Source organism: Miscanthus floridulus, chromosome 1 (genome assembly GCF_019320115.1).
Source record: "Miscanthus floridulus cultivar M001 chromosome 1, ASM1932011v1, whole genome shotgun sequence".
NCBI lineage: Eukaryota > Viridiplantae > Streptophyta > Magnoliopsida > Poales > Poaceae > Miscanthus > Miscanthus floridulus.
In genome coordinates, this window is record NC_089580.1 from 77,626,733 (window position 1) to 77,698,821 (window position 72,089).

General features: G+C 47.5%; 1 protein-coding gene and 1 pseudogene across 1 annotated transcript; both read left to right on the plus strand.

Moving 5' to 3' along the window:
- Window positions 1-30,450: 30,450 nt before the first annotated feature.
- LOC136536508 (WD repeat-containing protein WDS homolog) lies at window positions 30,451-38,363 on the plus strand. Its single transcript, XM_066528779.1, has 4 exons — window positions 30,451-31,587; window positions 33,066-33,167; window positions 36,603-37,247; window positions 37,953-38,363. Exons 1-4 carry the CDS (start codon window positions 30,916-30,918, stop codon window positions 38,124-38,126), a joined length of 1,593 nt encoding a protein of 530 aa, XP_066384876.1. The 5' UTR covers window positions 30,451-30,915; the 3' UTR covers window positions 38,127-38,363.
- A 1,311-nt stretch (window positions 38,364-39,674) lies between these two features.
- Window positions 39,675-41,978, plus strand: LOC136536525 (E3 ubiquitin-protein ligase WAV3-like; annotated as a pseudogene).
- The last annotated feature ends 30,111 nt before the right edge of the window (window positions 41,979-72,089 follow it).

Consider the following 72,089-nt stretch of genomic DNA (forward strand, 5'->3'; position numbering starts at 1 on the left):
GAGCTTCAATGTAATCAAGGAAACTTCTCCTGTACTAATGCAAACCATGTAAGCAGCTGCCCTCTGCGAATGGCACCGCAGTTTGTATCTTGGGATCCTTATTCCCTCCTAGCAGCTGCTTGCTGCTAATAATAAAAATGTTGTTTGTCAAAAAAAAAAAAGTTGTCCTATGCTACTACAGGAACTTGGGTGGCCCATCATCCCAGGATGCAAGCGAGGCTCGTTTGGATGCCTGTACCGTGCCCTGGGCCAGGCTCTCTCGGTGCAAAAGCACGCAGCCGGCCAGGCTCCTGGAAACGAAAATGAGATTCGTTTTCCCAGGGCCAGGCTCGCGTGGTGCATGTTCCGCGGCCGCCGCTGCTCGCGCCGGTGTGCGCAAGATGCTAGACACTGCAACCAAACAGCTTCTCGTTCTTTTTCTCATTCTCGTTCTCGAATCAAGGTGCCAACGTGGACACGGCTGCCGGCTCCAATTTAGATACATAAATACTATACAACACACATGTGTTTTAACAAAAAAAAAAAAAAACACATGGATTTTTTTTATCTCTCTCCATCTCTCTCTTTCTCTTCCCTCTCTCCTTCCTCCTCTCTCTCGCTCTTTCTCTTTCTCGTTTCGTTGACCGAGCGGATGGGAATGAGGACGACGACGACCGACGCGTTCGCGATGGCATCCAATGCCGTGTCCCTGGCCACGTCGCACGAACCAGTGGGGAGGCGCCACCTCACCCCATGGGCCCCGCGTGTCAATGACTCTGTCTTTTCCCTTTCCACTCCCATGGACCCGGTCCATTAAGACTAGACGGTGGATCTGTGATTTGTCCTTCCATAGAAAAAAATTGTGATCTGTGATCTGTGATGTGTGATCTGTGGAGGCTGGAGGTAGAAGAAGGGTGGAGGCTGTTGGATCTTAATTCTATGGTACAAAAAATTCATGTGTTAAAACTACATAAAACACATGGTTGTGTAATAGACAAGTTTAGACTCTGGGTTAACATATAACAAAAAAAAATGAGGATAGAATGTAATCTCTATCCTTGTCTAAATTAAGCACTTCTGTAATAAAATGACAAATCAGCCGATCGTTTCCGCCATAGATAGACCCATAACCAGCTACACGTTGCACGCCTTGAGCTAGAAATCTCAATCGATTCCCTGCCGCCTGTAGGGCCGCCACTCCTAGTACAGCTGGTTGGAAGCCTGTGTCAGCCGTGGCAGCCTATGGGAGGGCGACCAGTCCACGGGCGCCGCGACTACTCCTACAGACGGTTCTAGAACCGGGGATTCTGTACGATGAGCCTTCGCCGGAGCGATAGCAGCCGCCCAGGCCCAACACGATCCATCGAGCTCCATCCATGTCCATGGAATCCCGATCAGACAGACACCCTGTTCGGCTGATTGGGGCTGGGCTGGGCTGGGCTGGGAGTGGCTGGAGTGACTGATCCGGCTGGTTGGATCATGGATTTGAATTTAACAGGCTCATTTAAAATCTAGCGCCAACAACCCAGGTATCACTACACATTTGGTGCCAACGAACAGTAAACTGAACCCACCATTTACAAGGCATACTTTTCATACAAATACAAAGTTGTCCATTAACAACTACCAGACTCTGTACTGTTCATCAGCAAGACAGACACCTAGATCTCAATACACATTCCATTTGTGCAACACAGTACTTAGTACACATGGATTACTGGAGCATTATACAACACATGTAGCTGTTCCAATGACCTTAGTGCAGCTACACAAAATTTGTACCATCCTCAGGCACATAATCACCAGCAACAGCATGGTACAAACACAATAGTCACTTACGCATGCACTGCTCTGCTCGCCGTCGTCTACTCGTCGTGACAGCCATCAGTCCCCTTTCACCCCAACGTCCACCTCCAGCCATCACCTGCAAAGAGACAATTGTCAAATTTCTGTCCATTTGCACGCGTAATCATCAACTTGCCACTGGCACCATTGGCTTACCTGTACCCTAAATGTGTCAGTCCATGGGTAATCCACATCCTCACATTGTCCATGAAATCATTTGCACTTGCAGCAAGCCACTGCATCGACAGTGGGCTTAGTAGATGGAGTGGCTTAGTTACTTTATTTTTTTTTCAAGTAGTTATGAAGGGCAAAACTTGCCTTAATAATGTTATCCTGCTTCTCCCTAGGATAGTGTGGCACTCCTTTCAACATGTGCCACCTAGCTTTGACCACCCCAAATAATCTTTTCACCACATTACGCAAACTAGCATGGTGGAAATTGAACACCTCGTTAGGATCTTGAGCCGGCCTATCGTCAAACTCTTTCAAATGGTACCTGTGCCTTTTGTGTGGCCCCAAATAACCATGTTCACCTGCATACCCCGAGTCCACCAGATAGTACCTACCTGCACATGACAACCCCCTTCAACTTATCAGCACATCAAACATCTGCAGTACCATGATAACATCGAGTTCAATTTTATAACAGCAAATGCAACTAACCTGGCGGTGGATGCGGGAACCTGGGTTTCGTCCAAGCTTCCCTAAGGACCCTCATATCATGCACTGCCCCCACCATGCCAACACCAAGAAATGTAACCCACCCATCAAAGTCACAAAACTGCGACCACATTTTGGCTAGGCCAACCGTGCCTATTTATGTAATCATCATGGAACACCCTATCAACACTAATCCTGATGTGTGTCCCATCGATAGCGCCTATTGCGCCATCAAAGAAAGGTGTGTACTTGTGCGGCCTATCATGCACTTTTGACATGTCTACGTGCCTAGGTGTACAAATCACATCTGCAAAGTTAGCGACACATTCCAACACTTGACCAAACCTCTCGCTAACCGTCCCAAGACCCCTTTTAAACCGTTCTCCCATGTCCCGCTGTCTGACTTGTTTTGCTAGTGCCCAAAGAAACATCCCTAAAGCCTCCTGTGTATCAAAGTCCCCATAGTCTCGCAGGCCATGGTTATTAATTAGCATTTCGTGCAGTTCAAAAAAATAGTAGGTTCCATACGAAAATTTAGACCGCTCCTTTTTGGGTAAGAAAGAACCTTGTGTACCCACTGACTGCCGTTCAACTCTTGCCAACCAAAGCAAGGAGGTGGTACCGGGACATTAGCTGCTACAGCGGCTGCATATCCGCCAATAGCCGCATCATATCTCACATCCTCCCAGTAATTAGCACTAGAATCACTTGAATGTTCACTAGCGATGTCACTGCACGACATGCCTCTTCAATCTCTTTGCAATCGGTCCCTTGATACAAAACAACATCATATTAATTGCACAGTCCTGCAAACAAATAGTTATCATCCTGAAGTTTCCAGTTTATGAATAGAAGTACTAACCTTTCAGCACCGCTGACCAGTTCTCACGATGATGCCCAGCCGCTGCAACAACCTGCAAACCAGTAAATGAAACAAGTTAGTTACAACAGTTGTACATTATAAAGCCGCACTAATGCATAGATAGATTAGATTGAAACCACATCAAACATTCAGCACAGGTACTCAAACCATGTCCGACATACACGAGGTCAAATGAAAACAAAAATGTGTCCGACAGAAGGTTCGTTACATAGTGACAACTAAAACAAATGTTGTATGAAAGCAAACTAGGTAGGCTTCACTCAAACACGCGACTGCTAATCGGGGACGCTATTTGCTACCGACATTTCTGTCATTCTTCCAGGTCCAGGTGATGTAAGTGAGACGATCTTCTCTGTCATCAATGTTCTTGTACTGTTCGCGGCACCCCCTCTTCTGGAAAAGGTCACATGCCATAAGGAACAACTCTGACTTTTGGGAGACACCGTCGTCATGTAGCATTTGCATGACCTTAGCCATCTCCTCTGCCTTAGTGGGCTTTGCACTCCTAGCCCTGATGCTGTCAGATATGTCGGCCAAGTACTCTCCAACTTCCTTCGATCTCTTTGCTTTCTTTGGACTGTTGACTTCATTGTCCGTCGTGGCCCTTTTGGAGGAGGCTCCGGCACTAGAATGGCCAAACGGTATGAAGGGCGTCCTAGGGGGAGTGCGTGTTACATCTTGAACACCACCCGCAGCATTGAGTGTCCCTCTCTCCTGGTGATGATCCCCAAAAAGGGCCCACAGTTCATCGAAGTGGGCAGGGGGTCTCCAAGCTTTCCTGCATCTGCACTCAGTTCCTGCATAATGGTAACCATATGTTGGGATTAGTGCAAAAGGACAAATAAGACCACATGTTGGGATTAGTGCATAATGACAAAGGAAAGTGAGGAGGCATTACCGCTTCATGGCTGCCTCCTTCGGTGTGGTTGGGTGTCAAGTCCTCGGCCACAACTGCCCCTGTGGTAGGGTCTCGCCCGAGGCCTATTTTGTTCTGTAGGGTTTGCCAGTTGAGGAATTTCTTTTTCATGTCAGTGAATTTATTGCGGATCTGCTTCTCGTCGTATGGCAGCCTCGCATTCCTACAACCCTGGTACACATTCCTTTACCCTTCCTTACTTGGACCCTGTTTACACCAGTTGTATTGGTTCTTCTCATTTTGACAGCTGTCGAGCAGCAGTTTGGCATGCGTTGTTTTCTAGGTCGCACATGGAGCATGCATCTGTTGAATGGCAGCAATGTACGCATCAGTTGTGTATAGTAGGACCACGGATTGAGTAGCAAGCAGAAACGCACGCGCTCACACAAAAACTAAGTCCAATGAGAAAGGGTTGGAGTTGAACTCACCTTGAATGGATGATTGGATGACCACGGACGTAGGATGTACCACGGTCGTGCAGGAGGCGAGCAGGACGACGAGGATGATAGTGCCAGCGTAGGGAGCGGTGTGCAGGTGGTACTGCACAAAGGTTCCTACAACGAAGAAATACGATAAAGTAAGTTATGAAATGTATGAACATGTGCATTACAGAGGCAACACAAGTGCACGGCTTCATAGAACTGAATAAATGTACCAGAAATATAACTTTGTAAAATCTGTAGACCTAAATGCGAATCTCCGTCGTAACCCCATACTCCATCTTCGGTCAGACCATTTCACAAAGGAAATGCACACATATCCGAAAGTCTTACCGGTTGTGGCGGTGGAGACGACGACGTCCTTGGCGGCCACGACCCTGGCGGCGATCGACAAATGGGTAGAGCTGGTTGGAGGAGCACGACGTCGAGGATGGATTTGGAGACGGGCGGATCCGAAGGGTGAGCATGGTTGGGGATACGACTGAGGCTGACTGGCGGAGTTGGAGGCGACGGATGCGGGAGGTGCAGTGAGCGAGGTGGAAGGTGGAGGATGCGGGAGGTTCGATGGGAGGGGCCGACCTTGGCTACGGCAGATGCGAGAGGTCCGATGCGAGGCTCCGAGCTTGGCTACGGCGGTTGTGGGAGGTCCAATAGGAGGGGCTAAGCTTGGTTGCGGTGGATGGGGGAGCTCTGATGGGATGGCATGAGGTTGAAGGCGGCCGCTGCGTGAGGTTGGAGGGGAGGAGGCGATGCTGGTGTTTGCAGGAGGCGGCTGGTAAGGGGGAACCCTAGGGTGGCGCGAGCGAATGGGAGAGGGAGAGGGAGACTAGCGGCGGCCTGGCTGGTATATATACCAGCTGGTCTAGGCTGAAACGATCAGCCCACTCCAACCACTTCTAGCCCAGCCCCAACCAGCCGAACACAGTGAGAGACAGGTGACGGTGACCTAGGATGTCCAATTTCTTGTCATTTGATCATGATTGCATGATGGATGTTTTGCTCAGTCGACAGTGCAAACGGTCAGGCTGGGCGTTTGGTTAACCGAAACCCATCGGTTCGGTTCCTTGGTTCTTAATGAAATTTGGTTACCTAAAAAATAGGGACCGATCAGTTCTTCTAAAAACGTGGAACCGAGCAAATTCGGTTTCAGTTCCTCCAGTTTGGTTCCGGTTCTAACCGAAAAACCGAATATGGGGATGTCGCTGTCGCCACCATGACCCTGTCCACTGGAAGGCCAGGTCACTGCCGCTACACCTTGGAAGGCCATGCCACCACCGCCGGACCTTAGAAGGCCACGCTGGTGGCTGGATCTAGGAAACCGAGTTGCTACCATTGGATCTTGGAAGCCGCCGCCGCGCGCTGGATCTTGGAAGCCGCCGTAGTCGCTGGATCCTAGAAGGCCACTATAGGAAGGGAAGGAGCAGGGGAACCGAGCGGCGTCGCGTGTGGGAGAAGAGGAGCTGGGAGGTGTCACGTGTGGGAGAAGAGGGGGAGCGTTGAGAGTGGCCGACTGGATGTGGACTGTGGTGGGGGTCGGGCTCGAGGCTGAAGGTCTGGTGCAGTGATATGGCTTATATTCTTAGGGTTTCACCATGGGCTATTGGGCTGTATATTTGTTGATGGGCTTCTTTGAATATCTCGGTTATTTTGGGTATTTCGGTTAACTGAGGGTCGGAACTGAATTGACCTAGTAAAATTCAGTTACCTAAAAGTCAGAACCGAATTAGGAACCGAATTTTTTGGTTTCGGTTTTGGTTATTTCGGTTTGGTTTTCGGTTAATTTTGCCTAGCCACGGGCGTTGTGATATGGCAAAATCAGTGAATAGCTAGAGGTTGAAGACGAGGGCAACAAAGTCATTTTCCTCACCTTCTCTCTCCCCAAAACTAAGAAATGAATAAAATATTCAGCGCGGTGTCCACCGGCAAATAACCATGAATTTGTAATGGTACTGGGCAAAGACTCGTCGTTGCAGTGTGTGTCAGCCAATTACACTTTTTACAGTGTCCTCCAGCAAAATTTGCCATTTCTAAATTATGCTAACCACTTTTATATATTCTTTATCTCTTGTACATTTGCATCAGGAAATCTTTTCTACTCTTTATTCTTTCGCACATCCTTCGACCTTAGATTGGTAGGCCGATATGCGCGTGAAAGACGCGCGGACATATCCGCGCGTTCGGTGATTTTTTTTCAAATGACAAAAAATTGGGAGGTGGGATTACTATTCTAGCAAAAAATTCTAGATTTGGAGGTTTTATTGGGAACTTTTGAAGATGCTCTTAGGGTAAAAGCTATGATTCCTTTACGTATGCATTACCAATCCTACAACCAAACATTAGTGTGATTTCAACTTATGGTGTAAAAGTAAACTATGTTTTATCTATAGGGAATTTGATGGTGCACGTTGTGGATAACATGGATGGGGTGATTCTAGGAACGTCCGGTTAATTATGCTAAATCTAATGTGGATGGATGGAAGTTTAATTAGGGTTCTCCCATTAATGATCCACTAGGTAGGAGCATCTCTGAGAGTTCCAAGAATTTCTTTCTAAAATCTTAGAGTTTTTCAAATCGCCAAAAAGTATTAGGATGAATAAATAAAACCATCCCCAACAGTTTTCAATAATTCACTTCTAAAATATAGAAGATAATTTTACATCAGGAATCCTATACTATTTCTAAATTAAACTAACCACTTTTATATATTCTTTCTCTCTCGTACATTTGCATTAGGAACCCTTTTCTACCTTTTTTCACACGCCCTTCCACCTTAAATTGGTAGACGAATACGTGCGTGGAAGACCCGCAGATATATCCGCGCGTTCGGTGATTTTTTCCAAGTGCCAAAAGATTGGGAGGTGAGATTATGAACTTTTAGAGATGTTTTTTTCTATTCTTGTCAAAAATCCTAGATTTGGAGGCTTTATTGGGAATTCTTGGAGATGCTCTAAGCAAAATGTGTGACATGGCATCCAACTCAATGGATAAAGAGAATAATATAAGAAAAAAAGTCAATTATGCTCTGAAAAATGACATTGGATCTCGCATCAAGGTCGATAAAACTGTCCATTTCAGTGATGGGGCATGGTGTCATTTCCTTTCATGTGGAGCTTGCCTGAGAGGTGGCTGCACACTTATGCCTCAAGGCACGCCGCATCCTTGCTACACGTTGTAGCGTCGCCCTTGGCTGGCAGCCATAGCTACTACACGTCCCACGGACCTCGCTGTATCGTGTCCTGCTATGCTGCCACCCGCGTGCCTGTGTGGCCGCAGTGGCTATCTCAACCGTTGATTTCCCCTCCCTCCCTTACCAGCACCAATCTCAAAGCAAAATAGACGGCCGGAGTAACACTTGCTTGCACAAGGGTACATCGAAAATCCACTCTGTGTAACTCGCGCACATCCACACAGACCTTGCCCTATGCTACCGTCGATCGTAGATGTGGATGGGAGGGGGCACTCGGTCGTGCCAACACCAAGTTTTATCATGCCGGAAGTGGAGGGAGCACCAGCGCCGGTGAAGGGAAGACGATGTGTGCAACATGCCTCGGGCCGCGCTTGACCCACAATGCCCATCATAGCGCGTGGTTGCCACCCACCATCCTCGTATTTGCCGCCACACGCGTGCACCTAAGCCCTTGTCGTCGCCTTGCCTCCCCGTGAGGGTGCCACTATCGCCTGAGCCCTTGCCACCCGCTCGGCATGGAGGGCACCCCCAGGATGCCGGTGTAGGTAGAGGAGGAGGGCAACCAAAGGGTATTGGCATAGGAAGAGGAGGAAAAGGGCAAGAGGCTCCACGATACGCTTGCCGCTACACGATCCAAGCCCGTCACACTTGGTTCTCGCTGTGCCATCCAAGTCGTGTTAAAATGTTGCCGCTATCGACCATGCCGCGCTCGTGCCTCATTGCCGCTCGCCACATAGATCTAGGAAAATTAGGGCCTCGCCACCGCCCCACTCGTGCTCACCATTCATTATTTGAGTATGAGAGATAGAAGACAAAAGTGATTGCCAGTGGCCATAGAGCCTCCCACTCATGTGCTTGTGGTGTAGCACCGGAGCACAAGGAGAGAAGAGAGAAGTGACCGGATAGGAAGAGGAAGAGAGGATGGAGAGAGAAGACCAGGAGATTGAATACATTTATTAGGGTAAAGTGTACTTTTGACACTTAAATTTGCATAATAGTTTGATTTTCAACCTTAAACTACGAAACAGAGTAACAAACACCTTCTAATTATCAAAACCAGACAAATTCTAGTCCTCGTGCTGGTTATAAAGGTATATTTCTATTTCATAAAAATAACAAGAATCTATTTTATAAAGGTGGATTTCTATTTTAGACCTTTAGCAGGAGGAGTGACTTGTTTGTATTCTTTTTCTTTTTCTCTTTTTGGTACTTGTTGCCAAGGGGGAGAAATCGAGGGGGATACATTCATCTTTTTGACGCCATGGTGGAGGAGCTGCATATCCTATCTTTTAGTTGTGAGATTTAGTTATGAATTGAGAGTGGTTCTTAAACTCTTTTGGTGGTTGTAACATATACCTTATCATCTACCTGTGACCTCTATGTATCAATGTGGACACGTAATGTGATCTGTGCTTTTCGTAGCTCTACAGTAGCTTTTATTTCCTAATCATGTATGTGTGGTGCTTGTTTCTGTTGCTCTGAGTGCCATATCTGTGGCAGTGTCGCAAAATACCACGTGCACATGCGAAAATGCCGCGTTTGGTAGCATTGGTTTGTGTTGAAGTGCATAATTGTCATTTGCATCACGTTTATAATTCATGACACAATGTGCAGCACCCCACAAAAGAGCATGGATATAGGGGGAGCCCCAACACTTAACTCAATGTGTGAGACTTGGCCTCCTATATATGCTAATTTGAGAATTCAATTCTTGCTTCACACATTTAGGGGGAGTCTCTATACACATGGATCAAAAATCTCAATTTATATTTTATTCTTTTGTAAGCTCTAATTGTATAGTCATCAATCACAAAAAGGGGATATTGCAAGTGCAATCAAGTTCTAATGTGGTTTTTTGTGATGATGACCACATAATTAGAGGACTAATGAGATTTATCGAGTTGACAAGAAGGTGAGAAAACAATGAGGATACTAAGTGAGGTGGTGGAGCCCCCAAATATAAAAGGTTGCGGTGATGGACTCAATGGAGATTTAAATGCATATTATATTTTGAAGTTGAGTATAGGAACCGCCGTACTATCGAGGGAGATGCAATACACAAGCTTTAATGTGTAACCAAGTGCTCAACTCCAACCATCATACACAAATCCTCACCCATAGCAAAGCCAGCCAAAGCTTAACTCCTATCTTCTGTGGTTGGCTTGTGCAGAAGTACCACATAATTATGTTGCACCGCAGCACTGCCACATCTTATGTGGCACTGTCGTGACTTAACGGCTAGCCAGAAGGTAGGGGTATTTATACCCTTTCTTCTTTCTTCCAACGGTCATCTAGCGCATTTGCTCTCAACCAAACTTCATACAAGCTCTTCTCAAGCCATTGTAGGCCCCCAACCTCTCCTCTTGATTCCATAGTGATTTCTTGAGAGATTGGTCTCCAAAATTCACAAGAGAGCTTGCCAAACTGAGCTTCAACTCCTAGAGTACTTGGTTCACGTTCAAGGAGGCATGTTGCATTCGTTATTCTTGGAGCAAGAGCTCCTAGCCAGTTAGGCATCGCCTGTCGAAGCACTACAACCTCTCGTGGGTGCTCCGGGAAGTTTGTAAACTCTCCCAACATCTAGTAAGAACGCTCAATCAAGGGACTTGCTCTCTTGATTGAAGAAGAGGATAGGGTTCGGTGAAACCCAAGCCTTGGTGGCTTCCTCGACAACATAGAGTCAGCAAGCCTTGGTGGTGAACTAAACCAAGGGATAAACCCATTGTCCTTGTGTTCTTGCTGGTTGTATTGTGCTATACTTTGTGTTGCATGTGATTCTAGAGTTTACTTCCAATCTATTTGTGCTTCAGCTTCCAACATTGGAGAAGTGGTGAAATAGGCTCTGTATACCCTCAGGAACACAAGTAAGTTACTTGATCTACTTTTCATTCTGCAAATTCACATTGTGTTCTCGAGGTGCTCTGATACGCGACAGTACCACAGTTGTACCCAAAACTGCTGCACCACGGCAGTTCCGCGTGTAAGTGTGGCAGTGCCATGCCTGTTACTAACCGTTGCTTCTCCTACAACTAAAAAGAACAAAGTGTGGACATTGTTTTGGTGCGACAATTGCCTTGGTTCGTCCGTCTGCCACCCCATGCGATTGATCCCACCTCCCACGCTGTCCAATGGGCGAGCGAGAAAAGGAAAGGAGCGAGCGAGAAAAGGAAAGCCCGCGATTTGTCTCCTTGATTGAATATTGCATGTTTGCAAAATAGGAAGTAGAAAATTATTGTGCTATCCATATACACATTGCATGTTTGCATGCACCAGCATACATGGCAACGAGCAAAAGAAAAGAGAATTAACACAGAAGGAAAGAAAATTAAGACAAAAGGAAAGAGAGAGACTACTATCAATCCTCTGCTATAAATCCTGTGGCCTCACCATAGCACTCACCCTCGCCAGCTTAGCTCACCCTCGCTCGCACCGGCCTGCACCCTCGCGCCCTCCCTCGCCCATGCTCTGACTTGTACATTTTGATTAATTGGACATTATCTTTCCACAATTTATTGACAAATATTTAAACAAGATGCTCATAGATTAGCCAAACAAGCTTGACAATTTGCTTCTCAATCTTGTACTTCTACCTATGAAAAATAGTTATTCTGGTGTTTCTATAATGTATTAGGGCAGTCACAATGCTATACCTATTAATTTCCATAGACATTACATATAGAAACCATGGTCCTAATGGATAGTTTCTACAGAACAATTTTTTATCCAACCACATACATTCTCTCTCCATTCTTTACCAATCACACCCCTTCATGCCTTGGTTCTCGTGTAGACATGTCCCAAGAATCTGATATGTGTCATGATTTCAGAATTACATGCTACTCCTAGGGCTGGATGATGAGCAGATGGTTTCTTTGTGCCCAAACTACTTGCACGGAGCAGTGAGGTCCTGGGATCATGCAACGGGGAGGTTGTATAGTTTGGAGAGGATGGTTTAGAAGCAGAGCTTGTTGAGATCGAGCATGGAATGATGCTTACAGGGTGTTGAAAACTTTAGACATTTAGAGGTTGACTGGAACTGGATGGTGCTTGGGAGGTTGTAAAACTGATAGCCATCGCGCCTCAATGAAGAGTTGACGATTGACTTTGTGAAGCAAATTTAAAAACCTTTGTGTTATAGGGGGCAAAACTTGAATTTGTGGTTTCTGAGCAGATAATTTCTCCTTATAAAAGTGTTTTTAACTAATTCAGAGTGGACCAATGAATCTACGGAAAATTACTTTCTCAATTCCAACTTATATGACGCTTTGGCTTTTCTTGATACATAACTTTTTTATATGCTTAGATATACATAATTAAAACAATATATCTAGAAAAACCAAAATATCTTATAATTTCAAACTAAGAGAGAAAATTCCAATTATTATTTTATAGTGAATTAGCTTGTACCCGGACACAATGCATGAAAATGATATATTTTGAAGTTTACCTTGACATCATCATCTTAAAAAACTAGGAAGAATCAAATGTACAATTATGATAACCTCTATTTTACTTTTATCCGTCGCTTGCAATAATAATACCTATGATTGAACCATTTCTATATATTGCTGATGGTGAATCTTACCATAGACACTCAAGTGGATACCTTATTCTACAATATATGTTTGCGTGAAATAGTCCTAAAGCCACACATATTTATACGCAGTATTACCCATGTGACAGGAATTAATATTTATATATATACTCGAACTTGTGTACAGGATGATATGAAGATACGACAGAACTTATTCATGGATTTATTGGCGTACGAAAGAAATAGATATCGGAGATTTCTTTCTACCGATATAAAATATTATCTTAGTCGCATCACGAAAAAGTCTATACAGTAGAGTTTGTGAGCTTGCGACGCCGCGCTCCGTGACTGTGTTAATTTCACGAACTTTGCCTTTTAGATTAAATATCACTTTAATGTCGGTATTTAATTTTATAGTATTGTTATCTTATCGTGCGATCCATGTATTTTTAGTATAAAAGTTTAGCTGTTCCGTAACAACGCATGGGCACGCTACCTTAATGCATATTTGTTAGTTTGGAAGGTTAACTTTCTTTGACATATTACCATTTGCAGGGCCTTCGAGCAGTAGCTATCAAACTCATGCAGTTTCTTCAAACATACGGTGTATCCTGTGGCCATTTAAATAGACCATTTCGTCCAATACTGTTGATCAGCATGTAGTTTAATTTCAGACAAGCACGACCACTAGCGGCTCAGCAAAACTTCTTTAGTTTGTTTTAGTTCCGAAGACAATTCAATTTTCAATTCTAGATTTTTTATTATTATTTTCTAACTTGTTGGAGCTATGGACCTTGCAGATGTAATTTGTCTATTGTCGGTGTTTCGGACCGGGGGGTCCTCAACCAACCAGTGAATTTGAACTACGTGCCTCTAATCCCGGATGGTGATGCAAAGAGACACAAGGTTTATACTGGTTCAGGCAATCGATGCCCTACGTCCAGTCTGAGAGATCGATCTTGTATTCCTTGCACCGAAGTGCTTGTAGTAGGGGGTTACAAGCTGGGGGAGAGAGGGAGCTAGTCCCAGGTCTCGGCAAGGTGTCGTGTGGGCTGCTTGAGACGTTGCTCTCAGGCGGCTGGGATGTGTGCGCGTGTGTGTGTTACAGGGTGTTCTTCTCTTCCAGTACCTCTCTAAGTGGCCCAAGTCCCCTCCTTTTATAGTTGAAGGGAGGACAAGGACAGTACATGTGTTAACTATACGGCGTCGTGCCAACAAGGGTGGTGTGTCCAAGCCCTGTGTCCTGTTTCTGTGGCGGCATGGTCGTCGGAGTGATCAGTCCTGGAGCACTAGGGCGACGTGCTGGTCACGTCCGACCCTGTGCGTCATGGGAGCCCCTGGGCTGCCTCGGAGTGGGTGCAGCGGTGAACGTGCAAGCCGCTGTGGACGAACTGTGCATGAGGCTGAGGCTTGGTTGGTGCCGAGGCTGCACCGCAGTGGGGGGTCTCGGCGGGCACAAACCCCGAGATAGCTGAGACCTTGGTGCATAGTGCCGAGGCCCCGAGTGGGCGGCTGATCTGGTGCGCCGGCTTGGAGGTGGTGATGACCCGGGCCAAGTTGTCCGTGCGATGTTATTTTTGAGGCAGGGATCGTGGGACACTGTGCAGTGTGGGCGCTGATCGTGGGCACAGCGTCAGAACACAGTGGCTGATAATCCCCGCCGTACCCTGTCCCAGCCAGTATGGCGCTGATGCGACCTTGGGTCCCATCAGCCATTCTGTGGCATCGAGCCATCGTCCGGCTGAGATTGCGGGAGTGGTTGAAGTATTAATGAGACATGACACAATGTCGGGAGGGTTAGTCGAGGCGGGGGGGCGATGGCTGCGGATGAACTGACCTCGAGCGACACAGAGAATGAGGCCTCACGCGAGACGGAGATCGGACTCCTTGCCGAGGCCTTCTGCGAGAGGCCTCACGCGATATGGAGAATGCACCCCCTGCCGAGGCCTTCCGTGGAGAGCCTCGCGCGAGGCGGAGATCGTGTTCCCTACTGAGGCCTCCCGTGGGGAGCCTCGCGTGAGACGGAGATTGCGTTAGGATGCCGAGACCTCCTGCGTGAGGCTCGAGGCGAGGCGGAGGGCCTGGTGGGCTCGGACGTGGCGGGTGAGGGGCCCACGGCTTACCTTCTAGCTTTGTTTTTTGATGGGACTTTAGCGACCCCTTTGATGTTTGCTTGGGGTACCCCGTTCTAAGGTACCCGACAGTAGCCCCTGAGCCTCCGGGGGAGTGCGTGCACTCTCCCTGAGGGTTTGCCGAGGCTTGGTTTATACCCGCTCCGTAGGAATTGGGTTTTGTTTTTTGAGGTTCCGGTGGGTGCGCGCGAGCGCACCCACCGGGTGTAGCCCCCGAGGCCCTAGAGGAGTGGAGTTACTCCTCCAGGGGCTTTTTTCATTTTCGCATTTGAGCGAGTAGTTTTTATCGCATTTGCCGAGCCCATAATCGCAAGTTCGGGTTGTGGGGGTCTCGGCGAGGTTGCAGGAAAAGCCCTCTAGCCTCCGCACGGAGCGAGAGGTTCATCAGGGCCCCCCCTGACTTTGGGTACGACCCTCACGCTTCCTTTTCGCTCGGAAGGAGGGGTGGAATGTGCCATGCTACCCTTGATGGGCACGAGCGTGGACACTTCCGGTGAGCTGTTATCGGGTGAGTCCGAGTGGAGGCCCATACCCCGTTCGCTAGGGGATGGCTAGTGGTCTAGGGACGCACTCCAAGAGTACCAGAGGGTTTCTCTAGTGGGTGCCGAGGCCGTTCGCTGGGCCTCGGTGGCTCGGTGCCTCCCTACGGTGGGATCCCATTCGGAGACTTCCCTGCCGGTCTCAGACACGACTTAGGACGCCCCGGGCGACTGCTCGCTCGGGCCTCGGCCATTCGTAGGCTCGCCCCGAAGTCATCCCTGACTCTGTTGCCCTAGGCGGCTATCGAAACCTCTTGGAGGCCCAGCCTTCAAACCCCTGGACTGTAACGGGCTCGGTGCCCTTTATCGTGTTTGTAACGAGACCTCTAGCGCGGACTTAGACCGTTTGTCTTTGTCTTGGGTGCAGGAGCCCCCGAGCCTCCGCCAGGAGCAGGAGGGCGGTCAGGGGTCCCCTGGCTTTTTCGTCCGACTCTCACATATCCTTTTCGTTCGGACGGAGTGTTTGTTTGCCGAGCCCATTCTGGTCTCGGCAAGGTTGCAGGAAGAGCCCCTAGCCTCTGCGTGAGAGGGCCGTCGGGAGTTCCCCTGGCTTTTTATACGCCCCTCGCGCGTGAGGGTTTGTTTGCTGAGGCCCCTTTGGGCGTGAGCCCGGGTCGTGGGGTCTCGGTATATTTGCAGGAAGAGCCCCCTAGCCTCTGCACAGGGTGAGAGGGCCATCAGGAGCTCTCCTATCTTTTTGTACGACCCTCACGCTTCCTTTCTGCTCGGAAGGAGGGTTTGTTTTGCCGAGCCCCTTCGAGTGCGAGCCAGGGTCGCTGGGTCTCGGCAAGGTTGCAGGAAGAGCCCCCTAGCCTCTGCATAGAGCGAGAAGGCCGTCGGGGGTTCCCCTGACTTTTTGTGCGACCCTCACGCTTCCTTTTTGCTCGGAAGGAGGGGTGGAATGTGCCTCGCTACCCTCGGTGGGCACGAGCAGTGGCACTTCCGGTGAGCTGTTATCGGGTAGTCCGAGTGGAGGCCCAAACCCCGTTCACTAGGGGATGGCTAGCGGTCCAGAGATACACTCCAAGAGTACCAGAGGATTTCTCTAGTGGGTGCCGAGGCCGTTCGCTGGGCCTCGGTGGCTCGGTGCCTCCCTACGGTGGGATCCCATTCGGAGACCTTCCTACCGGTCTCGGACACGACTTTGGGCGTCCCAAGCGTTTTGCTTGCTTGGGTCTCGGCCCCGTATAGGCTCGCCCGCGGTCGTCCCTGACTCTGTTATCCTGGGGCGGCTGTCGAAACCTTTTGGGGCCCAGCCTTCGAACCCCTGGACCGTAATAGGCTCAGAGCCTGGTTCCTTCATATGAAAGGAATAGGCCATGGGGAATATCTCCCCTATTGGCTCGGCAACGGGTGGCACGCCTTTTGAGGCGGTTTCCTGGAGAGGCGAAACGACGCCTGCTGCCGTAGTGGCCGAGCGTGACGTGGTGGATGGGACGTAACTGCTCCCGCATTTAATGAGGGAGACGTGGGCGCGTGGGCCGGCGAAATCGGCTCGTGGTTAACTGCGCCGGATCGGGGGGGGGGACTTCCCTGATTTCGTCGCCCGTTCATTTCGCCTCCCTCCCTGCATAAATACCCGAAGAGTCTCGCCCCTCCTCGTCTTACCTTGCCTGCATTTGCACTGCCTCCGCCGAGCCAGTCGCTAGAGCAGTGGGTGCCGGGAAGAAGAGGAGAGAAGAGCGAGCCTAGGGAGAAAGCGAGAAAAAAGCGAGAGCATGGGAGAGAGAGAAAACTCACCGCCGCACCCGATTCCTCCATCGCACCCATGGCCGGCGACATCGTCGTTGTTGAGGCGGACCCCTAGGATCCGTCGGACGTCACCTAGGAGATGCTTCAGTCGCTTGTCGACGGTGGACTCCTTCGCCCGGTGATAGACCCCACCAGGCCAGAGTGGATTGCTCCGTATGGCGAGCCAGAGCCGAGGCCTCGCGACGGCTACGTCGTGAGCTTCGTCTCCTTTCACGAGCACGGCCTCGGCGTCCCGACGGATCGGTTCATGCGGGCGCTCCCGCACTACTACGGCGTGGAGCTCCACAACTTCAATCCCAACTCCATCGCTCAGGCGGCTATCTTTGTTGCTGTCTGCGAGGGGTATTTGGGGATTGCTCCCCATTGGGAGTTGTGGCTCCACCTATTCCGGGCAGGGCACACTACCAAGCCGACGGGCACGTCGGGTAAGAGGAAGGCGACGAGGGCCGACGGCTGCACTCTCCAAGTGCGCCAGGACCGCCTACACCTCTACATCCCGGCCCAACTCGTGTCCTCCAATCGCTGGTGGTACACGAGTTGGTTCTACCTTCGCAATGACGACGGAGGACTTCCCCCCTACACTGGGCGGATTGTGGGGAGTTGCCCGAAGAGATGGAAGTACGGCGTCCCGAAGGATGACTAGCCCAAGCTGCAGCCGCTTCTAGAGGGGCTAGCGAGGTTGTGGGGCCACGGTCTCACCGTGGCTGTGGTCGTGGCCGCCTTCCACCACCGGAGGGTGCTGCCGCTGATGGCTCGGCGGCAGCGGCTGTTTGAGATGAAGCTGGGTGAGCCCATTGAGGGCACCCGGATGTCCTCCTCCGCCCTTTCCGACGAGGAAATTCTTTGTCGGGTGGGGGAGACGGTAGAGGCGAAGCTGAGGGGCGGCAACTTGACCCCTATCGCGATGCGGCCGTCGCGGGGGTTCCTCTTGCTGGTAAGTCGTGTGCCGCTGTAGCCTCTGAGCCTCCTCAATCTCCCCTTTCCCTTTGTTTCCTCATGCACGTCCGTTGTTCCTGCAGGGGATGAGGGACGTGCGCTCCTCTCCGCCGCCTGTTCCTGAGGACGCGAGGCAGCGGGCGATCAACCGCGTGCACGCCGACGCGCAGAAAAAGCGGAAAGACGCCAAGGCGGCAAAGCGCACGAAGCAAATCCTCGCGCGCGAGGAGCTGGATAAGCGCCGCCGTCAACAAAGGAAGGATGGTCTCCCGCTGGAGGAATCCCCATCGACGTCACTGTCGACAGAGGCCTCGGACGGGGATGATGGGGGCGAGGTGGGGCGAGGTCCCCTGGACCACCTTCCTGACGTAGTGGAGGTGGTGCCCGGGGCGTTGGCAAGCAGCCCGGCACTCCCGGGAGGAGGAGGAGAAGCGGACCCGGGGTCGGCGGTTGCCCACTCTGGGGCCGAGGCCGACACGCCTGAGGCACGGGTGTTGGGCAAACGCGTCGTCAGCCCGGTGGGCTCGGCGGCCGTGGTGGAACAAGCGGCAGTGGAGGCGACGCCACCGCCCCTGCAGAGGACCGAAGGGGCGCCGAGGTCCATTGGGGACCGACCGGCGCCGATGGATATGGAGGCGACGCCTCTGCCGCCGCCTCCGCCGTTGCGGACGAGGTTTGCCGTGGCGAAGCGGTTGCCGCCCCGTTCAAGGTAAGTGTATTTTTGGTAGGGTCATAGTGCCTTTCGTTCGCTTTTTTGGTCTCGCGCTGACCCTGTAGGTTATTTTTCCTTAGTCGGAAGCGGCCTGCGGACGAGCTCCCCTTGGCGCCCCTTAAGGCGCTCAAGGCGAGCCCCGGCTCCTCCGCCCACTGGGTGGCGGAGGCACAAGCCGCTATCCAACGCGGCGTGGCGTCGGCGAGGGTCGACCCGAAGGAGCCGGCCACCCAAGGAGGGGCTGCTGAGGCCACCCCTACATAGACGAGGGAGGGAGCGCTTCCGCCCCGTGGGGGTGAGGCTCACAAGTCGGATGGGGCCGGCGTGCCCTTGGTTGCCGAGGCCCCCGGGGTCTCCGAGGCTGAGGCGATGGAGGACAGGGCACCCAAGACCGCCGAGACCACAGTGGCCGCGGTCAGTGCTTCTGCGTTCTCCGAGGCCACGATGGCGGAGGTCGGAGCCCCCGAGACCGTTGAGGCCATAGTCTCGGAGGCCGGAGCCCCCGAGACCACCAAGGCCGTTGTGATGGCGGCGAGGCCATCTGTCCAGGAGGCGAAGATGAAGGCGGCGGAGGCCTCGGTGACGCCCTTGGTTCAGGGGCCGCCGCTGTTGTGAGAGAGCACCCGGGAGGCGGAGGTCTATCCGATCTCCTCCGACGATACTTCCCGGGCACGGGAGGTGGTCGACGACGAGGATGCTGGTGCCGTGGAACAGCCGGCGCCGGTCTTGGACGAGGGAAGCTCGGCCCTCGTGCGGGCACGACCCGAGCCTCGCGGGTGGGATCACCCGCGAGTACTGTGGCGAAGCTAGGACGACCCTAAGGGGGAGCCTCTATTCGCCCTTGAGGACGCAGCCGAGGGCGGGCGCTGGGGCACCTTCGAGCAATACCGCCAGCTGGCGGAGCGGTCGCTATGGATGGCCCTGTCTGTGGTGGCCGACGAACTGCCCGGAGTCGCCTAGGTTCGTGTTTTCCTTTCTCGCGCGACGTTGTCCCTTTCTGGTTTTGTTGCAATCAATGAGCCCTATTCTGCTTCCCCAGGAGCTCAAGACCCGGTCCCTTGGGAAGTTAGTCTTTCTCTGGTGGGAGAGGGGCGTCTGGGACCAGCTTCAGCGGCAGAAGGGCCTTCTTGCCGGCGCCAACGAGCTCCTGTCGGCGCGAAGCGCGGAGGTAGAGGACCTCCGCCTTCGTTGCACCGACACAAAGGTCGAGGCGGCCACGGCCCAGACGCAGCTCGCCCCTCTGGCGGCGTGGGTGAAGGAGTTGGAGGAGGAGCTCACCCGCGTAGTCAGCGATAGGGATGCCTTCAGGGGCTGAGCCATTGAAGCTACAGCCTCGGTCGTGGCTCTCATAGGGCAGCTGGGGGCGGAACAGGGGTCGCACCAGCTGACGAAAGGTGCCTTAGATGAGGCCCTTGCTGCAGCTGAGGCCTCACGAACCGAGGCTATGGTTTGGAGGGGGACGGTTGAGGGTGAGTTTGAGTCCCCTCATTTTGTTTTCTTTTCCTTATGTTCGCTCCCTAACTCCCTTGTGTGACGCAGAGCTGGGGAGTGAAGCTTCTAGGGCAGCCGAGGCTTCTCGGGTCGAGGCCCAGCGCTTGAAGGAGGAGGCCGAGGCTTCCCGGGCCGAGGCCCTACGCTAGAAGGAGAAAGCCGAGGCCTATCAGGTCAAGACCCGACGCTGGGAGCAGAAGGCCAAGGGTGAGTTCCGTGGGCTTCCACCCCTAACTTAGGTTGTTTTTTCCCTCACTCAACCTCATTCCATTTTCCGCGGTGCAGAGTCAGAGGCGGAGGTTACTCAGGCTGCCGAGGCTTCCAGCATGGTGCAGACGGTGCTTGAGACCGAGATCGGGGAGCACGAGGTGCTGAAGCGTGCTGCCCTTTCCTACCTACGAGGCCCTGGAGGTTGAAGGGGTTCAGTCAGGCAGCTCCCTGGGGAGCCGTTTGATCGCGCTGAGCAACCAGATGCGCGAGCGGCTCCGAGGAGCGCTGCACACAGGGTGTCAAGCGCGCGCTGGCCATCATCTCTTCTCACTATGTCGGTGTCGACCTCCCGGCCATCAGTGATGGGTATGTCCTGCCTAATGATGACGAGGAGGCTGACGCGGCGGTCACGAAGCTGATGGAGGCGGCGGAAGGCCCTGGCACGGCGCTGGTGACACTCTTCGAAGAGGAGGTGGTTCCTCCCCTACCATCTGCCGGTGTAGAAGGCCCTGAGCCTTGATCTGGGCCCCTGGGGCTATGTAAAAATAGAGTAGGAGTTATTTTTGTATCGTAACGCTTGTGGCCGTCGAGGCTTTTATTTCTAAAGTATTTGTGTTTCTTAGTTGTTTTTCTTATGTTTTCGAGCCTCTGCCCTCTGTTGCTCCTGATCAGATTTCGTTTGCAAAACACCTCCTTGGGGCCTAAGCCGTCCCTTGGGCGAGAGGTAGTGAGGGAGTGCCGTAGCCCGGGGGCGTAGGCCATCTCGCGACTCTACCGGCCTCTTGCTTAGGAAACAGACCTTGGTCCGAGGGGTTTTTACAACTGATTCATCAGAGCCTGCTAGAGTCTTGGCGTAGGAATTTTTGCGAAAAACAACTGAAGAACTGGTGCGTGGGACCTAGGGGGAGTCCCCCATCTAGCCCCCGAGGGAGGCTTGGTTCTGCCGAAGGCAGGGCCGAGTCTCCCTTGTCGTGTTACTGTATTGCCGAGCCCTACGATGGGCTCGGGGGTTTCTCGAAAAATTAGACCAACTAAAGAACGCTTTTTAATTGTATTTCGAGAAACGACATATACAATGCTTGGAAATTTAGGGATAAAAGCGACGTAGCTGTTCTATGTTCCAAGCGTTGGTGAAGACTTCGCCCTTCTCGTTGGCCAGCTTGTAGGTCCCGGGCTTCAGTACTTGGGCGATGATGTACGGTCCTTCCCATGGCGGGGTCAGCTTGTGGGGGCCCTTATTGCTCTATGCTAGTCTCAACACCAGGTCGCCTACCTTCAAGTCTCGGCCTCGGACGCGTCGGGCCTGATAGCACCGTAGGCTCTGCTGGTATTTGGCCGAGTGTAGTAGCGCGACGTCTCAGGCTTCCTCCAGTTGATCAAGGGCGTCCTCTCGGGTGGTGCGGTTACTTTGTTCGTTATAGGCTTGTAGCCTCAGGGAACCATATTCCAAGTCAGTGGGGAGGATGGCCTCGGCCCCATAGACCAGGAAGAAAGGCGTGAACCCCGTGGCTTGGCTTGGAGTGTTCCTCAGGCTCTAGATGACCGACTGGGAGTTCGGCGAGCCATTTCTTGCCAAACTTTTTCAACCGGTTGTGAATCCTTGGCTTGAGGCCTTGTAGGATCATGCCGTTGGCACGCTCTACTTGGCCGTTGGTCCTTGGGTGTCCTATAGGCCGACCAGGCCACACGGATGTGGTGGTCGTCGCAAAACGTCAGGAACTTTTTGTCAGTGAACTATGTCCCGTTGTCGGTGATGATGGTGTTGGGGACCCCAAATCTGTGGATAATGTCAGTGAAGAACAGCACCGCCTGCTCGGATTTGATTCGATTGATCGGACGAGCCTCGATCCATTTGGAGAACTTGTCGATTGATACCAGTAGATGGGTGTAGCCCCCGGGGGCCTTCTGTATAGGCCTGACCATGTCGAGCCCCCATACGACGAACGGCCATGTGATGGGGATGGTTTGCAAGGGCCAGGGCCTGGAGATGTGTCTGCCGAGCATAGTACTGGCATCCTTCGCAGGAGCGTACTAGCTTGGTAGCGTCGGCGACCGCGTCGGCCAGTAGAACCCTTGGCGGAAAGCGTTCCCCACGAGCGTCCGAGGCGCCGCATGGTGCCCGCAGGCGCCTGCGTGCAAGTCCCAAAGCAGGGCTCGGCCCGCCTCGGCAGTGATGCATCGTTGGAGGACACCTGAGGGACTTCGCCTGTACAATTCGTCATTGTAGAGGGCGTAGGTCTTGGCTCAGCACGCAAGCCGTCGTGCTTCGATTCTATCGCCAGGAAGCTCCCCCCGATCAAGCCAATCGAGGAACGGGATTCACCAATCCGCATTCTGATCAGTCTGCGGAGGCTCGGTGTTGACTTCCATGACCTCGGGCTCGGTCGAGGGGGTCTCGATAGTGGAGGGGGCGTCGAGTTTCGCCGTGGTTTCCACCGGTGGGCCCCCCTCTGTTACCAAGGTGTAGTTAATGGAAGGCCTATGGAGGTCTCTGGCAAAGACGTTCGGGGGGACCGGTGCCCGTGCCGAGGCCATTTTTGCCAGCTCGTCGGCGGCCTCGTTGTACTTCCGTGCGATGTGATTTAGTTCAAGACCGTCGAACTTGTCATCCAGGCGTCGTACCAACTTGCAGTAAGCCTCCATTTTGGGGTCGAGGCAATTTGACTCCTTCATCACTTGATCTATGATGAGCCTCGAGTCACCTCGGACGTCGAGGCGCCGTGCCCCAAGTTTGATGGTGACTTGCAAACCGTTGATGAGGGCCTCGTACTCGGCCACGTTGTTGGAGGCGGCGAAGTGGAGCCACACCACTGTAGCGCATGTGTACTCCGAGGGGCGAAATGAAGAGCAGACCCATGCCTGCCCCGGTCTTCATCAGGGATCCATCAAAGTACAGGGTCCAGCACTCTGTCTGAATTTGAGCAGGTGGCAGTTAGGGTGTCTGTCCACTCAGCCATGAAATCAGCCAAGACCTGAGACTTGATCGCTTTTCGAGGCACAAAAGTCAAGGTTTCCCCCATAAGCTCGACGGCCCACTTGGCTATCCTGCCCGAGGCCTCCCGGTTATGAACTATCTCGCCCAGGGGGAAAGATGACACCACAGTCACTAGGCTGCGACTCGAAGTAGTGACGCAATTTGCGCCGGGCTAGGACCACAGCGTAGACCAGCTTCTGGATGTGAGGGTAGCGTGCTTTGGTCTCGGAGAGCACCTCGCTGATGAAATAAATAGGACGTTGGGTGGGTAGAGCATGCCCCTCTTCCTGCCTCTCTACTACTACGGCAGCGCTGACCACTTGGGTCAGTTGCGGCGACGTAGAGTAAAAGGGCCTCGTCCCTGGCCAGGGGGTACTAGGACGGGAGGATTTGTGAGCAGCCTCTTGAGTCTGTCGAGGGCTTCTTCGGCCTCGGGGGTCCAAGAAAAATGCTCGGATTTTCTCAAGAGTCGGTACAGAGGCAAACCTTTTTCGCCGAGGCGCGAGATGAAGCGGCTCAGGGCCGCAAGGCATCCCATGACCCTCTGTACTCCCTTGAGGTCTCTGATTGGTCCCATGCTGGTTATGGCTGAGACCTTCTCTGGGTTGGCTTCGATGCCGCGTTCCGAGACTATGAACCCCAAGAGCATGCCTCGGGGGACCCCGAACACACACTTCTCGGGATTGAGCTTGATGCCCTTCTCTCTAAGGCATTTGAAGGTTATCCTCAAGTCGTCGATGAGATCCTCGGCTTTTCTGGGTCTTGACCACGATGTCGTCTACGTAGGCCTCGACGGTCCACCCAATGTTGTCGCCAAAGACCTGGGTCATGCACCGCTGGTACATGGCACCTGCGTTTCTGAGGCCGAAAGGCATAGTCACGTAGCAGTACATGCCGAATGGTGTGATGAAAGAAGTCATGAGCTGGTCTGACTCTTTCATCTTGATTTGATGGTAACCAGAATACGCATAAAGGAAAGACAAGGTCTCGCACCCTACAGTGGAATCAACGATTTGATCAATTCGGGGTAATGGAAAGGGGACTTTTGGACAGGCTTTGTTCAAACCAGTGTAGTCTACGCACATTCTCCATTTCCCATTTTTCTTCTTGACTAACATGGGGTTAGCCAACCACTCTGGGTGGGACACTTCTTTGATGAATCCGGCCATCAAGAGTTTCTGTATCTCCTCACCGATGGCCCTATGCTTTTCCTCGTCGAAGCGGCGCAGGCATTGCCTCGCCGGTCTAGATCCGGCCCGGATGTCCAGGGCGTGCTCGGCGATCTCCCTCGGTATGCCCGGCATGTTCGAGGGACTCCATGCGAATATGTCAGCGTTTGCACAGAGAAAGTCGATGAGCACGGCTTCCTATTTGATGTCGAGGGTGGCGCTGATCCTCAGTGCTCGGTCGTCGGGGTAGGCGGGGTCGACCGGGACGAGTTTGATGGCTTCCGCAGGCTCGAACGCCCCCGCGCGACGCTTGGAGTCAGGCGCCTCGCCACTGAGTTGGTCGAGGTGGGCGATGAGGGTCTCGGCCTCCGCAAGAGCCTCGGCGTACTCGATGCACTCAACGTCGCAGTCGTATGCATGTTCGTACGTGGACTCAACCATGATGATACCACTGGGGCCTGGCATCTTGAGCTTGAGGTAGGTATAGTTGGGGACTGCCATGAACTTGGCGTAGCACGGCCGCCCCAGGATGGCGTGGTAGGCTCCCCCGAACCCGACTACCTCGAAGGTAAGGACTTCCTTGAGGTAGTTGGAGGGGGTGCCAAAGCAGACGGGAAGGTCGATGCGCTCGATGGGTCGCGTGCGCTTCCCTGGCACGATGCCGTGGAAGGGGGCGACGTCGCCTTGGAGCCTCGACCGGTCGATCTCCAAGAGCTCCAGGGTATTGACGTAGAGGATGTTGAGGTCCGCTGCCTCCGTCCATCAACACCTTGGAGAGTCGGGTGTTGCCAGTGGGTACTGCCCGGGATTCGGAACATGGTCAGGGTGGTCATCTCGATCGAAGGTGATCGCCTCCCGAGACCAGTCGAGGTACTAGGGGGTGGCTACCTTGATCGAGAAGACTTCTCGGCGTTCCCTCTTGCGCTGCCGCGCCGTAAGGCACGCCGAGGGTCCACCGAAGATCATGAAGGCGTTGCGTACCTCGGGGAACCCGTCGTCCTTGTCCTCGTCCCGGTCGCCGGCGCCCTTCTGCTTGGCGTCGTCGTCGGGGAGCCCGAGCCTAGGCGTAGTAACGTCGCAGCATGGAGCAATCCTCGAGGGCGTGCTTGACCGGGCCTTGGTGGTAAGGGTAGGGTTTCTTGAGCATGTCATCGAAAGGCCTAGGGCCTCTGGGGCCTCGAGGGATTCTTGCGTTCTGCGGCCCCGACCAGATCGGCCTCCAGGACCTCCTGCTTCCCTAGGCACCCCTTTTTCTTTCTCTTGGGGAGGTGGGAGGCCGAGGCCTCGGGGGCCTCGTCCCTCCGCTTTCCCTTGGTGTCGCTGTCGGGGAAGATGGCTCCGACAGCCTCCTCGCCCGAGGCGAAGTTGGTGGCGATGTCGAGGAGCGCAGCAGCGGAGCGTGGTACGTTCTGACCTAACTCTCGAACCAGGTCTCGGCAGGTGGTGCCGGAGAGGAAAGCCTGGACGATCTCCGAGTCGCCGACTGCTGGGCAACTCGGTGCACTGTTTGGAGAAGGCCGGATGAAGTCTCAGAGAGACTCGTCTGGCTTCTAGCGGCAGCTCTTAAGATCCCAGGAGTTCCCAGGGCGCACGTATGTGCCCTGGAAGTTCCCGACGAAGATCCTAACCAAGTCGCGCCAGTCGTGGATTTGCGAGGGAGGAAGGTGCTCGAGCCAGGCTCGCGCCGAGTCTGACAAGAGCAAGGGGAGGTTGCGAATGATGAGCAGGTCATCATCCGCGCCACCTAGCTGGCAGGCCAGGCGGTAATCGGCAAGCCTAGAGTTTAGGGGTTGGTCTTGCCGCTGTACTTTGCGAGATTGGCTGGTTGCCGAAATCTGGGCGGGGAAAAGAGCAGCGCGGATGGCCCTGCTGAAGACCCGAGGGCCTGGCAGTTCAGGAGAAGGACTGCAGTCCTCCTCGCTGTCATAGCGGCCGCCTCAGGTGCGGGTGGTAACCCCGAGCAGGCCCTTTGTTGTCGTGGCATCGTCGCCTGCTGACCACCTCATGGTCTCCCTACGCCTCGCGTCGATGGTCGAGGCGGTCCAGAAGCACGGGGGCCCTGTGGGCTATCGGTGCTCGAGCAGGTTAGGGATGAACCGAGGCTTCCCTATCCTGCCGAGGCGGGGCTACGGGCAAGTTCGAGGCGCCCCCATGCCGTCGGGAGGCGGAACTTTCGGCCTGCTGTACCGCGGCGGTCTCTAGGAGATCCCGGAGCTCGCCGCGGACCCGTCCGCCCCTCCGTGGTAGAAGGCTCGGGCATTGCGCTGACTAGCATCGCCGCAGCCGCGACGTTCTGGCTAGCGCTGATTGAAGACTGGGGGTTGCTCGCTCCCTTCGTCGTCGTGGATGCGGTGATGTACATCGCTGGGCCCTTCGTCGGGCTCCTCCGCCTTCGCCACTGAACCTCGCTGCTCCTGTTCGAGAGAGTCTCGAAGCTGCTGTAGAAGAAGTCGGTCCTGTTCGACCTTGGTTTGGAGCTCACGGAGTTGTTCCAGGTCCGGGCAGTTGAGGTCGCGCAGGAACGAGGTTCTCGTTCCTGTGCTGCCGGCAGGACAATGCGCGGAGGTGTGGCGGTGCCTGTACCCGGGCGAAGCGGGGAACAGCTACCTGCCCCCTCGTCCTCTTTGCCCGCCCTTGGCATCCCGAGCCCGACAGTGAAAACACTCACGAGTAGGGTCGTAGGTACCCCCATCGTCGGAGTCGGAGTAGCCGAAGCAGTAGTCGCTTGCGGCCAAGAACTGGCGCATAGCCCCAGGGTCATGGAGTCCGGAGAAATCCACTCCAGGGCCATGCCTCGTCCTCCTCCGAGGAGTCGGCGTGGGTGCTCAGGTCGAGAGCGAAGCGCTGGCGGCGTTCTGAGGGATCCTCAGTGAGCGGCAGTGTAAGCGTAGGCGTAAGAGGCGGCGGCATTTCTCAACCCAAAGGGGTATGGGGATGGTGCCGTCGCCAGACTCTGCTCCGCCGGGATCGGCTCCTCAGGGAGTGGTGGAGCGGAGCTTGATGACTGGGCATCGCCGTGTGCCACCGGTGATTTTCCTTTGTCCAAGCTCAGGCTAGACAGGTCCCGAGCCAGGGACCCTGTGCCAACAGCTGGTCGTAGGATATCGGCGGGGAGCGGCGTGCCGCCCTGGATTCGCGTAGCGTCGGGGTGGTCTTGCTCGCGTCGTGCCTGGCGAGCGCGGCGAGAGTGGCCGCCCGGGCGCCGCCTGCGCCTGGGCTGCCGAGTGCGTGACTTCATCGTCGGTTGGTGGGGCTCGAGGAGTGAGGAGTACCATGTCGTACTCATGCCCTAGAGACATGAACTCTAGGCTCCCAAACCAAACCACCGTGCCGAGACGCAATGGTCGTACTGGGGTCTGCCATCTGGAACCTGCTGGGATGACGAAACTGACACGCAGAGGCCCCTACCTGGCGCGCCAACTGTCGGTGTTTCGGACCGGGGGGTCCTCAACCAACCAGTGAATTTGAACTGCGTGCCCCTAATCCCGGATGGTGATGCAAAGAGACACAAGGTTTATACTGGTTCAGGCAATCGATGCCCTACGTCCAGTCTGAGAGATCGATCTTGTATTCCTTGCACCGAAGTGCTTGTAGTAGGGGGTTACAAGCTGGGGGAGAGAGGGAGCTAGTCCCAGGTCTCGGCAAGGTGTCGTGTGGGCTGCTTGAGACGTTGCTCTCAGGCGGCTGGGATGTGTGCGCGTGTGTGTGTTACAGGGTGTTCTTCTCTTCCAGTCCCTCTCTAAGTGGCCCAAGTCCCCTCCTTTTATAGTTGAAGGGAGGACAAGGACAGTACATGTGTTAACTATACGGCGTCGTGCCAACAGGGGTGGTGTGTCCAAGCCCTATGTCCTGTTCCTGTGGCGACGTGGTCGTCGGAGTGGTCCTGTCCTTAGAGCACTGGGGCGACGTGCTGGTCACGTCCGACCCTGTGCGTCATGGGAGCCCTGGGCTGCCTCGGAGTGGGTGCGGCTGGTGAACGTGCAAGCCGCTGTGGACGGACTGTGCACGAGGCCTGAGGCTTTGTCGGTGCCGAGGCTGCACCGCAGTGGGGGGTCTCGGCGGGCACAAACCCCGAGATAGCTGAGACCTTGGTGCACAGTGCCGAGGCCCCGAAGTGGGCGGCTGATCTGGTGCGCCGGCTTGGAGGCGGTGATGACCCGGGCCAAGTTGTCCGTGCGATGTTGTTTTCGAGGCGGGGATCGCGGGACACAGTGCAGTGTGGGCGCTGATCGTGGGCACAGCGTCAGAACACTAGTGGCCGGTAATCCCCGCCATGCCCTGTCCCAGCCGGTATGGCGCTGATGCGACCTCGGGTCCCCGTCGGCCATTCTGTGGCGTCGAGCCATCGTCCGGCTGAGATTGCGGGAGTGGTTGAAGTATTAATGAGACATGACGCGCTGTCGGGAGGGTTAGTCGAGGCGGGGGGCGACGGGCTGCGGATGAACCGGCCTCGAGCGACACGGAGAATGAGGCCTCGCGCGAGACGGAGATCGGACTCCTTGCCGAGGCCTTCTGCGAGAGGCCTCGCGCGATACGGAGAATGCACCCCCTGCCGAGGCCTTCCGTGGAGAGCCTCGCGCGAGGCGGAGATCGTGTTCCCTGCCGAGGCCTCCCATGGGGAGCCTCGCGCGAGACGGAGATTGCGTCAGGATGCCGAGACCTCCTGCGTGAGGCTCGAGGCGAGGCGGAGGGCCTGGTGGGCTCGGACGTGGCGGGTGAGGGGCCCACAGCTTACCTTCTAGCTTTGTTTTTTATGGGACTTTAGCGACCCCTTTGATGTTCGCTCGGGGTACCCCGTTCTAAGGTACCCGACATCTATTGCATATGAACCTTGGTGGATGTAATTTGTAATCCATTTATTTAGGCATTGTTATGAGTAGGGGTGAAAACGGTACGGATATTTTTCGATCGTATCCGAGACCGAATCCGTTTAGAGGGTTTAGATCTATCCGTATCCGAGTCTGGATATTCAATATTGGTAATTATTGGTGCACGAAAGAAATGGATATCGGAGATTTCTTCCGACCAATATAAAATATTATCTTAGTCACATCACGGAAAAGATCTATAAAGTAGAGTTTATGAGCCTGCGACGCCGCGCTCTCCGTGACTTGTGTTAATTTCACACACTTTGTTTTTTTGGATTAAATGTCACTTTAACATTGATATTTAATTTTTATAGTATTGTTATCTTATCGTGCAATCCGTGTATTTTTAATATAAAATGTTAGCTATCCCGTAGCAACGCACGGACACACTACCTAGTTGAGTTAAATTTTAAACAGACCTATTCACCCCCTCTAAGCTTGCCTGATCCTTTTTTAGTATTACCTGGTTTTATAATTCAAAATTGAAAAGTAGAAGTTGGAGGTTGAAAAATATACTTTACGCAGTTTATGAGCCAACGCAAAGAACTACTACACTGTGCGATATAGTTTTTAGAGAGAAGTTTTTCTTTCCATGACAAGTACAAAAGTTATCCTCCGTTTAGGGTTAGGATTGCCCCAATGATCGAAAATGATACCATATATTCCATGAACTCATTTCTGCGGTAAAAGCCTTTGTCAAAAGGTGTACCACATTTCTTAATTCCTCCAGCAGGACTCAATTGCTCAAAAACTTATATAGTGTTTGATATGGATAATCAACATATTCTGAATAAAATGGTACATCATAACCTAATTTCAAATTTAGTAAAATATTTTCATTCCTGGTATTAGTAATAATTATTAGTTTATAAGAGATGGTAACAATTAATATATATTTTATTTCGCAAACCAAATAAACAAACAATTAAGAAATAAGATAACGATGAACTATCTCTTCCACGAAACAAAAGGGCTGTTTTGATCGAAGCCTGCCAGGCAGTCTTCGTCCAGGCAACGATCTGGACCCAAATCGAACGCCTGGGGAGCTCAGTTCACCAGACAAGTTTTGCCTAAAACAAGCTCAAACTGTTGGACTCCGACTCCGACTCCGACTCCCGGTCCATATCCCAAACAGCAAAAAGACGGATCCACGTGACCATATGTCCACAACCTAACCTTCATTTCGGAGGTTCAGACAACCCCGCACGAAATCAACGGTACAGGTGTCTCCGACGCACAGGGACAGTGCGGCCGTCGGAGGACTCCTCCAGCCAAGCGTTCCGCTTCCGTCCTGTAAACCACACCTGATTTTGCCCACAGTTTCTGGGAGAAAAGAAACCTACAGCTCGACCCGGATCATCTCTGACTCCCTTCAGAATCAATCAACAGTTCCACACTATCTCTTCCAGAATTTCTTTGATAACACCTCGCAGGTTTTTTATCGCACCTAAATTTCTATCTGTCTGTTGTCTGGCGCTGCTGTATCATTCTGATGCTTTGGTTGTAGCCCAAATCTTGTTCTCTTTGCGGTTCTTCTGAGTTTGATCCCGCCTTTATCCTCTCAAATCCACTAAACCTCCTCCAAAAGATTGATTTTTTCTGCCTCCAAAGCCCAGATATTTTTTCCTTGGGTTTGTGCCGTCGGCGGGGGCGCGAAATCCCTCAAGCTGGCGACCCCGGCGCGGCCATGGACCTCCCCGAGAGCTCTGCCCCCCGCGCAGACGAGGGCCCGGCCCCTCACCGTCTTGGCCCCGTCGACCGCGAGGAGCTGGTGCGCGCCATGACACAGTCGCTCTACTCGCTCGGGTACCGGCGGGCGGCGGCCGCGCTCGAGGCGGAGTCCGGCGTGCCACTGTACCCGCCGGAGCACGACCGCCTGCTGCTCGAAGTGATGGCCGGTCGGTGGGACGCGTCCGCGGAGACCGTCCGCTCGGTCGCCGGCGTCGGTGACGCGGACCGCGCGGTTGCGGAGTTCCTAGTGTGGAGGGGCTACTACCTGGAGCTCCTGGGGATGCGCGGTGATGCCGGCCTGCGCCGGGCGAGGGAGGTGCTACGGCGCCGGATTGCGCCGCTCGGCGTCGACAGGAGGTGCGTACACTGGCTGGCGCGCGCCATGGTCTCCAGTGAGAGGGCGGTTGCGCCGGAGGCCGTGGTTGGGTGGAGGATTGCGGTGTTCTTGGATTTGGTTGAGGTGTTGCCACCATGGTTCCATGTGCCTAGTGGACGGTTGGAGCATTTGGTGGAGAGTGCGGTTACCAAGCAGGTAGAATCTTGTATATATCACAATTTGCCGGATGAGATCACTCTGTTTGAAGATCATAGGTGCCATGAAGAGCATATCCCCTCCCAGTGTGCACAGGTGCGAGTTAAACAGATCGTTGACTTGTTTCCCAGTTTCGACAGATGTCCAAGCTTATCATGTCTATAAGAATGTGAAAAGAAATTGCCGAACACACATACTAGAGTCATCAATTTACAATTGGGAAATATTTCAAGAACAACCCATTTCTACGTATAGCAGCACTCGTTAAAAGTTTTAGATATTTGGTGTTATTCCAAGTAGGTTTAACGGGGAATTCAGTATGGCTATTCATTTCAGCAATTTAAATTTCTTCTGTACCATCTTTGCAATGTATGCAGATCTCTATATTTGATTTTGGAAGCATAAAAGTGCAATGCAGTTGGGAAATGCTTCTCAAAGTACCGCAACAATATTAAATTTCTCCTGTACCGTGTTTGCAATGTATGCAAATTCATCCCTCTCTATTTGATTTTGGAAGCATAAAAGTGCAATGCAGCTGGGAAATACTTCTCAAAGTGCCCCTCATTATTTTTCATCCAGTAAAGCAGGGTTTGGATAATTTCAGAATCTTTAATAAAAAAGAAAAGAAAAGCACAGTTCAAACCTTTATTTCTAAATTTATATTCAAGCAGTGCTCATATTTATTAAACCTGTGCTTCATCTTCCTGTATGAACTACCCATGCCCACTCTACTTAATTCACAGGAACCTTATTGTCGGTGGAGAAAAGAAAGATAATGCACAGGAGGAACTGTGTATCTTTGATTTTGTCGAGTGTGTGTATAGTTGCATACCCATGAAGTTAGCCACTAGAAAATGTCATAAGAGGCCATCCATAGATTGCAGCCATTGCTGAATGCTAAATGAAATTGGTCTAAATCTAACACACTTCTGAAGCAGCATCGAAAAGTATCAATTCATTCAAAGTATTTTTGTTGCACCTACACTACCACTGTAAAAACTATAAAGGGCGTACCCAGTGCAGAGAGCTCCCACTCTGTGCGGGGTCTGGGGAAGGGTGTCTGTAAAAACTATCACAAAAACAAACTTGTAATCACCCATTTCCAAGAACTACATACTTGTTCATATAACATGAAATGGACCTGAAACGATAGACTTGTCTGAGTTACTGGATCCAAATGAAGTTGACATTTTAGATTTGATTGCCTTGTGGAGTGGATATATATTTCCCTGTTCCTCAAGGCACACATAAAAACAGGAGGAATAAACACATGGATCATGACAATAAACATGATGGTGCTCTTACAGAAGTGCAGTTTTGTAAAATTATGCACAATTATACATAACTCTTTGAAACATGCGCTTAAAGATGTGGTTGTTATATTTTTTAGAATGACAGTAGTGGTTTGCTATCAGAAAGTTTACTCATGTGTTTTTTTGAGAAAAATGGATGACTATTCAGGTAAACTACTCATGTATTTTTTCAGGACTCGACAGCCCTATAAAATTTTCATGCTGGGGGTTTGGGGCTGTATTGCAAAGTTATGTATTTCACATATCCATGCCTGTTTGCAGATATTATGTGGTCATAGTAATGAAGTTTGGTTTGTAAGGTTCTCAAATAATGGAAACTACCTGGCATCATCTTCAAGTGATTGCACCGCCATAATTTGGAAGGTATTATTCAGCACACCCGATCATTGAACTGAAAAGGTTATGCAGTTTGTTGTTTGAGTGCATAAAGTTTGAACTGAAAATGATATCTCAAATTTACCTTGCTATATTGGTGCTCTGGAAGCCAACTTATTACTGATTATGCACACATTGTGAATATATACATTGCAGAAATAACTGCAAACATGCCGTATAATCTAATTATGAAAACATTGAACTTTTGAAGCATTAACTAACATTGAACTTTTGAAGCATTACCTGATACTAGCAGTAGATAACTCACTCCAAACTGCCCAATGAGAGCCCTACCTACTGTTACGCAGATGTGCTGTTTCGTTTGACTATTGGTATACCCTAGTGTTCATTTTGTTTTGGATAAGTTAGAGTGTTCAATGTGTCACACCATACACTATCATAGGAAGCCTACCTCTGGGCTTCTGCTATCACTCTTTTGCTATGACAACAATGAAATTTTGAATGTAAGTTCAGCGCACAGTTGAATCTTTCAGTTTTTTATGCACTGAATAGCTTAAAACTATGACTGCCTTATCATTATTTCGCAATTTATGACTTCCAAGTTTTGGGACATATTAGTAGGCTGGCTGTTCATTTTCAAGAGTAAATCAATTACAACTGTATACTACTGTAAACAGCTGAAAAAGCATTTGACGTATTGTTGGTTTATTGCCTATAAATGTTTTCGTCTTTGATTTGATAGGTGTGATGAGCGTAGATTGGTTGGGGGTAGATTGCATTGATTGTAGTGTAGGTAAGTGGGTGAGGGATGCGAACATGGCGGTGGCGCAGGGCCAGAGCTAGGCCGGCCCTGGCCCTCCTATGGGCCCACCACTGTGAGGTCTGATTTGACCCATGACAATAGGTTTCATTTCTATTAGTTCATCAATTGAATGCAATTTGTGGGTGTCGTTGTAGTGTTCAGTAATAGTGACCCTTTACTGACTAAATTTACAAATAGCTGAAGAAAAATTGCCCCTTTACTAAAAATCTACCAATTGTTGAAAAAAATTTCATTTGAACAGCTTTGATATTTTCAGGCCAAAAATATAGACTGCTGAGTTTCAGGTCAGAAAATAAGTAGGAAAATGATTCACCTCTCTATAATAATATGGGTTTGGCTCCTGGCAAGCACCTAACCACCAATAATTTTGGCCATGCAATGCAATATAAGTTGGGAAATTGTGCAAATAAACTGGTGTTTGATGTTTCAAAAGTTGAATGATATGCAGTATGCATCAGCACATTTGCTAGTATTAGTGGCTTATTTTCTGAACGAAAGTATTAATGAACTTCACATAGTAGCTATTTTCCTAATTTGGGATAATTCTCATAGAGGAAGGCTGGAGAAGGGATGCAAAGTTCTTTTAAAATAAGTGAAGTGCTTTTTCTGTAGGCAACGTATCAGGTGCAAACCAACCAGCCTGTGCAAACTTGAAAACTACCAATCAGGACCACTAGATGCTGATCCAATGGATGGGGTGAGGGGACTTAAGCGCAAAAAAAAAGGCCGGCGGGTGGGGGGCTTAAGCGCAAAAAAATCCCACCTCTCACCCCATCCATTGGATCAACATCTAGTGGTCCTGATTGGTAGTTTCCAAGTTTGCACAGGTTGGTTGGTTTGCACTTGATACGTTGCCTTTTCTGTAATGCTCTCATCCCATATTTCTTCTTATTGTTTCCTCTGTAACATTCTTAATGTTCATCATCCATATTATTTTGTAGTTTTGTACACATGAGAATTGTTATGTTTGACTATTTTCAGCCCATCTGATTTAATCCGTATTGCTTTACTTCACTATATTTCGATCACGATGTTATTTCCACTTCGATAACCTTACTGAAAACACTTTTTTATATACGTATTCACATTAATTCACTAGACATAGCCTTGTACTTCTTCTTATAAAAACTATAAGTCCATATAGGTTTGCCCTAAGTCAAACTTTTAAACTTTGACCATCAGTATCTAAATTTTGATACGGATTGGCAATACAAGATTAGCGTTACTAGATTCATTAATGAAAGAAATACTTTTATGATATATAACTCTTTTCGTTTAAGGTAATATATATTTATTGATATTAGCAGTCAAATTTAAAAAGGCTTGACTTAGGATAAATTTAGATGGACTTACATTTGTGATCAGAAGTACATACACTATGCATATTTATATTTCAGACATATTTACCTCTGTTAAGAATATAAATAGTGGTTTTTAACACGTGCATGACTATTTTTCTAATTTTGGTCATTATTATGTACAAACTTTCAGAATTGAATATGTGAAAATCATGGTCACATTTTTCGCGAAATGTATTTTGCTAAATATAATATTTTTAGTTTCTTTCTTATGCAATTCTACGTGATGATCAAAGTAAAATAATGGAGACCATGTCAATGTCGAAAACAATAAATTCGAGTAGAACTCTTTGTTTCATACTTGGACTGCATTATCACATTATTAAGGGCCATGTTCCCATAATTCATATTAATGCTATCATATTACAATGTACCTCTCTCTGGACTTCAGAGTATTTAACTATCACTCTCACCAGTTTTGATGCAATGATAAACAGATGGAACTAATTTGAACTGAGTAATGATACAAAACATGAACTTGGGAGGAAAGATTATGTGTCTCATGTCATATGAGATCTTGGTCTGATTCTGGATTGCTTATATGCTTCATTGCCAACTTTTTCTTTTTTCATTCATGATATCTGGGAATAATATAATTGAAGGAATCTTAAATTTCAATGTTTAATTGTACAGTCAAGTTGATGCCAAAACTAACAAAGTTGATCAATCATTCAATCATCATCATAAATGATCCTATTTTTTATTAGTCTCATGATAAACACTACTTAATTTGTACAAGGGACACATGTGCTAGAAGCCTAGTGATCAGCACTGCTAGTGATAATGCTAAAGCTCCCTCTGTTGTTAGATTATTGCTGACCTCGTATTCATCTAAGCTAGAGGAAAATGGAGACGCAGGCATGTAAATTTAAATATTTTTTATTAGATGAACACATGGTCATGTTAACAGTGCAATGGTAGAGCACCCAGATTAAAGTGTTTACACTGAAGGCAGTTTCAGCATGCTTCGTGGCTGTTACTGGCCACACCAGTTTGGTGGCCCCCTCCTTAAGAGCTATGTCAGGGGAATGCCTCTCCCTCTGATCAAGTTTTTTTTATTGCTTGAAAACACTACGGGTATGAAGCTTATGAGAGCACACCAATTTGCATTTTAGATGAATTTACAGATAAATATCCATTCTCCAAGCACATGTTTCATCTACAGCAGTTTTTGCTTATTTGATCTATTTATAAACTTTTGTTTAGCATTGATGATAATTTCTTTTCCATTTATTACAACTTCTGGTGGTTGTCTTGTCTGAGCCTAGTACATGTTGTTAGGTGGAAAAGGATGATACATTGACCAAGAAGCACTGCCTCCAGGGTCACCAAAAACCAATTTCCTTTGTTGCCTGGAGCCCAAATGACAGAATGCTGCTCACTTGTGGTACTGGTGAATCTTTAAAACTGTGGAATGTTGATACTGGTGAATGTAACCTTAAATTCAGAGGCTCAGTAGACTACATCATCAGTTCATGTGCATGGTTTCCTAATTCGGAGAAAATAGTATGTGCCAGCTCCGAGCCTGCAAGTTCTCCAAATAGGATCTTCACTTGTGATCTAGAAGGTCAAGAGCTGGAAGTATGGGCCGGAGATAGAATACCAAAAGTCAGTGATCTTGCTGTGACACCTGATGGCCGACACCTAATCTTTGTATCTTGCAACGATATCTGGATTAGAGAACTTCCAAAGGGGCGGGAATGGAGATTTCGTGAGAAGCAGACGATTTCATCTGTTTTTCTCTCAGGTGATGGACAATCACTCGTTGTGAACCTTAGCAGTCAGGAGATTCATTTGTGGAAAATTAATGAAAGTTGTACTGTGCCTGAAAAGTTCAAGGGGCACAAGCAAGACAAGTTTGTGATTAGGTCTTGCTTTGGTGGTTCAAACTCTTTGTTCATTGCTAGTGGCAGTGAGGATTCACAGGTACAATTTTTTGCTGGACTTCAATATTGATTTTGAAGAAAATATTAGCCAGTTCTGGCTTCTGTCCTAATTTATTGCTTAAATTCCATGGTCAGCAATGCATATGGAATATAACACCTCCTCACATATGTGATATTTGTGTTAAAAATGATGGATTAAAGCAGCACCATGTGTCGGGGTTTATGTGCAGATGCTAGCAATGGTAGGTAGGTTAACTAATGATGTCTATAACATCTTTGATATAACAAAAATCCATGATATGAAATTCCATGCATATATATGAATAACATCTAAAGTTCCACTAGTCTACTCACAAGGCTTTGAACTTTGGGTTTGGACTTGCTAAATGCTAATTCAGCATTGTGGTTGGTAACTAGTAACTTTTTTTGTGTGCGCGCGCTTGCTTTTGTAAAGCTATGTTTTACATTAGTTGTCATGTGTCACTGTACAAGGGTAGCCTAGTGGAAAGAAATGGAACAACTTTTTTTATAGATATACCTAAAATATACTTATCTATAAAAAAAAGGCTTTGTTGTTGTTGTATATTTTAGGTATAGTATATACACAAAGTCAAGCTAAGAACACTGAATACGAAATAAATTGATTGATTGGTGGTAAACTATTAATTTAATTATAGGAAGATAGGATAACCTATGGATTGTTGCTCTTGTTTACCATTTACTAACCTTTAAAAACAATGAGCAGGTCTACATTTGGAAAAGGCACGTGGAGATGCCAATAAAGGTTTTGCATGGCCACACGATGATTGTGAACTGTGTAAGCTGGAATCCTGCAAGGCCCCATATGCTGGCTTCTGCTAGTGATGATCGCACGGTTCGAATATGGGTAGCGCGCAAAATGCAAAGTAAATGTTGTTGAAGTGTGAAATTTTGTATGTTTGTGTAAATAGTTGTACATCTGGACTGCATCCGCAAATCCGTTTGGGATCATGTTCTGATGTTCTCCCCTAAATAGGTCGTAGCTACTTCAGAAATAAACCTCCAACAGCCAGAGGTAGCCGGTGCTGTGTTCCAGATGTATGCCTGGCTAACCGGTGAGTTTTGACATGTGTACAGGACAAAGATGCATCAGAACTTTGTACATTTTGTTAGTTGATATATGCCTTTGACACTCGTTGAAAGTGCTGAAATATGCCTTCTGTTGCTGTGGATCTAGTGTTCGTGCGCTTATCTTTTTCGCTGGGTAACCTGGGTTCATGTGTTATCATGCTTTTTGTTTAGAAATGCCCCAGAACTTCTTTCTGAAGTCCTTTTCAGGTGACTTTCTGAAGGCTTTTGCATGAGAGATGGAAGTCAGTGGCAAAGGTATGTATTCTCCCAAAAGAACAGAGAAACTTGGAAGCAACCTGCACGAGTCCACTCTCCAATGCAACCTTTAGCATGGTCACCAAATATGTATGAGATTTCTAACAGTAATATACTGTTGATGCTGATTAAGGCCGCACGCTAATAACGGTTGACATGTCCGAGGCCGCACACGACCTAACAGCAGCGGAGAGGGGGCCAAACAGCAAGACCGACTAGCAAGTCTGCCATCGATGCAGACACGTTCTTCTTCGCTCAAAAAACCAGCAAACACATCCTAGGAAGATCTGTCAGGGAGGAGCAGGTTATCCTAGGATATGCGAGATCATCGAGAATTCCAACGAGTTTGATTGAGAGAGAGGTGCTAGGCGCTGAACAACAGAGTTATAAGAGATAAAAAGTGAGGAAAAGTAGTAGTATAATTATTTTTGATCGACTGTGTGTGTTTAACTTCAATTGGCCACGATCCTCTATATACAGAGAGGAAGGTTTTATCTCAGAAGAAACCTTCCCAAATGGTGATCGAGTTTGGATTGATTTGAACCCGGACAGACAAACTGGCCTAGACAAACTAACCAGCGTCGGATGAGCAGCCCTAAGCCTTGTTTAGATGCAAAAAATTTTGCAAAATAGCTACTGTAGCGTTTTCGTTGTTATTTGGCAAATAGTGTCCAATCATAGTCTAATTAGTCTTAAAAGATTCGTCTCGTGAATTTCGTCTAAACTGTGTAATTAGTTTTATTTTTTATTTATATTTAATGCTTCATGCATGCGTCCAAAGATTCGATGTGACGGGGAATGTGAAAAATTTTGCAAAATTTTTTGCAAACTAAACTGGACTTAGTCGTACGCGCATAACGTCATCCATCCATTCAGAGTTCGGTGCAGATGCTAGAAGTTATATATTTATTTTAAAAAGGAAACTACATTAACGATGAACCAATTCAGGACCAATGAACTAGTCAAACAAGAGCAGGATTGGAAAATTTTGCAGCTGACCAGCTATTCTAACCCAACCTGCAGCAACCCGTGACTTGCCAGGTTCTACGCGGTGCCTACGTGGACGCGGCACCAACACGGAGAACACATCGCCCGATCACTGTCGACTGCGTCGCTGTCAACTTCGTAACAAGTACAGTAACAACGTACACACAAATGTCCGAATTTTTTTTTTCATCTTTTTCTTAAGTAGCAGCAGCATCACGGTCACGGCGATGGAGAGCAGCCCGTGCTCCAACTACCATGGCGACATGCGCCGCTCCCGCACACGCAGCAGCGGCGGCGGCGGGAGCGGGCACGCGGTCTTCCCGCCGCAGTGCTCCCACCAGGACCAGTCCCATTCCCGCTGCGTCTCCGGGTCCGGTATCGTGGAGTCGAACGGCCGCCCGTGTGCCAGCTCTGCAGCGCCCGGTGGCGCGAGTTGCCCTCCCTCCGCTCCACGAACCCGTCGCCGCCATCGCCCGTGCCGTCATCCCAGCCGTTCTTCCGGCCCCTGGAGCCGCGCGTGTGTTCGACGACGACGACCCAGTGGACCGGACGCCACGGGGCGCTTCGTGATGATCAGCACCGCGGTGCAAGCGCGGACGGAGGAGCGGTTGCGCTCACTACGCACTGCGAGTGCTCGGCTCTCGCGAGGGACGCGTCAACCGACGACTTCGCCGTGCTCGTGCACGCCAGGGCACTGGGGATGGCCGGGGCTGTAGGCGCGGCGGCGCCGGCGCGCCCGCCGCTGGACCTGGTGACCGTGCTCGACGTGAGCGGTAGCATGGTGGGGACCAAGCTAGAGCCGCTCAAGCAGGCCATGGGGTTCGTCATCGACAACCTCTAGCCCCGGGACCGCCTCTGCGTCGTGTCCTTCTCCTCCGGCGCGAACCGGCTCATGCGGCTCGCGCGCATGTCGGACGCCGGGAAAAACCTGGCGAGGCGCGCCGTGCAGTCGCTCGCCGCGGGCAGCGGCACCAACATCGGCGAGGCGCTCCGCAGGGACGCCAAGGTGATCGACGAGAGAATGAGCCGGAACGCTGTCGCCAGCGTCGTGCTCCTCTCCGACGGGCAGGACACGTACACCGTGCCGAGGCGCGGGCGCTACGTCGGCCGCGACGCCAACTACGACGCGCTCGTGCCGCCTTCCTTCGCCTACACCGGCGCTGGCGGCCGGTACGCGCCGGTCCACACCTTCGGCTTCGGGACGGACCACGACGCGGCGGCGATGCATACCATCGCCGAGGCCACGGGCGGGACTTTCTCCTTCATCGAGGACGAAGCCATGCAGGACGCGTTCGTGCAGTGCATCGGCGGGCTCCTCTCGGTCACCGTACAGGAGCTGCGCCTCGACATCGCGTGCGTGCACCCGGGCGTGCGCCTCCGCGCGGTCAAGTCCGGCAGCTACGGAAGCCACATCGACGCGGACGGTCGCTCCGCGTCCGTCGACGTCGGCGAGCTCTACGCGGACGAGGAGAGGCGCTTCTTGCTCTTCCTGCACGTGCCGAGGGCCCGACCCGCGGACGACGACGACACGCACCTGGTCAGAGTGGCCTGCCCTTAGCGTGACACGGCGACTGGACGGGGCAAGAATGTTGCAGGCGAGGAGGATGCGAAAGTGCGGAGGCCCTGGGACCCGGTGACCTCGGAGCGCTCCGTGGAGGTCGAGCGCGAGCGCGTCCGGGTGGAGGCGACGGACGGCATCGCGGCGGCGGAGCGTGGCGTGTTAGATTCATCTCTCTCAAGTTGGTCTTGGTCTTTGATCCGCGTCCAGAACGGAGGCAATGGTCGGTGGGTATCTGTCGCGCAGCGCTATAAAAAGAAAGATGGAGGTCGGGGCGTAAGGTATGAGGTTGATCGCAGCCGCCAGTGATGACGACATGACACCCCTGCATATGATCATGTTTGGCACATGATATAGAGGGGTAGGAGGCCAGTAGGGGTAGGAGGCCAGTAAGGGTGTCCAAGTCAAGAAGGAGATGCGAGGCTAATTCGGTTCGAGTCCCCGAGGTGGAGGCCCAAAACAACTCAAGTTCGAGTCTATCTCGGCCTCCAGGACCAGTCTGCTTTACACGGGTCACCCAAAACGCATTCGGACTCCGTTTTCGACGATCCACATACGGTTGGAAAGCTAATTTGATAAGGAAGCCAATCCAAGTGGTTTCACGTCAAAAGATCTTCGAAATCAACGGGAATCGTCGAAACAAGTCAGCGTCCAGAATCTGCCAGGGTACTGCGATACCGTCTTTTGGTCCGTGCATCGTGTTTAGGCTCATTAGGGGGCGCGTCCCGGGGGTGACGCCTAATACTCTATAAATAGCAGCCGTCGCTCTCCTTAGGGTTTGAATTTTGTTTAGTTCTTGATTTTCTCGTGAAACAGACATCGTTTTGCTGTAACTGTGCCGCCAAGGCTGCTTGCTGTGAACCAGGGCCCTAGTTCTTGATCTTGTTCGCCTGTGTCGATTAGTCCTTTCGAATAAAGACTTGAACTCCTTCTCGTTATCATAAGCCTTATATTTATTTGCAATTTCAGATTTTGTTCATTCCGTTCTTGCTTGTGTTCTCGATTCGCTTGCAGGAAAGCCTTTTCGGCGAGGTCAATCGCATTCGTGTGGTTGATAACCAACGGAGTAGTGGTGTAACGGTTGTGGGGTCCGAATCAGTTTTGGTTCGAAGCCTATATCGTGAACGTTGAGTCTCCACCAATCGACGCTATCATACCTTTCGAAAGATCAGGCCTAGTCTATATCAAGTGGTATCAGAGACCTTGTTGCCCGTTAGATATAACTTTGTTTTTCCCCTTTAGATTGTTATTGTTTTTGCATTACCTATAGTCCACAAAAAGCCAAAAAAATATACATCATCACATATTCCCTGTCCTATAGCCTTATTGTGCCGTGCAAGTTCGTCTTTGTTTCGCGTTGTTGAGTTTGTGTCCTAGTTCAAGTTGTTGCTGGTTTTAGATCGTTTTTAGTCCAGTTTGTGTTTTTCCCTTTGTTTTTCATCATAATCCGTGAACATCTCCAAGTCTTGTTGAGTTTTCTTTGTATCCATCAAACCCTAGTCCACGCCATCTAGTTTCCTATACTTGTCTTCACTGTTTTCATCAAATCATTGCTGCCGTGACCAATTTTGCGCGCATTGTTACCGTTTTGTCCTCTAATTCGAAGTCCGTTCTTAAAATTGGTCTAGTTTTCGTATACGAACTCGGATTTCGACGTTCCATATATCAAAATCGATCAGAAAAAAATTTCAGATTCGTCCATCCCCGATTTTACCGGGGTCGAAGATTTTTATTTTGGTCAAAAAATGATCACAAGATCCTCTTTTCATGGTCATAAGGTTTTTGTCGATTTTAAGCACGTTTTCTGGAAATTCCACAGGCCACGCCTTTTACTTGTTTAAGCTCATATTTTCTGTGGTTACTTCTTTTGTGCTCCTAAGTGAAGAAAAAATATCAAAAAAATAAAAAGAAAAAAATTGAAATTTCTCAAAAAAAACAATGACAGCCAAAAAAATAGAAAAAAGAGAGGGGCAAAAGAGGAACAATATCTAGAGGAGCACATAGAGAGCGCCATTTGAGCTGTGTTTACGTGTGCTAATATTTACCTTGTTCCTAATCATATTCTTGCTGTTCACATCACTTGATACATCTGGTACTTGGAACGTGAGTACGCCAGCAACTTAGACAAGTACTTGGGATACTTATTCAGCTTTGTCATTCAGTTACGAATTTTGCTATTCCTTGCTACTATATTGTGCTTGTCTAAGCTCCACTTTCTTCTAACTAAGTACAGATTCACCTTGCAACTGTTACACTCAAGCTACAACAGTATCACAGTCATCGACCGATTGCACCACCTGTTGCTTTGGTAAGAACACTTGTAAAACTGTGGTAAGACGCTTGAGAGTGTGTGACTTTACTCCTTGACCACATCCTATAGTAGTTCATAGGAAAATACATACTTGTGTGTTTTCTTGTTTGATTCTAACATTGACAGGTTGTTCATATCCACCGACTTATGATGGTATAGGTGCTGATGAGTACATGGAGTGAGAAATTGCCATAGATAACATATTTGCTACTCGCTTTATGTGTCTAAGGAGAAAGGTAAAAAATGCATCTAGTATTTTGCGATATTCTGCTTTATCTTGGTGGGAGTCTTTAGATCCTTCTGATAAACCTCAAACTTGGAATGATATGAAAGATCTTATGAGAGAAAATTTTGTTAATCCATCTCTTGTAATTAATTCAAATGATGAGGTGCATCAACTAGATCAATCTCTTGTTATTCCTCCTGCTATGCCTAACCTTTTGCAGGACAATGTATAAAAGGGCGAGGATGACGTGACAAAAAATGAGGAGCTCACAACCTCATATGCAAATTCAGAACCATCACATCACAATGCACATATTACTACTGCTGAAAACACAGGTAATGCCCATAGCGCTACACTCACAAAAGGTGAGAATTGTTTTAATGTACTAAATTCTTCCACACACCATGCTATCATAGAGTAATTGCTAGTAGAACCCTCTCTTGATTTATCTTTGTTCCATGATAATTTGCTTGATGTTCCTTGTGATAAAGATGGATTGGTTGATGATGCTTCAGTTTTACATGTTTTGGAACCAACCACTTGCGCTAAAAATAAACATGTTATTCATATTGCTACTAAAACTGATGAGTTCAAACTGTTGTCTTCTTTATATACTTTGGGTTACATTGAATTTGATATTTTGTGTAACCTAGATTGTTTAGAGGAGAGCCTATTTAAATATGTTGATTTGCCTTGGTTTTCTAAACATACATATCATGTTATTGGCAAATATAACAACAAGGGACAATATATGATACATCGAGTATACATTCGCAGTAATATGAATTCTCCTTTTATTGTACAAGATTATGATCGTTTAGAGGTCAGCCATAATCATACAAATATTTTCTCATGTTCCTCAAAGAAACAAGTTCACTTCCAAGAAAGGGAGCATTGTTGGTTGCTACCTATGTCTGCTAGATCATCTATTCCTGTATTCTCTTTGGATAGTTCTAATCTTTTGTAGGATAGTGTTGATATACATCATGTGTATTCGAATCATGGAGTCTACATGCTTGCTGAAATTTTTATGCGAGATGACATGCAATAAACTTGGAAACATGGTCATGTTTCTTCTCACAATTATTTCAGTTCCCTTTGTTTTCGCAACTCTGTTCTCCTTTATGTTGTACAGGATCAGTTTCAAGCATAATCGACGCCGAGGACGGCTTTTCGTCAAGAAGGGGAGGATGATGAGGACATGTCACCCCTGCATATGACCATGTTTGGCACATGGTATGGAGGGGTAGGAGGCCAGCAAGGGTGTCCAAGTCAAGAAGGTGGTCCGAGGCTAATTCGGTTCGAGTCCTCGAGGTGGATGCCCAAAGCAACTCAAGTTCGAGTCTGCCTCGGCCTCCAGGACCAGTCTGCCTTAAACGGGTCACCCAGGATGCATCCGGACTCCGTTTTCGATGATCCACATATGGTTGGAAAGCCAATTTGATAAGGAAGCCAATACAAGTGGTTTCACATCAAAAGACCTTCGGAATCAATAGGAATCGTCGAAATAATTCAGCATCTAGAATCTACCAGGGTGCTGCGACACCGTCTTTTGGTCCGTTGGACCGTGTATCGTGTTTGGGCCCATTAGGGGGCGCGTCCAGGGGGGTTGATGCCCAAGACTCTATAAATAGCAGCCGTCTCTCTCCTTAGGGTTTGGGTTTTATTTAGTTCTTGATTTCCTTGTGAAACAGACATCGTTTTGCTGCAACTGTGCCGCCAAGGCTGCTTGCTGTGAACTAGGGCCCCAGTTCTTGATCTTGTTCGCCTATGGCGATTAGTCCTTTCGAATAAAGACTTGAACTCCTTCTCGTTATCATAAGCCTCATATTTATTTGCAATTTCAGATTGTGTTCATTCCATTCTTGCTTGTGTTCTCGATTTGCTTGCAAGAAAGCCTTCTCGTCGAGGTCAATTGCATTCGTATGGTTGATAACCAACGGAGTAGTGGTGTAACGGTTGCGGGGTCCGAATCAGTCTTGGTTCGAAGCCTACATCGTGAATGTCGAGTCTCCACCAATCGACGCTATCATACCTTTCGAAAGATCGGGCCTAGTCTACATCAACTAGTTCTCCACCGACATCCTAACCCTAGTCCGATCGAGAGGGCGCGCTGTAAGCGACGAGAAGCGCCACCACCTTTGCCGCCGCCACTGGACCGCGCCTCCACTACGCCTTCGACACCACCATCGGACTCCACTGCTGCCCTACACCGACATCTGTGTCATCAACACCGACACCATGGCCAGCTCCTCCGCCAAGCCTGCTGATGGTTGATAACGCCTCCTCACTCTCATCCTTTCCCTCTATCTCTCTAGGTTTTAGTTCATGTTCTAGGGTTTACTCTATTTTATATGCAAGTTTGTACCCGCTAGATCTACTGTTAGTCGGTCTTAAGTTCTATCAATGGTATCAGATCGCCTACCTAGTGTGTAGATCTAGATCAGGGTAGAAAACTGAAAAGAAATAAGGAGATGAAAGATTTTGAATTTTCTCAAACCCTAACCCTAACCCTAGAAGAAAGGTCGGTGAGGGGAGGGACCTACCCGGGTTTCCCTCACCGCCAGTGCTACCACCATCGTGCGGGAAGACCGTCGCATTGGAAGAGAGCCACTAGCTCACCGGCGCTCTGCAGCGCCGCGTACACGTGCGCAGGTCACAAAGGGCACCACCGCGGTGCCAATCGACGGCGCGGCTTCGGCCGCACGCGTGTGCCGGCGAAGGGTGCCACGGCGACACCGCCACCTCTTGCGTCGTGTCCACTCTTGAGACCTCGGGTGCGGTGGCTGTGGTGTGCCGTGAAGAGAGAGAAAGGGGAGGGACGAAATGGACCTAGGGTTTGGGAGACGGCGGCCGCGAGTGGTTTTGATCTCGTGAAATCAACGCCCGACCGTCGGATGGTGATGAACAGTTGAGATTGCTTGGGCTCGATTCGGCCCTGATGGGATTGGCAAATCCCGGCCTAGGCCTAGGTTGCTGGCTGGGCGCGGGGGAGACGGCGGCGCGCGTGCGCAAGCGCTACTGGGCCGCGGAGAGTAGAGACGTGTGTGAGCGCCTGCTGGGCTGGGCTGAATGTACAGTAAATTCCCTGTTTTAAGTTTTATTATTTTTCAGAAGCAGTTTTGATGAACTTTGTCAAGTTTTGATGTTAAATCTCTGTCAAAATTTGAACCAATAGGATATTTTTTTCAGAGAGTAGATGAGAACAGTAAAATGCTTGTGAAAAAGTAGATAAATTATTTTTTCATATTTTCGCTGCAAAGTAGATATTTATTATCTTCTAATTAAATTCAAACCAACGGGAGGATTTAATTTGAAGAGTAGTTAATTTTATTCAGTAAATTATGATATTGTTATTTTTCTGACCAACGTTGATAATAGCAATATTATAATTTTGTATTCATGAGTTTTTCCGTGTATTAATTCTATTTCTGCCCAACGGTGATGTAGAATTAATGTAGAATAATGTTGTATGTTTTAATTTTAACAAACATTAAATTAAGGCATGCAATTATTATGTCATATTTTCTCACTATCTCTGGCGCTGTTTTCAGGGCTCAACCCTATGGCATTCATCTCGCACATTCCACCTCTTAAAGGGGGCAACTATCGTGTATGGCAAGAGAAGTATGAATTAGCACTTGCGCTGTCTGAAAATGACCTAGCGCTTACCTCTCTGTGTCCTACTAAGCCAGTGGACTCGGTGAGGGAAGAAAATGAAACTGATGCTGATTTCACTGCTCGGCAGTGAGATCATGCAGAAGTGAGAATGAAATACGATCTTGATCGTAAGAAATGGGACATTTCGAACCGCAAGTGCTTGATGGTGGTTAAGTCCACTATTTTAGATGCAATGAGGGGGGTCAATCCTAGATTGTGACACCGCCACTGAGTATCTCAAGAAAGTGGAGAGTCAGTTTACTGGCTCTTCAAAGGCTTATGCTTGTACCCTGATAAAGAAGTTATTCAATGAGAAATACTCTGTGGAGGGATAAGAGAACATATATTGAAGATAAGCAACCCGGCTTCCAAGCTCAAGCCAATGGATTTGGGGCTCGAGGATGAGTTCCTGATTCATTTGGTTTTTGCTTCATTGCCTAAAGAGTATGAAACTTTTATTGTTAATTACAACATGCAGCTCGACAAATGGGACATTGAGAAGTTCATTGCAATGTTTGTGTAAGAAGAGGAGAGGCTTAAAAGCTCACATGTTAACTCTGCTAACCATGTGAAGGACAATAAAAAGAAGAATTTTAACAAGAATGCCAAACCTCAAGGGAAAGCCCCTCAGAATGACCACCATCAGAAGAACAACAATGCCCAAGTTGACAAGGATCAATGCAAATGGTGCATGAAGTCTAGACATTACCAGAGGGACTGTTTGGATTTCCTGAAGAGCCTTTTGAAGAGAGGTGAGGACTTTATTACATTCATAGATGAGTCCTTGTATTTAAGTTATGCAAAATCTACTTGGTGGATTGATTCAGATGCAACTATTCATGTTGCAAATTCATTACAGGGATTCCATACGAGGACGACCCTACAAAGAGGAGAAAGAAGAATTAAAGTAGCAAATGAAGTTGAAGCCAAAGCTGAAGCCATTGGAGATCTCTCTCTAGAATTAGATGATGGTTTTATACTTTAGCTTTAAGATGTCCTTTATGTACCCTCTTTGCATAGAAATTTGATAAGTGTTTCATGTCTAGACAATGATGGATATGATTGTCATTTTGGTAATGGCAAATGTCATATTGTGTTTGATAATAAGTGTGTTGGTCTTGCCTTCAGATAAGACAAACTTTATTTGTTATCACTAAAGCATGACCGTGATGCCTAAGAGGGGGGGTGTGAATTAGGCAACTTAAAAATCTAACTCCTAAACTATGGCCTCTTTTTCTAACCCTAGCAAAACCTATGCAAAAGATAAACTATCTAAATGTGCAACTATAGTTTTGCTAGTGTGTTGCTATCTCTACCACAAAAGGAGTACTATAATCAATGTAAATGCAGAAGCTAAAGAGCAAGGTAGAGATATGCAAACTCCCATCGACGACTTTAGTATTTTTACCGAGGTATTGAGAAGCGCGCAAGCTTCCCCCTAGTCCTCGTTGGAGCCCCTCGCAAGGGCCAAGCTCCTGGTCGGGTAACTCCGTGGATAGCCTCGGGCCTTCCCCACGCGCAAGTGGGTCTCCGACGTGCCTTCCGGCAAGGCTCTCCCGAATGCTCCCCACCGTCTTCACTATCAAGCTTCTGGCCGAAACGCTGTGGGCCTTGTTACCTCCGGTACATGGTGGCGGCCACACCACAAACGCGGTTGGTGTGATCTCGCAAGACTACAAGCCCCTCTGATGTACAACAATGGTGTGTGCAAGCACCGAATGATAAGAGGTATCCAAACCTCACTAAACACTAGGCCTAAACCTAGAGCAAGCGCATAAGCGGTGATCTAATCAACTTAAGCACTTCGCAAAGCACCTATGCTAATCATCTAATAAAACACTAAGCACTATGTAAGTGGAGATCACTAAAATGGTGTATCAACACCCTTGATATGTTTCCTTAGCTCCACACTTATCATTTGGCCGGTTGGGAGTTGTATTTATAAGCCCCACTGAGAAAGTAGCCATTGGGGATGAAGTCCCACTTTTCTGCTACTGACCGGACGCTGGAGTAAACCTAATCGGACGCGTCCGATCGTCCCAACTATTGGAGCCACGAACAACTGATCAGACGCTGCCAACGTCCGGTCACATGCCACCAGACGCGTCCAGTCGCAAGTTCGTCGCTCTGGAACTTCTCTATACTCGATCGGACGCTGCTGTCCTATGTCCGATCGATTTGCCACCAGAGTTCGGTCAATGCTGAGTGTGTTGCCGGGCTAATGAACAGTGCCATCGGTGCATCTTGTTCAGCTTCTGGTCACTGCTACTGACGCCTGCTGTTGCCGAGCCACTGACGGAGCGTCCGGTCACTTTCTGTGAGCTTGTTTCTTTGCGATCTTGTGTGCGGCTTGGTTCCTATCTTCATGCTTGGACTTTGCTTGATATCTTGGGTCTTCTCTTGTGCTCCTAAGGTCTTGCTTGTGGTGTTGATCATCGGATCATCACGTCACCTTTGTCCAAGTCATGTCTTGCACCCTATTGAACTACAAAACAAACACTTGCAAATTCATTAGTCCAATTTGGTTGTGTTGGTCATCAAACACCAAAATCCAAAGTAAATGGGCCTAGGGTCCATTTTCCTTACAATCTCCCCCTTTTGGTGATTGATGACAACACGACCAAAGCAAGCAAATAATAGAATTTTAAAATTTAAAAACTACATACTTGCTAGGATGCAATGCAAGGGGCAAGATTATATGATGCTAAAAGATACTACTTGTAAGACTATATAAAAACTTATCTTGCCCTTGCAAATGTCCCCATATGGTATTATGGATTTAAGCCTTGCTTCCTACAAATTCTTCCCATTATATAGGCTAATCCATAATCCACTATCCTCTCTTTCTCTGACCATTACTACAAATGAATGCTTGCTTTTGGTCCTCTAAATTCTCCCCCTTTGGAATCAAACACAAAAAAGGAAGACATTAGTAGCACAAGGGAGGGTCAAATTTTATGATCCTTTGTGTGTAGAGTGAAATAGATCACAAAATTTGACTATCACATTATATAGACTAAGCTCCCCCTAAATATATGCATACATATGATAGAAGGCAAAGCATATGCATAATTGGCAAAGTATTGCACAAGAGAATTTAATCTATATAATGCACGGAGAAAGCATATAAATATCAAAATGAAATCAACATGATGATATTTGTTTAGAAATACTACATGTAGAAATCAATTTGATTTCTACCACTTGCAATCGATGGTGGATATTTGAAGTATGATGCTTAACTCTGGGGACTCCATTTTCCTTGCAATGAGACTACTACACACATGATAAGCTTGAAAAGGTGTTAGTCTCGAAGCATCCAACTTGTAGAGTAACCTCCCCCTAAATTTGTGCACACAAGTATGGAATACTTGTAGGAAACATGCACATTGATTTTAGAATAAAAAATACCACTTGAAAGATGACATCACATGAATGTGAGAGTCATTTTCGAAGGCGATATTCAGGAGAAATTATCTACAATTTGGACTTTGGCACATATTAGATGAACAATTGAAGGACAAGCTATGTGTCGTGCTCTTAAACAATTTTAAACCATGTAGGATTGCTCCAAGGAATAAGAATGAAACCGAGCAAGCCTACCATATAAAATACCTAGTGTATGCATGACAAAATATATAAGAATGCAAATGCAAACCTAGGCATGAGGAGTAACTAGATGCTAAAAGATTCCAATTGTACGAAAATTTAAATCTAATACCAATTGAAGTAAATTGAATCTAGTTACCTAACATGGGAATGGGAATTTGGGTCCATAGTATTCACTAACCCACTTGGCAATGATTTTGTCCATCATGATGCACCCCATGAAATGCATCCATACTTTGCCAAGTCTCTAAATTCCCCGAAGTCCATAGGACTTCTCACTTCCCTTTCGGGATCCAAACCTTTTTGGTGCTCTTCATGTTGGAGATGATTTCCTTTGGCACCCAAAAGCGTTTGACCCCATTGTTGGCTTGCTTGTTTACCTTGATGGCCACCACCTTGTCATTTTTCTTCTTCTTTAGCAAGTATGGTGTGGAGGCCTTCTTGTCCACCTTGTTGGTGTAGGTGTTGGAGAGCTTGCTTGTTTGCTTCTTCTCTTTCTTCTTTGCTCCTCCCCCATTCTTCACCTTGCACTCATAGGACCTGTGACCTTCCTTGTGGCACACGTAGCAAACCATGATTTATCCTTCATCAAGCTTCTTCACTCCCTTGATGGTGTTATCTTGATGAAGTTGGGCTTTCTTTGCCTTGCCTTTCACTTGAGTCAAGTCCTTGGTGAGGCGAGCTACTTCTTGCTTGAGTTGCTCATTCTCCTTTGCAACCTCTTGTGTGCATGTATCTACAACAACTTTCTCAACACAAACTTAGTTGCACAAAGGTGAGTCTAAACATAAATCATTACAAGAAGTAGAGGCATCCTTTTTAGACATGTTAATGATAGAACGTTTTGTTTTAGATGCCTTGGTGGGGGTTGTGCTAATGGCTTCAAGATTAGCAACTTTATTAGTTAGCTCATCATAATGTTTGCACATGGTTTCCATTTTAGCAAGTAAACTTTTATAAGCATCTTGTGAGCTAGCTAACTTTTCTTTCAAATTTTCATTTTTCTGTACAAGTTGCTCATCATTGATTGTGCATGCATTTGTTGTTGCACTAGCCTCAAGTCGCTCAATTTTAGTAGATAGTTCAACATTGAGATTAGCAACATTCTCATATTGTTCAAGCAAATGTTTTGTAGGCTATTTGTGAACTATCTAGCTTTTCTTTTATTTTTCCGAGCTTCTTTTGTTGACTAGTGCAAACTTTAGCATAATTAAGATTTTGTTGTACAATTTCTTCATAAGGAGGCATTTCATCATCACTATCACTCTCACTAGAGGATGAGCTTTTGTTACCTCATGCCATAAGGTACATACGTGAAGAGCTTGATGATGAGTGCTTGTGCCCTCGCCTCTTGTGATGGTCTTCTTCTTTTCTTGAAGAATCATCCCATGTGCAAGCTATTCTAGCTTTATAATAGGGGAAGTTAGTGCTGTCAAAGTGCGGAAGCCTAGAGGTATCCATCCCAACCACTCTGAATAGCGTCGGCTCAATGACAGTTAAGCCAAAGGTCCAAATTGAGCCAACCGGCTCTGATACCAATTGTAGGAAAATTTAAATCTAATACCAAATGAAGTAAATTAAATCTAGTTACCTAACATGGAGAGGGGAATTTGGGTCCATAGTATTCACTAACCCACTTGGCAATGTCTTTGTCTATCATGATGCACCTCATGAAATGCATCCATACTTTGCTAAGTCTCCAAATTCCTCAAAGTCCATAGGACTTCTCACTTCCCTTTTAGGATCCAAACCTTTTTGGTGCTCTTCATGTTGGAGATGATTTCCTTTGGCACCTAAAAGCATTTGACCCCATTGTTGGCTTGCTTATTTACTTTGATGACCAACACAATCAAATTGGACTAATGAATTTGTAAGTGTTTGTTTTGTAGTTCAATAGGGTGCAAGACGTGACTTGGATGAAGGCAACGTGATGATCCGATGATCAACACCACAAGCAAGACCTTAGGAGCACAAGAGAAGACCCAAGATATCAAGCAAAGTCCAAGCATGAAGATAGGAACCAAGCCGCACACAAGATCACGAATAAACGAGCTCACAGAAGTAACCGGACACTAGACCGGACGTTGGAGGAAAGTGACCGGACGTTTCGATCAGTGGCTTAGCAATAGTAGGCGTCAGTAGCAGTGACCGGATGTTGAACAAGTAAAAAGACCAGATGCACCAATGGTACTATTCATCAGCCCAGCAACACACTCAGCATTGACCGGACGCTGGCGGCAAATCGACCGAACGTAGGATAGCAGCGTCCGATCGAGTACAGAGAGGTTCTAGAGTGGCAAACTTATGATCGGACGCGTCCGGTGGCATGTGACCGGACGCTGGCAGCGTCCAATCAGTTGTTCGTGGCTCCAACGGTCAGGACGACTGGACGTGTCTGATCAGGACGACTCCAGCATCCAGTCAGTAGCAGAAAAGCAGGTCTTCGTCCCCAATGGCTACTTTCTCAATGGGGCTTATAAATACGACCCCAACCAGCCAAATGACAAGTGTGGAGCTAAGGAAACTTATCAAGGGTGTTTTCACACTATTTTAGTGATCTACACTTGCATAGTGCTTAGTGTTTTATTAGGTGATTAGCGTAGGTGCTTTGCGAAGTGCTTAGGTTGATTAGACCACCGCTTATGTGCTTGCTCTAGGTTTAGGCCTAGTGTTTAGTGAGGTTTATATACCTCTTATTATTCGGTGCTTGCACGCACTATTGTTGTACATTGGAGGGGCTTGTAGTCTTGCGAGATCACACCAACCGCGTTTGTGGTGTGGCCGCCATCGTGTACCGGAGAGAACAAGGCCCGTGGTGTTTTGGCCGGAAGCTTGATAGTGAAGACGGCAGGGAGCATCCGGGAGAGGCTTGCCAGAAGGCACGTCGGAGACCCACTTGCGCGTGGGGAAGACCCAAGGCTATCCACGGAGTTACCTAACCGGGAGCTTGGCCCTTGCGAGGGGCCCCAACGAGGACTAGGGGGAAGCTTGCATGCTTCTCAATACCTCAGTAAAAATACTGAAGTCGTCGATGGGAGTTTGCATATCTCTACCTTGCTCTTTAGCTTCTGCATTTACATTAATTATATTACTCCTTTTACGGTAGAGATAGCAACACACTAGCAAAACTATAGTTGCATATTTAGATAGTTTATCTTTTACATAGGTTTTGCTAGGGTTAGAAAAAGAGGCCATAGTTTAGGAGTTAGATTTTTAAGTTGCCTAATTCACCCCCCTCTTAGGCATCACGGTCACGAACACCAAAATCCAAAGTAAATGGGCCTAGGGTCCATTTTCCTTACAATCACTTTCTGAGAATGTGAATGCTGTGAGCACTGAGAATGAGAATGCTTCCTCGTCTATGAATGCAAGAAATAAGCGGAAGAGAGTTCATGATATATCATCGAAATTATGGCACTGTCATTTAGGCCATATTTCGATGGGGAGAATAGAGCGATTGATTAAGAAATCAATTCTTTCGCCATTAGAATTTCCAGATTTAGAACAATGCATTGATTGCATAAAAGGAAAGTATGTTAAGAAAATAAAGAAAGATGCTAAACGAAGCGCAGGAATTTTAGAAATAATTCACACAGACATCTATGGTCATTTTCTTATGAAGAGTGTGGATGGTTATGATTCATTTATAACATTCACAGATGATTATTCTCGTTATGGCTATATTTATCCAATTAAGGAAAGATTAGAAGCATTGGATAAATTTAAGATATTTAAGGCTGAAGTAGAAAATTAGTATAATTTAAAGATTAATATAGTAAGATCCGACTGTGGGGGAGAGTACTACGGTCGACACACCCCATATGTCCAAGTTTCTAGACCTTTTACAAGGTTCTTATAAGAAAATAGCATAGTTGCCCAGTACTCTACACCGAGCGAGCCTCAATAGAATGGAGTAGCTAAAAGACGCAACCGTACCTTAATGGATATGGTGAAAAGTATGATAAGTTATTCTACTCTACTGATAAGTTTATGGATGGAGGCGTTAAAAACCACCATTCATATTCTTAATCGAGTTCCAAGTAAGTCGGTGCCCAAAACACCATATGAGTTGTGGACACAAAAGGAACCCTCACTTAACTATTTACGTGTGTGGGGTTGTCCAGTTGAGGCTAAAGTATTTAACCCAAACATAGGGAAGCTAGACTCCAAGACAGTCTTACACTATACAACTTTTTGCTAAAACACTGCATGAGCATCATACTTATGTGTAATTGTGTGTAATATAAGGTGTAAAGCAATATACGGAGCTTGAAACGTTCATTTGAAACACGAAATGAATGTTACATTTCATGTCGCGTTGTATTACTTAGGGTCCAAAATGAATTTTTATTGAACGAAAATGTTATAGAACGCATATACGAAACTTTGGTAAAGTTTGTAGCATGAGCTTCGTAGGCGACGATGAAATACTTGTGGTCGAGAATGGGATTCGTTAGCTAGCATACTTGATCGCTTGGAATTCGAATTCGACGCGAATCCGAACGAAAACTTAGCCATTTTCTTAAGTCAGAAAACGGATCAACGAAGCAAAGTTTAGGTATTTTTATAGGAGGATCGGGTTAAGTGGTGGCATGGGTTTAGCGTTTGTTTTAGTAGCTTGACATGCCATCTTGAGCATAAAATAGTTGGTTCAGCGATCGAAGCCTTGAGGTGCGTTTTTGGGATGCTTTAAAAAGCATGCATGACACGGTTGCTGTGTCGGGGCACGATCACCGTGCTGGCACTCGACGTCATAGTGCCTGCTACCCAATGTGCATGCCACACTGCTGCTACTGCCGTTGCCGTGCCCTGGCCGCCTACCCACGCGACTGGCCATGGCCACCTGCTGCCGCGCCCAAGCCCGTGATTCACGCACACGCGCGCACGCCGCTATGGCAGGCCTAACCGCTTGGCCACCACTGTCATCGCCACGGGCCCACTGTCCTGGTCTATGTGCTGCCATCGCTGCGCTGTGTCGCTGCCCGCGTGCCCACGCTTGGCTCTACCCACATGTCGCCTTGCCGCGCGTGGGAGTGCCGCCTGCTCTTGCCATCACTTTAGCTCATCAACGCTGCGCTGTTGCCTCCCCTGGCCGGCACCGTCTACTGTGGTGCAATACTGTGCTGCCATCGACATGTGGGATATGGCAGTGAGGCCAAGCGTCTTGTGCACGTCTCGCTGTTCCCCATTGCCCGTGCGTGCTTGTGCTTTGAGTTGACGACCACGTCCCACCACGATAGTGCCAAGCCAATGTCCACCTACTTTCCTTGTTCCTCTGTCGCCGGGCCACGCTGAGGCAAGTTCGCAGCATCGGCCAAATCCATGAAAGTGCATGCGCCTATGGATGGAGTAGGCACCTAGCTACGTGTCGAACCCTTCCACTTCTGCTGCTAGCCGGTGTTGAGCCTCAATTTGACAATTCCATCGTCGTCGGCCATTTTAAGACCCCGTGGTAGTGCCTATCCAATTCACCTAGCCTAGTCCACCTCCATCCAATTAGTTGGCATTGTGTCTTCATCCCGTTCCCCTCGATCCCGTGCACACCCCATTTCGCCTTGCTATTGCCTGACCGGCATCGCTGACATGGTCGCGCCACCGCCGCCGCCGTGAGGCTTACTGAGCGCTCGTAGCCAGACTCACTCGAGCCGTCTCCAGTCAATCCACTAGGACTGGAAGGTTCAGGGTGAGTCGCTGGTGCCTCTTATTGAGCTCGTTCATGTTGTCTGTGCCTTGGCTCATGGGAACGTGGTCACCTTTGTAGGGAGGACTCCATCGCCATGGAGCGAGCTCAGGACAGCATCTTCATTCACTGTCTCGCCTCCCACCGCTTTGAGTTGGCGTCGAGGTGAGTATCGGCTTCTTAGATAGGACTGTGAGGGTCTGGTGTGGCCGGCGTAGCCGCCCGGTGCCAGCGCCGCTGTGTTGGTGCGCACACAAGTGCCGGGGGACTCGACCGTGGTAAAGAAGAAAAAAGGGAAGGGTGCTAGATGTGAAGATAGTGACTCAGCTAAATAGTGTTTGAGTGAGCTTCGTGAATAGAAAAGAAAACGGGGGTTCTTTAGCAAAAGCGCCAGCCGCACACGGTCTCCGTCATGGGCCGTGTTTGCGAGCCACTACGTGGGCCGCACCGGGTGCTGCGTGTGCGCGCGGGCGAGACGCCGGAGTGGGCCGAGCCGTTCGCTCGCGGGCCGCGCTATCAAATCAGTTTTCCAATTTTTCAGTGAATTACAAATGTTTATTCAATTTAGTTTTTAGCTGAACTTTGAGGAATTATAGTAAATTCTGTAGATGTCCAAATACAGTGAAACAAAAAATTGTTAGGTTCACAAAAATACTATCTATCTATTGGTATAGTTGGTTCACAGTTAGATGTTACAATGATAGGTCCATAATTTCAAATTGGAAAGCTTAATATTATGTAGATTAATAATTGTAGGAATTCTTGTGGCAAATTGGTGATAGCTTTAGCTATGAAATTTTTACAGTAGGCTCATTAGATCATTATGTACTTGTTGTAAATTTTGTAGCCCTAGAGTAGGTTGATAAATAGAGTAGCTATTATCCTTGTTTTATCATATATAGAGTAAATCGGTATTAGGATTAAGAATACCTTTAGTTGCTAAGATAATATATAGCATGCTTCATACTCGTTAGTGGTAGCAGTAGGTAACTTAGTACCTCAGTCGATAGGACTCACTTAGTAGCTTGATAGATGTGTTTTATTTTAAGAGCTGCCATTGTCGTATTACTAAGTGGTGCATCATCATTTCATGCATATAGATCACAAGTTGGTAGAGTTCTTGCCCGTGGATGACAGCAATATGAAGAGGTCATTGAGGAGTATGAGGAGGAGATCCTCGTGCAGGAGGGAGCCCTAGAGCCTTTTGGTGCTGACTTTGCTGACCCACCGCCTGCCCAAGGCAAGCCTCGGTGCATAACCCATATTTTTATTGATCACTGAATATATATATGATGTGTATTTACGTTACAAGCATTTTATGGAAACTACATGCATAAATATATCTACCTGAGTCCTACTAGTATAGGTCGAGTAGCTGCTATGCTTAGGATTTCGATAGCACGAGTAACCTGCCGTTACTCGCAGTAGGTGATACTTCTAATCACTCATGATAAAATGGTGGAAAGGAAAATGGTGACTGGGCAGGGATATGGTTGGGTACTGGTGGGTGTAAGCGGTTGTGTCCTATGGCCAATAGAGCATAGCTTGGTTACACTTTTTCCCTATCTGTGTCGGTTAAGGACTGATCGTTGCAATGGACGCTAGGCAAGTCACAGATCTATTATCCCGAGCACATACTTGGGTATGGGCGCAGGGAAGACTCATTACTCTCTTGTCGTGGATCCAGCTCTTTCCAGACTAACTGATTGGAGGCGGGGATGGTGGAGGTCCTTGCACCGCACTAAGTCTGGGACTCAGGAGTGGGGGCTTGGAGTCCAAGTTTGGATGAGGACCTGGACACCCAGGACCAGAGGGTGATGGGTTAGTCCTACTTATGCCTGGGGTACAAGTGGGGCTTGTGTTTTTGGGGTACCCAGCTTGGGACATTGATTCATGAATCGCCGAAGAGTCGGTATGACTTGTCTTAACTCTAGCATCGTAGTAAGAACTGAAAGTTAAAAGGTGATGAAATGGAACTGATTGCTCAACCCCTGCTTGAAAGAAGAACATGTGCTTACATAGAATGGATAGATAAGAAATTAATATGGCTATTAATAATAACATAAATAAGGACTCACTATTAGTATTGTTGTCTGCAAAAAGGAACCCAACAAACCATAAAGCCTTGCATATCCCTTGGAGTCGGGAAGCTATTTCCACTAGTCGGATAAGTCTTACGAGTACATTGTGTACTCAGGGTTTATTTACCCCTGTTGCAGGTAATGTTTAAGGAGTTCCATTGTGTGAAGGATTCTTCTAGTGGGCACAGATGAAAGTAAGTGTGCGATGTGCTGAAATTTTTCGAATGCTGCTATTCTGGCTTGAGTGAGCGTATAGGCCGATACATGCATCATGATAGTAGAATTTTGCTAAAAACTGAATCCCCCCTACACGTATAATTGGCTAGTAAATTGATAGGACAACTAAAAGAATGCTTTAATAGATGTCTCATCATTTCTCTCATCCCTTGTTCTGATCTAGAAGGTGGTCCTAAGTGGTTAGTTTCAATCTCTTGCAGATGAATCTAAGATCTGGACATGGGAGCACTAGTGCCAGTGCAGGCCACAGTCTTGGCGAGGGCCAAGGTGAAAGTGGCTGGGCCAATGAGCACAATGGGGAGAGCCATGAGGTTCCACTTTTAGCTCCTCCTCCTCTGCCACCGCCACCTCTAATGACCCAGACAGAGATGATGGCATAACTGATGGCTGTTCACCGTGAGTCAGCCCGTGGCATGGAGCTAATGGCACAAGCTGTCGCTAGCTTCGCCCGCGGAGGCCACGAGGGCAATGGTAGGAACGGGGGTGGTGCCCGTGGTCCTGAGGGACCCTCCTCTTACCAGGACTTCCTCAAGACCCACCCGCCCACTTTCATACTGATAGCTAAGCCCCTGGATGCGGAGCACTGGCTTCGCATTCTAGAGTAGAAGTTTTTGTTGCTCAATGTGCCTGATGAGCAAAAAGTGTGTTTCGCAGCACAACAGTTGTTGGGGTCCGCGAGTGCATGGTGGGATACCTTCCATGCCATGCAGCAGCTAGATCACCGGGTGACCTGGCAGGAGTTCACCGCAGCATTTAGAGAGTTCTATATTCCCGCTGGTGTCCTCAACAGGAAGCTGTCTGAGTTCCTGAAGCTTTGATAAGGGGGTATGGCAGTGATGGACTACGTCAATAAGTTCAATCATTTGTTCTAGTATGCTAGAATTCATGTGGACACCGATGAGAAGAAGAATGACCGCTTCTATCATGGCCTCTCTTATATCCTCCAGGAGAAATTGTACACTGGGAACTATCAGACCTTTGGGGCAATGATGAATGCTGCCATAGCCATGGAGGGCTTGTAGCGGGATTCCTAGGCAAAGTGGAAGAGAAAGTGGGTGGCCGTAGGGTCTTCTAGCCACCCTCATACTTAGAAGGTATAGGTTGTCCGACGGGTGCCCTATCAATCATCAGGCGAGCATTCGTTTCGACAGCCTCAGCATAGTTCTCAGACTTCTTCCACACAGTAGCATGCACCCACTCAGCAGGTGCAGCCCCAGCAGCCTCAGGGACATCAGGTCCCACCTTGCCAAGGATTAGGGAACAAGCCTAGCGCTTGTTTCAAATGTGGCAAGGATGGCCACTATGCCCGAGAGTGCCCCCAAAACTAGCTAGCCCAGTCTGCTCAACCATCGGTGAACTCTAGGCTGGTCAAGCGGACAGTGATCAAGAGGAAAGAGCCAGCCAACCGATCCTAATAGGTGAATTTCACAGATGCTGAGCAGATATTGCAGCAGGAGCCGGTGATGGCTGGTATATTCACCATCGACTCCCATCTAGCTTATGTGTTCTTTGATTCTGGTGCATCACATTCGTTCATGAGCATGGGATTTGTAGATCGGCACAATATACAACTTATGGCTATACCGTATGCCTATAGAATCCGTAATCCAAGTGCACAGATGTGCATCATTACTCAGATGGACACAATAAACTTGGTATTAGCCACACATACTTACCATCTCCAGTTCATGGTACTGCCGAGGCAAGGCATTGATGCTATTATGGGAATGAACTGGTTACGTGTATATGGGGTAGTCCTAGATTTGGAGCGGAGAAGTGTGGAGTTACGACTTCCTTCTTCTAAGGATAGGATGTCTCTTCTTGTACCCTCAGATCTAGTCTTACCTATTGCTGCCCATGCTGAAGCCTCTCCTGATCTTACCTCCATTCCCGTAGTATGCGAGTTCCTGGATGTATTTGCTGAAGATCTACATGGGTTGCCACCAGACAGAGAGGTAGAGTTCTCCATTGAGCTAGAACCTGGTACCGCTCCTATCTCCCAACGCTCGTATCGCATGGCTCTAAAAGAGTTAGCTAAAATGAAGAAGCAGTTGGAAGAGTTGATGGAAAAGGCTTCATCTGTCCTAGCTCTTCACCATGGGGTTGTCCAGTCATTTTTGTGTAGAAGAAGGATGGCACTCTGCGGATGTGTGTGGATTACTGCCCTCTTAATGTGGTAACAATTAAGAATAAGTATCCTTTGCCCCGCATAGATACTTTGTTCGATCAGCTAGTTGGTGCCAAGGTGTTCTCCAAAATTGACCTCTGTTCGGGTTACCGTCAGATCGGCTAGTTGTAAGGATATGTCACTTAGGTCCATGAACTTTGAAAATGTATTTATGGGTCCCTAAATTGTTAAGTAGTGTACCGCAGGTCCATACCCACCACAAGGATGTTTCTTGCTGATGTGGCATGCTAACGTGACATGTTTTTTTACATTAAACCCCTCTCCTTCCGTCTTCTCACACAAATGGATCCATATTTTCCTCTTCTCTCACACCAATTGCCACGATTATCCATGGGCTGCAGTACCGTGAGGGAAGAGGGAAGTAAGGAGAAGAAAAGATCTATTCATGAGATAAGAGGAAAGAGGGGACACTTAAATATAGAAAAATATGCCACGCTTGTATGCCACTGTCGGCACAAAAAACGTGTCCACACGCAGCAAGCCAGAAGGATATGCTTGATAGAGCAAGGCTGGAGATCCGCTTCGCTTCAACACAGGGTCAGCCGATCCTGCGAACTTCCCGAGGGCGTGCCAGTCAATTTGACCTATAATTGACAAGCAGAGAAAGTTTATCAGTAATTTAAGGTGGAACATGCCGGTTTTGCCCAGACAGTTCCAAGTGAGTCACTTTGGGAGCAGCCAGATGGAAAATCGACTAAATAGCCGATGCACAAAGAAATCGGCTGTTAAGGACTGCAATGTTTGTGGGTTGTGATTAATTTTATGATAACAAGTACAATACACCCAGATATAAGTAAAATCATCAGCTAGGTGGATATTACCAGTGTAAAGCAAATATATTCGATGAGTTTAACAGTGTAAAACATTGTGCCGATGAGTTTAATGAGAAAAATATAACATGTGAACAAATCGATTGTCTAGTACAAATGGATCTACAAACGCTCTGAATCTAATCCGTTACCATCAACAGTGAGGTTTGACCAGATCGATGGCAGCTATGATGATAATATCGAACTAAACATGAAGAATCCATAAAACCATCTATACATTGACAGGTTTTTTGAAAGACAAGCTATATGTGTGAAAGCACAAGTGAATCGGCTAAAATAGCCGATTCAGGTAGAAAAGAGATTATAGCATGCGAACGATCGACTATTTAACCTGGATAGATTTATAAACTCATCAGACCTAACCTGTTATCCTTAACAGTGGGGTTCGACCGGATCGATGGCAACCATGATAAAGACAACAAATCAAATCTTTAAAATAAATAGATCTATTCGCATTTAATAGGATCATAAAAACATACTATAAGCATTAAAGTGCGGGCGATCGGCTATTTAGCCGATGCAGGCATAGCAAACAGCTAGGGTCATGCCTGGTCGAAAGCAAATCTATCAACTAACATCCTCCGATCTAAAGTACTAACAGTGGGGATCGACCAGATTGTTACATCCATAATAGCGAGCTATAGACCAGATTTGACTAGCTAGTAATCCTTCTCAAGATCAGACACGACTTAACCATGTACTATGCACGATCAAGATCGAAGTAGAATAACCGATGAAACATAATCCATCGTTTAAAGTAAGAACCATCGCAATGTAACAAAATAAACGATGGACTAAAAGGATGTGAGGCCGATCTAGATTGATCTAGATCGGTCAGGTTGATATTACTGAAACTAATGCCAATAGGAACATCAGCAAGATCGGTAACTTAATGAATCTATCCGATGGATGCCACCCTTAGGTAGAGACGATAACTTGACCTTAATCTAATTCGAGCAGTGGAGGTCGAACTTAACCGATGTAACCGTACCTGAACTAGATAAGGATCGATAACTAGCTTATACTAGAGCTCGCAAGAGTTCGGCCAGACCGATGCAACCTTACAAATAGAAGTATAAGCCATGACGGTACTTATAGACAAGTCAAAGGTCGGTTGGACCGATGCAGCTCTGCTTGTTGAAGAACTCGTCGAGATCTACACTACTCCTACTACTAAGGGTTGGCGTGAAGCCAAAAAAAGTAATTGGTATTGATTGATTTGATGTCTTTACAATAGCCGGGGTCCATTATTTATACCTAGAACCTAAGCATGAATCCTACTCAAGTATGACTCATTACAATTTTTGGTATAAGAGAAAATATTCCTATCTTAAGATAACTTATACCCTAATCTTTCCCTTTTTGTAGAGTCTGACATGCCTTTCCTGACGCCAACAATAGCTCATTGACGTTGTCTACTGATGTCATCCGAAGAGAGCCGATCCTAGTGCCGTATCTGAATCAGCTGATATCGATCCTTATGCAATCATTTCCTTGACGACACAATCTTGGAGGCTTTGAGTTCCCGCGTTCTTCTTCCTAAATTTTGGTGTAAACACATGCCCCCTAATTTTGTGATAAAAATGATTTTATTCAAAAATTTCTATTTACTTGTTCATCATGTCGCAACCGTTTATTTCGATATATACGCATGACTCTTGATATTCTCAGTCTGAATTTTATATAATACCTTAACAGTATCATTTCTGATTTATTCAGCCCATCTAGTTTCCCCTTCTTCGAGCGAGCCTCAACGACCAAAGCCGCCGCTACTAGAGCTGTAACCCTAGCAGTCTTTCCTCTGCTCGAGCTGTTCATCAAGTCATTCCTCTACAACCTTTTCTAGATTCAGATCTACTCTAACTAAAATGGTGACCAATGACTATATCCCTAAGGTACGTCTCCAAATCTTTGCCCTTCAACTATCAGCCGCTCCTCTGTATTTTTCTCTTCCTTAAGTTTATTTCATCTATCTTTCTAGGGGATGAAAAATGAAATTATGGTCCCTTCGTCTGTTGTTCCAAACGCTTATTACCTTGGACCCATGGGGGATGCTGATCCTTCGAATTTTATCAAACAAGAAACCAATCAAATTCCTTTTAGGCAGTCCTTGGTAGATCTATCTTTTTGGAATACCAAAAATCCCTTTAGGAATTGGCCCAAAATGCCTAAGGGATAGAGAGACTGGTTCTGTAGAGTGTCAAACAAAAAGGGCGGAGACTGGAAAGTTTATGATTTGAATCAATGCCTGACTCTTTCACTATCTAGAATGGAGAGAAATGATTCACTCCTAATTGCCGCTTGTTACTTCTGGTCCAACACCTTGAATGCTTTCATCTTTGGTCATGGTCCAATGAATATTACCTTGGCTGATGTTTATATGTTGACTAGCCTTAGAATAATAGGACCAATGTAGCCATATGACCTCTTAGGTGCTGGGTCAAAGAAACTGGCTAAAATATTAGACTGCACAGGATGGGCAAGCTATATCTAGAACCACATCAAGAATGAATCGACTGTCAGCGAAAGAGAACATGTGGCTTTTCTAAACATGTGGTTAGAAAGATTCATCTTCTGTAGGTCATCTTGTGGTCTGACTTACAATCATAAACTCATGGCAGAGCATCTAACAATAGGCGTTGCGATGCCTCTTAGAAAGTATCTATTGGGATCAGCTTACCATTTGATGTATCTGGTGTCTGCTCAGCTGCTGAAGAATGAAGCAGTACACACTATCAGCGGCCCTTGGTGGTTAATACAAGTATGGTTAAATTTGTATATGCATATGATTGTAATGCCAACTCTCCAAAATTTGAGCTTTCCCTTCTCCAACTTTGATGAGGAATATAGAGGTGAAGAAGGAAGAACCCATTAGTGCATGAACTATGGTGAAGCTGCATCAGCCATAACAATTGCTGTCGATGTTGGCCATCTCTTCAAGAAGTTTTTAGAGGGTTTGATGTAGATATTCTAACTTGTCTCCCCTATGATGAGGATGAGAACAACGAACTAGTCTTCCCATTCAAATTTCAATTTGAATTAGGCTGCTCAGACGAAACGACAGCTGTAATCTTCAATTCCTTCATCAAGCCTTGTGTTCTTCTAGCTGAATTTTGTCATGGCCATGGCAAAATGTCTACAGGTTCTTTCCTTCCAGACAACCTTCCAACCTATGAGTTTTACAACCCTTCTTTCGTAGCTCGCCAGTTTGGTCTTGGTCAACTGCCCCCAGGCTATTTTTCAAAGATATACTGAAACCGAGAGAAGGCATCAGTGAGGCACTAGAAGCTTCTAGAGTTTTTGAGTTAGGATCAGATCTTCCTTCCCTCTATTTGCATGAATGGACCAATGCCTCTTTCACTTTCCATTTATATGATCTCTGGTGGCAAGAATAGCACTCCCACCTCTTCTACGGGCCAGTTCATCCTAGCTACATAGCTCTGGATGAAGGTTTTGCTTTTGACAGTGAGGTAACTAGCTAGCTCCTTTGCTTTCATAAAGATCATCTACCAAAATCCCTCTACCAACTTATCTAATAGAACTCTCTTGTAGGATGCTGAATTCAATCCCCCAATTGTGGACAGAAAAGGGCATGCCATAGAGTATTATCTGCCATGTCCAACCTCGAGACTAGGATCAATTGCACCTCCACTTAAGAACCTAACGAAGACCCATGCTACTTCTACAATTGTAACATACCAATCTTCAAATCGCAAGGCAGCCTAAGAGACAACCCAGAAAACCATTACTGGAAAAAGGCTTCATAGAACAAGACCATCAACTGCTCAGGTAAAACAATGCATCCTCTTCCCAAAATGATATTCAATCTCTAATTATGATTCTTTCCTTGTAGTTATCGACCATTGCATCCCAACCTGCTCTGGGTGCTGAACTTTTGTCTCGGGCATTTAAATCAGCACCAACCCATCCTTTACCGACTGATTCTCAAAAGGAGCCGATTTTGGCTGAAACAACCGATGCCTCTAGGACAGTAGAAGATGAGACTTCTCCCACTTCACTTCCTGATGTTGCCAAGGTATCTCTCCCAAACTCTTAATTTTAATCAATTTTCACCCTTCATCTAACTACTTATTACGCCAGACACTCTCTGAGGAAACACCCACAAAAGAGCAGGAGTTTGACAGTCTACCCATGGAAAATAATCATGTTGTTGTCACACAGACTGTCGATCCCCTAGTTCAGCACACAACTAATGGTAAGAAAATCATATATCTATTTTATCCTTCTGCAACAATCATGAACTAAAAAAAATCTTCCTCGATGTTTACAGATACCACTATTGGAAGTTCAGAGCTGATTCAACTAGATACCATTGGTGCATCATTAGCTTTTCCTTCTCAGATAGAGGCTACCATAGAAAAGGTACTATATCCACTTCACCATTTATCTTATTATAAACTAATTCAACCCTCCTAACAAGATTTTTTTGTATATAGATACTTAATTATCTAGCTCCGAGCTATTCTTTTAATCTTGAAGAGTATATAGATGAAGATGAACTTAGCTCATCAGCCACCTCTTCTAAAGAAGCTTTATCAGAAGAGACCAGAAATCGACTAAGGGACATATTGCCAATGCTTGAGAAGAATATAGCCGATTTGGTCCAAGATGCAGATTCAATGCAAAGAGTCTTCTTAGCCATTAAGGATAATTTATCCCTAGATCTTATCAAAGTCTTGTCACCTTTATCCATCATTGAAGATCAAGCCCCAAAGGTGAAAAAGGCTCAGAGAAACCTATCTAATCGTGAAGCTTTATTGGCCAAGAAGAACTCCAACAGACAAGAGGCCAAAGAGCTAGCACAGCTGATCGACAACTTGAAGAACTCCCCCCTCAAGATCGAGCCAGAGTTGAACCAACTAGAAACCAAGCATGTAGAATTTGAGAAGGAGCTAGAGAACATGAAGGCTGTCATCGATTGCCATAAGTCCAATCTGGCTCAAATACCTAATGTCATTAAGCAGAAGAAATAGGAACTGCTAACCAAGATCAGAGAAGGCAAGGCCATCTACAGCAGCCTTGAGAATATTCCTAGATCAGCCGAAGAAGATGAGCAACAAATCATAGAAGTCGATGCTATTCGGCTAAAAGCATTGAAAGCAATCTAGGATTTTCTAAACTTGTAATTTGCATACCAATATGTATTTTGTGTGGAACCAATTATAACCATGTTTTCTATTAATCCATTGTCTTTCTTGTCTTGGCTAAAGAACTGATTTGAAAATAGCTGATTCCAGACCTCTGTTCTTAATCCAATTAAGTCTAAAAACACGACCTTCATTAAGAAAACTCCTCAATCTTCCGTCCTCAGTTATTCAATGCCGCATTCTTTTTGGCATTAGTGAGGTGGCGTTTCGTCTTCTATTAATTACGGTTGCCTTTTGCATGTCCCGAGATATCTACCACCTCGCTTCATGGCTATAAATACTAGCCAAAGCCTTTAGACTCAAACACATCTAACCTTGCAACTGCTCCTGTTTCTTGTGCCTCTCCACCTTCACAAACCCTGTAGCGGTTTTCTTCCCCCTTTTTGTAGATCCAATCAACCCTATGGCTGGCGAGGACAACCGAGGCAAGCACATGGTGAAGGAGGTTCCAGAGGAGAACCTGCCGATGAGCCAGCGCCTCTGCCATATGAGGTGAGATCAACATCCTCCACTTATGGCAATGAACTTTTCTAACTGGTTTATAGGTTTATCTTGAATGATAGCCTTTGTCCTCTTCCTCCTAGGGCTGGTGAGCCCTCTAATGCTGCATCTGATGCTGCCTCTATGTCGGACTCATCATCGGACTCCTTCGATTCCTACAACAGCGATGACACCCAGCGTTTCCTCCAGGAGTGGAGGGTAGCTCAGGACCGTTATTCCAAGGCAACTCGGGAAAATGATCAGCTTGAGATCCGCCTTGGGGCCTCTCAAGCTGCTCTTCACGCCATCGAGGAAGAGGGCAGCGCTGCTTGGGCATAGCTGGCTGAGTCCAACACTGTGGTGGCGGGTAAGATGGACTTCAAGAACACCTTTATTTTGATTTCCACTGTCTTTGCCTTGATATCTTCTTTGTTTCTATGATCGCCAGCCCTAACAGTGCAGTTGGAGTCCCACCGACTGGTGGCGAATGTGGCTATGGCAGCTGTCAACGCCTGGATCCTCCTCATCAACGCCCGCTTCCACGATGTCATGACCCGTGTCCAAGAGATTGCCCTTCATGGCGTCCATCATGGCGCTGGCTGCGGCGCATGTCTAGACCGAGTACGAGCTCCATACCATGGAGACTGGTATCCCGATGGGTGATAGCCTCGAGGAGCATGATTAGTTGATCGAGGATTTTGTCGATGCAGCGGAGGCCATCATGGACATCACATCCGCTCAGGATGTGATAAACAATGTCTTTGATTAGTTTGTATTTAGGGCAAACTAGTCAATGAATAAAATCTCTGTTTTTTCTATGATTATGTCTCAGTGTATTCTCTGCAATGCCTTGCATATACCATAATCATTTCTATGTTGGTTTTTGTTCTATAGGTGATACATATCGTATTGGCTTTTCCCCTTTTGGGGTAGTTTTTGAGCTAAAGGCGATACCCTTCTGGTACCAGCTATTAGAGCTGATGACTGAACAAATCGGCTATCAAGTATTGATCCAAACGCTAGGATAATATTCCCTCAGACATTTTCCATTGATCATTTCTTGATAGGTCGCACCATAACTCTTTAGACCAAAGACCAAACCATTGATCAATCTAGACTAGGCATCTAATAGTATCCCCAAGCAAAACAATCTTTAAATTCCTTCAATAAATCTATCAACACTTGCTCATACTCAGGATCCCACTTAGCATTCACATACATCGGCCGAGGTCTATCCCCAGGACCAATATCTATCTCCTCTAATTCATCGACCGACGTAAAGCCATGTTCTAGTCCACCATCTATACCATCTATTGGATTGTTCATTAAAACAAACTCTCAGAGCCGATTACTTGGATCGGTTGTTGGCTTTCATCATTGATTTTAATGAAGCCTCCTTCCCATAGTTTGCTAGAAAAACATGCAAAGTCTTCCAGTTCCCAATATACTGGATCAACTATTGCTATACTCACAGAATCATCAGCATGAACCAGCTCAACATCATCCCCATGCCATTGAATCAAGCATTGATGCATAGTCAATGGTACACAACAATTTGCATGAATCCAATCATGACCAAGGAGTAAACTGTATGAACCTTTTCCATCAATGACGAAGAATGTGGTGAGCAAAGTTTTACTTCTGATTGTCAATTCGACATTCATTGCCCCTGGTCTTGGATGCATTACCCCCAAAATCCTTAAGCATAATGTCGGTCTCAATCAAATTTCCTGGTCCCTTGCCAAGTTTACAAAAAGTAGTATAAGGCATAAGATTGACAAAAGCACCTCCATCCACCAACATTTTGCTCATCGATTTCCCATCAACAAAACCTTTTACATATAAAGCTTTTAAGTGCTGATGCTTGACTGGCTTATTGAATACAGCTTGATGTACAACTATTAACTTGGCAACTATCTCCTTGTATTTTGATTTGTCAAAATCTAAATAGACTTCTTGATCCACTAGAGCTTTGAATTCTGATGGCAATAGAAAAGCCATTTGAATATTAGCCGACGGTTGACCCCTATCGTCTATTTGTTTAGCACGCCACACTTGAGGCCTACCAGATGCCTGAACCTGTTCTAGCTCTCTGTTCCTTAGGCGTTGTACCCTTCTTTTCTGACTTCTTGTCAAACCTCCTGGACATCATTGCCCTTCCTACTAAACATACTCTTCCTCATTCCTTTCTTCTTCATAACCAGCCTAGTTTTGATCAACAACTCACTTTTCAAGCCGGTCATGAACACTTCTATTTTTTAAGCACCGATCTATACTATTATGATGATATTCATCTCAAGTATGAATAGACCAGCGGTTGGCTTGAGATTGCCTAAACTCCCAATATTGCTCACTGCACTCTGGGTAGTTATTTCTGGTAGGCAATTTCAAACCTTTATTCCAGCAATGTCTAAAGAAAGGACAATTCTAATGTGATTCAGCTTTCTTTCTTTCATACCTCTCTTTCTCCTATTGACGCTGATATTCTTTCTCTTCTAACCAACGCTGATAATCCTTTTCCTTCTACCGTTGCCATTTATTCAACAAAATTTGAGATGTGACATGCGGCCTAATTGCCCTGTCTCTTGATTTCTCTCCCCACTCGTATCGGCTCTTCTGTTGGTTACGACGTCTTTTAATCTCTTTATATTCATCAGCCGATATTTGCATCTTTAGGTCGATGGTTCTGGCTTCTTTGGCCCTAGTTGATGTTAGGACTTTAGTCTTCCCTTTGAGCAACCTAGCATCAACCAAGTCTGATCTCTTAGAAAAGGATTATCATCAACTTTCATCTTTTGAGGTGTATCAAATTTAAGCTTCCCTTACTGAATAGCCCTCTGTATATGTTGCCAAAAAATTCTGCACTCGTTAGTAGAATGAGAAGTAGCATTATAAAATTTGCAGAACTTCTTATTCTTCAACTGATCAGGAGGTAACATAACATGATTGGCGGGCAACTTGATATGTCCTCTCTCAAGCAAGAAATCAAAGAGCTTGTTTGATTTTGTGACATCGAAATCATAACCCTCTTCGACTCCTCTTCCCCAAGGATTTAGCACCATCATTGTCTTCTTACCCCAATTCCATTCGACCGCAGCAACCTCTTCTTCATCGTCCTCATCATCGTCATCAACTGAGTATGGATCATAGGATTCAGCAATTGCGGCACTCTTCTAGAATCAGGTATCTCTACGCATATTCTGGAATTAGCTATTGAGTGCTGTCACTCGATGAGCCAATTGACCTAGATTGTCAAACTCTTACCCAAGTAGCTTCTCTCTCCATGTTGGCAACATTCCTTGAACGACCAAAGCAGCTAGCTGATCATCAGTCAAGTTCAATGAGAAGCATAAATTTCTGGTCTCTCATAACCTCTGAAGAAACTCGGCACCCGATTCATTAGTTCTCTACCTTATAGTCATCAAATCTATGATTTTCTTCTCTCCTACCCTAGTATAGAAATATGTATGAAACTTCTTCTCTAGGTTAGCCCAATTGGAAATGGAATTAACTCGCAACGATAAAAACCATGTGAAGGCTGGTCCTGACAGGGATAAGGAGAAGAAACGAACTCGTTGAGCCTCTTCAATGGATGCTTCATCCAACTATGTAAGATATCGACTGACGTGTTTTATTGTACTTGTACTATCTTGACCAGTGAACTTGGGAGCCTATAATTTATAGGGTGAGCGACCAAATCATACCACTCTGGATATGGTCGTTTGTACGAAATGGTCTACCCTTTTGGCTTCAAACCGAACTGATTCTTCATCATCTCGGTCAGTCTAAGCAACAACTCATCAACATTCAAATCTAAACTTCTTTGCAATTGCTGACCCATCTGTGGATTGAAATTTTGGGTACCTTAACACCCCAGATTTGGAATCATATGAAGGGTATTGTAATCTATGTCATAATGATATTCTTATGGAATCTCTATCTGTTGGGTTCTTTGCTGGTTTGCTCCTTGGAGTCTCTGGTTATAAATGTTATGATCTATATCTCTATGAATCCTTTGAACTGATGACACTATTTTTTGAGCCGACGACAGTATTTGGCCTGATGTGCCAAAATTAACCATTTGATTCTGAACTTGCCCCATCGGCTGTTGCACATACGACACTACTGATCCAGGATTACTTTGTATTTGATTAGTAGTTGTCGACAAAATATCATCGGCAGTCCTCCGAGGGGTATCCCACGAAGGTAGATTGATCGGTAGAGGAGCGTGAGATCAAGAACAAGAAGGCAATAGAGACACATGAGTTAGACAGGTTCAGGCCATCAGTATGACGTAATACCATACTCCTGTGGTCTGTTGGTTTATATTAGCTATCGTATGATATTGCATGAATTTGGAGGGGGTCCCTGCCCGCGTTATATAGTTCGGGGAGTAGGGTTACAAGTCGGTTAGATCTGAGAGATAACCAGAAAGTAATAACTGATTACAGGAATCTTGGGATCATAAATATCCTAACAGATCTCATAGTATCTTCAGGATA

Coding starts and splice junctions, on each gene's coding strand:
- LOC136536508 (XM_066528779.1), top strand. CDS start 30,916: ATGGACCTCCCCGAGAGCTCTGCCCCCCGCGCAGACGAGGGCCCGGCC. Junction 31,588..33,065: donor TCCCCTCCCAGTGTGCACAG/GTGCGAGTTAAA, acceptor GCCTGTTTGCAG/ATATTATGTGGTCATAGTAA. Junction 33,168..36,602: donor GCACCGCCATAATTTGGAAG/GTATTATTCAGC, acceptor ACATGTTGTTAG/GTGGAAAAGGATGATACATT.